The sequence below is a fragment of the Oncorhynchus clarkii genome, chromosome 10 (genome assembly GCF_045791955.1).
Source record: "Oncorhynchus clarkii lewisi isolate Uvic-CL-2024 chromosome 10, UVic_Ocla_1.0, whole genome shotgun sequence".
Taxonomy (NCBI): domain Eukaryota; kingdom Metazoa; phylum Chordata; class Actinopteri; order Salmoniformes; family Salmonidae; genus Oncorhynchus; species Oncorhynchus clarkii.
Genome location: NC_092156.1, coordinates 27,725,128 through 27,796,570, shown reverse-complemented (window position 1 = coordinate 27,796,570; position 71,443 = coordinate 27,725,128). Strand labels below are relative to the sequence as shown.

Here is a 71,443-nt window from a genome sequence, read left to right as displayed (position 1 = left end):
TCTCAATACTTTGTTATATACCCTTTGTTGGCAATGACAGAGGCCAAAGTTTTCTGTAAGTCTTCACAAGGTTTTCACACACTGTTGCTGGTATATTGGCCCATTCCTCCATGCAGATTTCCTCTAGAGCAGTGATGTTTTGGGGCTGTTGCTGGGCAACACGGACTTTCAACTCCCTCCAAAGATTTTCTATGGGGTTGAGATCTGGAGACTGGCTAGGCCACTCCAGGACCTTGAAAGGCTTCTTAAGAAGCCACTCCTTCGTTGCCCGTGCGGTGTGTTTGGGATCATTGTCATGCTGAAAGACCCAGCCACGTTTCATCTTCAATGCCCTTGCTGATGGAAGGAGGTTTTCACTCAAAATCTCACGATACATGGCCCCATTCATTCTTTCCTTTACACGGATTAGTCGTCCTGGTCCCTTTGTAGAAAAACAGCCCCAAAGCATGATGTTTCCATCCCCATGCTTCACAGTAGGTATGGTGTTCTTTGGATGCAACTCAGCATTCTTTGTCCTCCAAACACGACGAGTTGAGTTTTTACCAAAAAGTTATATTTTGGTTTCATCTGACCATATGACATTCTCCCAAACTTCTTCTGGATCATCCAAATGCTCTCTAGCAAACTTCAGACGGGCCTGGACATGTACTGGCTTAAGCAGGGGGACACATCTGGCACTGCAGGATTTGAGTCCCTGGCGACGTAGTGTGTTACTGATGGTAGGCTTTGTTACGTTGGTCCCAGCTCTCTGCAGGTCATTCACTCAGTCCCCCCGTGTGGTTCTGGGATTTTTGCTCACCGTTCTTGTGATCATTTTGACCCCACGGGGTGAGATCTTACGTGGAGCCCCAGATTGAGGGAGATTATCCCACAGTTGATTTCTTCAAACCAAGCTGCTTACCTATTGCAGATTCAGTCTTCCCAGCCTGGTGCAGGTCTACAATTTTGTTTCTGGTGTCCTTTGACAGCTCTTTGGTCTTGGCCATAGTGGAGTTTGGAGTGTGACTGTTTGAGGTTGTGGACAGGTGTATTTTATACTGATAACAAGTTCAAACAGGTGCCATTAATACAGGTAACGAGTGGAGGACAGAGGAGCCTCTTAAAGAAGTTGTTACAGGTCTGTGAGAGCCAGAAATCTTGTTTGTTTGTAGGTGACCAAATAGTTATTTTCCACCATCATTTGCAAATAAATTCATTAAAAATCCTACAATGTGATTTTCTGGATTTTTTTTCTCATTTTGTCTGTCATAGTTGAAGTGTACCTATGATGATAATTACAGGCCTCTCTCATCTTTTTAAGTGGGAGAACTTGCACAATTGGTGGCTGACTAAATACTTTTTTGCACCATTGTATGTGCCTGGTATATTTACATCTGATTTATTATTGAAAGCTATGGTCCTATTGTCAGAAAATATGATTTGTACAAAGACAAAGTACATTACAGTAATACATAAAACAGCTGCATATTGTCACTCTATTGCCACAAATATTTCTCTCTCTCTTGGCAGTATTGTGTGTTTTGGGTTTGGTGGGGGAGAGGATCTCCTAATCTCCTACATCAGCTGACAGCAGAGCAGTCTCCTCTCTGCTCCTGGGATTGGGAATTAATGAGAGCGAATGGTGTATATGAGAGAGAGAAGGGGGTGAGGGGAGAGAGAGAAAATGGGGAGGGAAAGGGAGAGAGCGGGCAAGAGATGAAAAAGAGTGTTCAAGGGAGCAAGGAAAATGAGAGGTATAGCAAGGGAGGTACAGGAGACGGAGAGAGAGAGAGGTGGGCGAAGCAGGACGCCAGATGGAGAGGAGTGTGGGGCCCTTACTGTGCCCGTATAATTCCATCAACAGAGTTATAGACAAGCAGCAGTTACCAAAAGATTACCCTCACAGCATGGGAGGAGAAACCCAGACAATTACTGTGCTGTACAGTCAAACGTCCTTGAGGATGGAGGAAGGCCCATTGGGGCCATAGTGAAGCCTACACTCACCTCCCTCTCGTCTTAGCTGGGCCTAAGCTCTACCCCTCTCCTCCCCTGACACTGTTCTGCAAATCATTTCATATTTTCCACAAATCCCTAAGCTTCATCCTCCATGCATCATATGAGATGCAGGCAGGTCTCGGCAGCGCCGCAATTGGTTGGATATAAATACAATTTTATTCAAGGGATTATAACTAGATTTTCCACAAGGTTTTCATTTTGTGATGTGCCAAGTGGAGCCTTGACCTAAAACATGATATTTCTGGGGAGAATATGAGTAAGGCGGCCTAGTACAGGCCTTTCACATTCATCGAACCAAGCTGAGAGGAACCATACACTGTGCTGGAGCTTCATACTGTCTGCCGCTCTCTCGTAAATCAATGGAAACATATTTTCATCTGACAGAGAGGAGAAAACGAAAAAGAGAGAAAGGAGATGGAGAAAATAACAAATAAAAGGAGAGCAAAAGAGAAGAAAGCAAGATTGATATTAGAATGAAAGAGAGACAGCAAAATAGAGACAGATGGAAAGATAAGAGTTTGAGCTAGCTCAAAGGAACTCAACAAAATTAGACAATTCTTGTTAAAAGGCAGCATTCAAAGAGTGCAATTAGCAACGTGCATGCCCCGCCCACCTGAGGATCTGTTTCTTTCAGCCATCTATTTCCTGTGTTTGACGGGTGCAAAATCCACTTGTCACTTAAATCTCACTGGATTGATTGTGTTCATTTTACTCATGTGACTCTTTCATACTCCTGCTTGTGCCTGTCCTTTTTTCCCCGTTAACGTTACGGCCGCAGAAATGTTTGTAATCACCTGTCAAACACAACCTGGCAATGGCTGAAATTGGCTCAAAGGAATACATTGTCTTTAAAAAATAAAAAAAAATCAACAGTCATAGTGATATTATGTCTGATCTCACAAACAATGTAAAGTATGTATAAATAGGTGTAACCTAGAGCCAAGCGTGTTGGATTTTTTTATCCGAGGGTATCCTGCTATTAACACACTTGAATGAGTCTCGACAGCATAGTTGAGTGCAGGTAGGCCTAGACAGACAGAGCAAGTGTTTTGGTGGTTGAAGCCCTGCTCCACCCCTTTATGTTAATGTGTTCATATATGCAAATTCATCCCGTGTATTTATGCAAATTGGGCACATATATTTTTCTTTCAATTACCTGATACCATTACAAAATGTATATATGAGTGCATTCTAAAAAATAAAAAAGTGACATTTGACAATAAATACCTGAATTCCTACCATAAATCCTGAAATGTATTAGAATTGTTTTTAAAATGTTTTAACAATTGATAACTGTTGCTAGTGCTATGGTTTCATCTGTGTTGTCAATTCTGCTAATACCCCGGAACACCTCCACGAACTCTCAAAATAACAACAACAGATAGTAGAATCAGATGGAGACTCTTTTGGGAAATAAACAGCTCTATTATAATTGCTCTCCTCTATCTTTCTCTCCCAGAGTCTGGGCAAAGGGCCCAAAGTGCTGGTAGCAGTAGGGTTACAAATGCAGCACGCACAGGCAAGGGAGAGAGCAGAGCACAGTGAGCAGATCTCAATACCCTGGTCACTACAACATGTGATGGATAGAACTGTTTTGGGAAAAACAACACTAGGGACATTTCAACCTCGGTGGGTTTACATTTACAGTGCAGCTCAATAGGAATGCCCTGAGAGCACCCCAGAGCATGGTCGTCATGATAAACGACCCGAATATGATTTAAATAAATCCCCTCGGCAACAACAACTCCCCCCCTGCTCTCACATTGGTTGATTTAATGATCCTTTGTTAGATGTGGGGGACTGCAAGGGGGGGTGGGGGGGGGGGGGGGGGGGGGGGGGGGGGTTGGGGGGGGCAATGGCGTTTGGGGGAAGCATTCCAATAAAAAAAAAACCTAATTCCAGCACTGAGTTGGTTGAGAGGGGGTAAATTGTGCCCATTTGTTTTGTTTTTTAATTTACCCCCATTTGTTTTTTATTTTATTTACCCCCTTATCTCCCCAATTCCGTGGTATCCAATTGTTAGTAGTTACTATCTTGTCTCATCGCTACAACTCCTTTATGGGCTCGGGAGAGACGAGGGTCGAAAGCCATGCGTCCTCCGAAACACAACCCAACCAAGCCGCACTGCCTCTAAACACAGCGTGCATCCAACCCGTAAGCCAGCTGCACCAATGTGCCAGAGGAAACACCCGGCCAGCCACAGGAGTCGCTAGTGTGCGATGAGACAAGGATATCCCTACCAGCCAAACCCTCACGACGCTAGGCCAATTGTGCATTGCCCCATGGACCTCCCGGGCGCGGCCGGCTGCGACAGAGCCTGGGCGCGTACCCAGAGTCTCTGGTGGCACAGCTAGCCCTAGACCACTGTGCCACCCGGGAGGCCCTTAAGGCCATTTGTTTTGTTTGTTTTTTGGCTTTCTGATAATGTATCAATATATTTTTTGGTTTGTTGCAGTTTTACACTTTTGCCTTAGGGCAACGCTGTGCCAAAAGGTTACTAAAACACCAAGTAAAATCTGATATATTTAAAACATTTATTACGTGAAATATAGTAGAAACAAGCACTCCTTTCATAAGAAAATACAATATGGGCATAAACTTGTATTTCACTGCCTCTCAAACCTGATTCTGGTATCCATTCTTCCTTGCGGTCACTGTCCTCAAGCACACTGCCGTCACTATCAGAAGGGAAAAAGGGTTTTCTGTTGCCTGAGGGCAACAATGTGCAGTAGAGGGTTTAAAAGGATAAATAAGGAGACACGGAACGCTAGCTTCTCTGTTCTTTCACTGCGTTTCTTCCAGCGGTCGCTGACCAACGTATGAAGACAGGCGCGTAATAAATCATTATTTTTAAGACACTTGAATTATGATACTCAGGTAGATCATGTTACTTTTTTACAGAATGGTAATACAGAGTTTGTAATTCCATATGTGGAAACATTGTTACTGCAACATGTTAACACCACCATTTCACATGTGAGGAGAATAAAACTATTTCACCAACACATGTGAACTTGCAATTTCACACGTGAACATGAAAGTTTTAACATGTGAAACCTCCAATTTCACATGTGCAACTGCATTTCCCATGTGAGGTTCCTCTCACCTGAAAAAGTGGTGTTAACATGTGAACTCTACATTTAAAACATGTGAAAATATGGTTTCACATCTAAAATGTAAGTTCAACAGTTATATTACACTTAAAAATACGATTTCTACATTTGACAATTTTTGTTGTTGTTGTAAGGGCTCCCTGTGCTTTTCTGATTCTCAGTCCTTTTATCAAGTGTTCTGATGGTACAAAGGAGTGGAATATATATCTATTTGAAAAACAAACCCTGCCAACAGTAAAGAAGAAAAAGAACAGCAGGTTCACATTATGTAACCAAAGAAGGTTAATAATACATATGAATGGATGCATGTGGGTACCATTGGAAGGGTGAAAAGAATGCTACTAGTACTTACAATGTAGAACAAACTGACAAACTGCAGTTACTAGTGATCATTTAGTCATTCATAATTCCATGGTCATAAATACTGTATGTAACATCAAATGTATTTTAAAAGACCCCAAACCACTTCTTCATTGTGTCTTGGAACACTGTTCTCTCCACTCGTCATCACTGGTATAGCTATCACCACTAACATACCATGACTAACGTTACGTTTCATCATCATGACCTACAAAATACTACATCCATTGAATTTGTGGCAAACCATATAAACGCAGAATAAATTATTCACTTCAGGCTAGTGAGCATAACCGACGTGATTTAAATGAATAATTCAGCTTTGATTGTGTTCTTTAAGTTGCTTGGAGATGGGATTGCTTTGTTCTAGTGCAGCTCCACGTGATTGGGAGTCCCATAGGGCAGCGCACAATTGGCCCGGGTTTGGCCAAGGTAGTCCGTCATGGTAAATAATAATTTGTTCTTAACTGACTTGCCTAGTTAAATTAAGGTTAAATTAAAAACAAAAAATGGCACTGGAGCAGCATGTGTAGGCCTACAGTACATGCTGTGTCTGTGTGGAGTCTGGATTTTCTAGGGCAACGGGCCTGCCTGTTTGGTTAGTGCTATATGGGGTCCTAGCCCTTACCAACCATTTTCAAATGTCAATGTCAATTGGGGAGGGACGTCCCAAGGATCCCAGATAGCCTTGACCCTGCATGCTCTGCTCGTAGAAGACGGGGAGGAGCAGACTGGCCGAGAATGGAGGAGAAAACACAATCAACAGCCATTACTGTACAAATAACTCATCCAGGGCTTTGACTTCTCAAAGCTAACACAATATGATACCCCATCACCTTATTAATTCAGCCACTTAACCTTACTTAGATAACTAGCAAGTTAAACGTATGTCTCGGGTTAACTCAGAATTATGCGCTTTTCACGCAGGAAAAAAAGATTAAAACGCATATGAAATACCAAAACGCAGATCTAAAATGCTTCTTCTGTCATTTCTGCACGGCATCACACAATTGTTGTGCTTCAGTTGCACTTCTCCACTCAGATGAGAATTCACATCAGCATACAACGCTCCGACTGATGTGTAGCTAGTTTTCTCGGTATAGCCAGCCTTCTTTTCTCAGGTAAAATGGAAGATTAGCTTTAAGCAAAACATTAGGAAATGTAGCTGGCTACATTTGTTCTATGATAAACATTAGACATATATATGATGGCCATGCATCGTTTTTGCAAAAAAAGACATTGCTTTTTCATTGTGAACACATTTAAATGTGTGGCTGACAGACAAATAGCAAAGATATTGTCTGCCAAATGTGCACTAATGTATTTATGTGAAGGAAAACATTAGTTGCACATTCCTGATCACTCTATTGAACCAAAAAAACACTTGACTTTCAATATAAAGCACAACCCCTGTTGGCTACACCCCAATAGGCTCCACTGCTGGACTCACCTGCTCCTGCCTTCTCCTGTTGTGCTATTTACAAACAAACACGTGACTGGCTCAACTGTTCTGGGGAACCACAGTAAGTTTCAAAATGTAAAATAATGTGATGTGTGAAATGAAGAACGCAATCTGCTTCATCTAACGTATTGCACAAGTTGACTGCAAGTATGTACTTAAAGTAGCTACACATATTTATTGAAAAACGCCAAACAAATAGTCTCCATGGTATTGACGGTATTAAAAAACCATCCGGTGGCTATTTCCAAAGACCCTGGTATTCAGTATATATGGTATACCGCCCAAGCCTAGAGCACAGACAAATACCCTGGTATACAGTATATATGGTATACCGCCCAAGCCTAGAGCACAGACAAATACCCTGGTATACAGTATATATGGTATACCGCCCAAGCCTAGAGCACAGACAAAGACCCTGGTATACAGTATATATGGTATACCGCCCAAGCCTAGAGCACAGACAAAGACCCTGGTATACAGTATATATGGTATACCGCCCAAGCCTAGAGCACAGACAAAGACCCTGGTATACAGTATATATGGTATACCGCCCAAGCCTAGAGCACAGACAAAGACCCTGGTATACAGTATATATGGTATACCGCCCAAGCCTAGAGCACAGACAAAGACCCTGGTATACAGTATATATGGTATACCGCCCAAGCCTAGAGCACAGACAAAGACCCTGAAACTAAACTGAACACAGGAAATAGTTGTTACAGTAAAGAGTAGAAAGGGCCAAGCCACTGAATTGCCTTGAATGGTACTGCTAAGCAGTCTTCTGTTCTTCCTATCTGAAGGAAAGATATGCAGGAGGGAAGGAGTAGTGCCAGGAGAAACAGGGCTGGAGACAAATAGCATAGTAACACAGAGACTGCCAGAGCCACCACCTGGGGTAAGCTTTTAGCTGCCGGACCTATTTTAGAAGGAGTGTTTCCTCATAGGAAGCCCCATTGGGATAGAGAGCGAGCAGTGGGATCCACCTGAAACAGCATGAGAGGACACGGAAACACACACAGATCAAACAGCATTACACACACACTTCAAACCGCCGCCAAACAAAGTACACAAAGGCCAGTCTTCTGCTTTGGTTTCACCACCTTGTAGTATTTTTCTCAAAGGCCTAAATAAAGCCTTTTTGTTCAGATTTCATCAGATGCTATTTTTCATAAACTCAACTCAGCATGGCCACTCTGAGGCCTGGAGCGAGGCCTACTGTACTTTTGTCAGGCAGGGGAAGCAGCTCTCTGATAAGACCACGCTGCTGTCTGTTTTTGTTATCACCAAAACTACTGGCACAGCCAGACTTACCTAGATGTTTAAAGTTGGAGATATGCTGTTTAATGTTGGGGGATTAGCGGGCCGATTACTTCCACACAGCTGATGATCAAGTCCAACTGAATCCCAGTCCTGAGGGTAGGGGTGGGGGGGTAGGAACTAAAGCAGGATGGGGACATCAGTAGTGGTTGTAAGGGGCTGGGGGGAAGATGACCTCACAAGGGGTTGAAGCAGAGTAGGGTCATTGGGGGTGGATTGGGTGGAGGGTCATGGGTGAAGGGGGATGAAGGCACTGAAGAAGGGTTGGTATGAAGTGTAGGAACTGAATCAGAGTGGGGGACGGTGTTAGCTAGCGAACCTCTCCCTCTAAGCTGCGCCCAACTCCTGCACCCATAATCCTCAGTGGCTTGTTAGCAGTGGCATCATCTGTAGGCACTCAGGCCTGACCTGGACAGAATGCCTACTCCTTCCCAACCTCCTCCACGTCTATCTTTGTTCCCATGTGTCACAGAGAGAGCTAGCATGCTGGGCTGGTGTTGGAAAGAGATGCTAGCTTGCTAACAGGCTTTAGCACACTATTTATGCTAAAGCCTGTTAGAATCAGAAATAGCCACGGCTGCCTGAAGCGAGAGAGCAGGCACTGCCAGATGTGCTTTAATGGGCAACTGAGCGGACTGCTGCTACTGTAGCTGCTGCTGTGTTCCGCACACAAGATGCTTGAGAGGAGGAATTCCATTTGGGACGTGTAATGCTAGCTGGCGCAAACGGTTAGCCTAACATTTCCCACAGCAAGATGAAAGGTCCCGTTGATGCTGAAAGCAAATAGTGTTTATTTGAACACTTTAGAGGGGACCAGAATCCTTTGTATACTTTCCTTTGGGACAAAACTGTGCATTTATTATTAGATACTAACATACTAATACACCTTTCAAACCAAGACGTCTTTATGCCAACTAGCATCCCAACAACCTTTTTCAGACTTTTCTTATATATGAAAAGTACTGCAGGCGACAAAGCCTCCACTTTTACTTCCGCCAACCGACCTAGTCATGATTGCGGTAAAGTTCTGCCTACAGCTTAGTATGAAATGTAGCCGTAATGCTGAGGAGGCATTGGCTCGCACTACGCTCTTAAACTCCTGCGCCGGTTCTAAACTTTGCAAGGCCTGTCAATTCATCCTAGGGCTGGGCGGTATACAGTATTTTATGATACACTGGTATTGATGCACGGATCGGTTTACTTTACCTTCTATAACGGTTTTTGAATGTTTGGTTTGTTAAATGTGATACGCCGTGTGTAACGTCCATTTTTATAGTTTACTTCGCTACTTGAGTCATCTCTTTCCGCTCTCTCTCTCGTGCCACTTTCCACACAGACCTAGCCTCGCCCCTTGTTACTCAAGGAGCGCATTTGTTTTTCCTCCTCGACCTGGAGATACTTGCGTTGAGTCTCTGCATGGTCAATGCAGCACATGCAACAATGTTGATGACAAAAATATTTTTTTAAATATTTAACCTTTATTTAACTAGGCAAGTCAGTTAAGAACAAATTCTTATTTACAATGACGGCCTACCCCGGCCAACCCCTAACCTGGACGACGCTGGTACAATTGTGCGCCATTCTTTGGGACTCCCAACCACGGCCGGTTGTGATACAGCCTGGAATCAAACCAGTGTCTGTAGTGACGCCTCCAGCACTGAGATGCAGTGCCTTAGACCGCTGCGCCACTCGTGAGACAATGCTGTTTTCACATTGCGTCCTAATATAAATCCACTAGCTTTCTATAATTACACTATTAGTTTGTGTTTCTTACATCTGCAAACAGCTAGCTTTGGCCGTTAATGCTGTTAGCCGCTAAAGCTAATCGGGTCACGGCACCAATGTAACAGTATAAGTTTAGACCGTCCCCTCGCCCATACCCGGGCGCGAACCAGGGACCCTCTGCACACATCAACAACAGTCACCCACAAAGCATCGTTACCCATCGCTCCACAAAAGCCGCGGCCCTTGCAGAGCAAGGGGAACTACTACTTCAAGGTCTCAGAGCAAGTGACGTCACCGATTGAAGCGCTATTTAGCACGCACCACCGCTAACTAAGCTAGCCGTTTCACATCCGTTACACATGTAGCATATATGCTGCAAAACCAGTAACATAATTCAAATCAACATCTGCCATTCTATTATTTGGAAAATACATTTTCAAAGTGTTTTCAAATGTTTCTTAGGGCCTGCCTAAAACGAATTAAAAATGGATTTCTTTGTGATGGTGTATATTCAATGGGTTTATTAAAATGCATGTCCACCCACATCGGCCCATGTCTACTCCCACTCCTAAATTTGTTGGCATCTGCACAGGAAATATAAAAGGCTTAAACTGGCAAGAATGTGGTAAAAATGGGACTGTATGAATTGGGCTCTAAAAAACATGCCTGATTTCTTTTAAAGGCAACATACCGTAAAGTCTGTCTGTAAAGGGCATAAGAAACCTGCTAAATGTTCAAAGGTCACTCATAAACCCATTCTGAAATATTGTCACGGCCTGTGACATGTTCATAATCACAATAAGTAGCAGAAGGCTAAGCTCCAGACAGAATAACAGTCCAGTTCCTACAACTGAGGCTATGCCAAAACACACAATACAATGACAGGATTATTGTTACTGTCTCACACACTCTGGTCTGTGTCTGACGCTGATCTGCTAACTGACAGTATACCCAAGTGCCAAATAATCAGCATTTTCATCACGGTGTTGTTCTGAAAGAAGGGAAGGAATTATTTGACTTATTATACAGGCATCCATTTCCACAGTGAGGATTCCTTTCTCTGTCCTCTCCTAGGGTCCAGAGGTAAACGAGGGAATGTGATGTGGAGGAGCGAGGAGAGGAATATTTGCTATGACTATGATTCTTCGCTAGAGACTCCCTGAAGAGGATCTGTTTCAATGCAACATACTGGGCTGTAGAAGTCATTAAAACAACACACAGGGACAAACACTTACAGATTGTATGTAGAAACGAAATTCAAGGCCACCATCTGTAAAATACTAGACTAAAATAAATTAGACTCAAGGTCAGAATGGAAAGGGGGAATGAAGAAGAACAGTATCAGGATTTTGTTTTGCATTGAATTCCAAATCAAGTCTATGTTTAGTTGGTAAGGCATTGTGCCTCTACCACATAGGACCTCTCCAAATAGCACATCACTCAGTGGTATTAAAGCCAATGGAGTCCGAACTTAGTTTGGGGAGGTTGTCATGCTTGTGATTTGGTCAATACCAGTAATCAGAGGCCGGCTTGGAGAGTGATCAAGAGCCGAGTGAATCCAGGAGTGAGGAGGTCTGAGTGAATGAATGAGACTAGTAATTCAATGGCTTTGGATTTTACACAAAAAAATCGCTTCAAAACGGTGTGTTTTTCTAAGTGACTTGCCTATCGGTCACAGGACTTTCCAGATTCTTACTGCCCTCGCTGGTTTCCAGGTCATTTCTTGGCAGCAGAGAGCAAACAGTAGAGTTTCCAGTCTCGGCTGGTGTTTCTCTGACTTCCTTTGTGATTTGACTGACTGGCTGACTGATTGAAGGAGCTGAGCAAACCAAAACCGTCTTTTCAAGGTCTACTTTCTAGCTTTGGGCTCCATAAACAAAGGATAACTTCTTTCTCATAGGGAAGTTTCAGCTCTGCCAAGGGCCAATGAAAACTTGTCTGTCCTCCATTTGCAGAGCTAGATGGATGTTTTTATACTGTTTTGTCTTTGTGATCTTGGAGCAGTCAAAACGCAAGACCATGAAAAAGTCAGTGAAGGAAACTCATCTATGACTTCAGGCAGACAGTGTCCAATCCATCATTTTATGTGTGCTGATCACCTTAAAATAAGTTATCTAGCATGGAAAATGACGGAGTAGACAGCCTTACACGGAATCCAAACAGGCTGCGCACGTGCATAAATTTATTTTGTCCCCCTACACCAAACGCGATTACGAAATGCAGGTTAAAATATCAAAACAAACTGAACCAATGACATTAATTTGGGGGCAGGTCAAAAAGCATTAAACATGTATGGCAATTTAGCTAGTTAGCTTGCACTTGCTAGCTAATTTGTTCTGGGATATAAACATTGAGTTGTTATTTTACCTGAAATGCACAAGGTCCACTACTCCGACAATTAATCCACACATAAAACGGCCAACCAAATCGTTTCTAGTCATCTCTACTCCCAGGCCTTTTCATCTTTGAACTTATATGATGATCAGCATCTAAACTTTCATAGTATTACCACGACAACCGGCAAAACAGTTAGTTTTTCAACCACCCACGTGGGTATAACCAATGAGGAGATGGCACGTGGGTACCTGCTTCTATAAACCAATGAGGAGATAGGAGAGGCAGGACTTTCAGCGCAATCTGCGTCAGAAATAGAAAGGAGTTCTATTTTAGCCCTTGGCAACGCACATGCTCGTTGGCGCGCGCGAGCAGTGTGGGTGCAATAATTGAATAACATGGATTTCTACATTTATTTTGCGACGCTCGCGCAAGCAACGTGTCCGGTCTGGTCAGCATGTTAGGTCTAGTTGTGCGACTTATTGTTAGACAGCTGTTCTGTGGAATGACTGCATGGCTTATCTTTTCTACCCAATTGAATCTTCATCCCCATGGCATGAAAGTGCAAGTGGAGTGCAAATGATTTCCCAAACCAAATTTTGACATTTTGTCTTAACTGGAGGGTTATATAGCATTTATTGTAGTACAGTGCTCTCATAGTCAACTCGAAACCCCAGAACACTTGGACCAGAACAGAATTCTTGCATAATAACGTTATTGAATTTAAAATTAACAATTTGTGGATTTTTCTTGCTAATTACATGAATGAGGCCAATTCAACCACGTGAGCTCTTCCTGCCTTTTCCCAGACCATCAGACCAATTTACAGTGTGTGTGTGGCTTAAATTGGTTCCCATGGCACAAGAATGTAAAAGAGTGTAAAAGAACCCTATACAGTTGTAGCTATACCTCTCTTTCTCTATCTGTGTGTTTGCATGCGTGTTGTATGTGTGTTGTCCCCACGGATGTCGCCAGCACCATGTCTGGTTGACTTGGAGGGGGGATGGGCATTTTTTATTTATTTTATTGAACCTTTATTTAACTAGACAAGTTCATTAAGAACAAATTCTTATTTACAATGACGTCCTACCCCGGCCAAACCCGGATGACGCTGGGCCAATTGTGCACCACCCTATGGGACTCCCAATCACGGCCGGTTGCGATACAGCCTGGAATCGAACCAGGGTCTGTAGTGACGCCTCTAGCACTGAGATGCAGACCACTGCGCCACTTGAGTAGGAGTGGGAGGAGGAGGCATTAGCATTGCATTGAAGTAGCATTGCAACAAAGTCAATAACAGTCGAGACACAGAAATACAAAGATTGACACCTTAACTCATGTTGTACCTTTGAAGTGCACAATAATCCTGATTTATGTAGCCTAACTGAAATAACTGAAAATACGGGGTAAAATGAAAAACTATCTAAGACAAATTTGAGATTTATTGCACATTTTGTTATTGTATGGATGGAGCATAGTGGGATAGCTTTTAGCGGGCTAGCAGCCAGAGGTGGCCATGCAACCAGGTGACTGACACACTGATGACTTCCAGGAGAATCCTACCCCCTGAGACAGACAGGAAGTCAGGGGCCAAACCTGCTGCTGATTGGACAGAGAGGAGTCTGGCTGTCTGTCTGAGAACTAAAACATTCCTTCCTGTTCAGAATATGACCTATACCGGTGATGACAGACGGAGAGCAAAACAAATCTGACTGAGCAAATTAGAAGAACATTGTTCTTAAAAAATGGACAACTGATTGCAAAGGACAGAAAATAGTTTCTATTTCTGTCTTCAGATACTAAGATATTACACTTTTAACAAAGCCTTTCTGCTGAAGCAACCAACCAGGACCTATCTAATCCAAGTAAAAGGATTGCCTTTGACCTGCCCTCTCTGTCTGTAGTTGATAACCCAATCAATGCAGCCTGATGGGTAAAGGAACAGATCATCAGAACCAATAGGAAACATGTCAGGTAATGACTGAGAGGGCTAGGGGTCAAAGGGTCAAACCCATAGCTCCCGGTGAATCAGCAACAGCCACCGCTCTACATGGAACATTCCAGATGTCTGTGTGTGTTTGATATTGGATAACCCTTGTGACATTCTGGCTCGTTGTGCGTCACATCTTCATGGTGGAGTTCAAAAAGCCTTAATTTTCTCTTGCAAAGAGCCTCTCAAGAGTCCTCTAGGCTCTAGCCATAACTGTCACTGGCTGGCCCTCGTTGAATCGAAGGACACTATAATATAATTCATCATCCACCTGGATTCTTTCTGCAATAGTTATTACTGGCTTTGTCTGCCTTTTCTGAACCGTTTTGAGAAATGTCTCATCATGCCATGATCAGACAGGTAGTGTCTTCTCACCCTGTATGAGGTATTTGCCGCCAGCGTTTGATTGTTATAGCTCCTACAATGCAGAACTAGCTTTGTTATCAGGTTTCAGAGACATGGTTGGAAAGATTAAAAAGGCATGATGGGAGGGGTAGGAATATATACTGAACAAAAATATAAGCGCAACATGTAAAGTGTTGTTCCCATGTTTCATGAGCTGAAATAAAAGATCACAGATTTTTTTTCATAACCACAAAAAGCTTATTTTTCTCAAATTGTGTGCACAAATTTGTTTGCATTCCTGTTAGTGAGCATTTTTTCCTTTGCCAGGTGTGGCATATCAAGTAACTGATTATACAGCATGATCATTACACAGGTGCATGTTGTGCTGAGGACAATAAAAGGCCACTCTAAAATGTGCAGCTTTGTCACACACCTCAATGCCACAGATGTCTCAAGTTTTGAGGGAGAGTGCAATTGGCATGCTGACTGCAGGAATATCCACCAAAGCTGTTGCCAGAGAGTTAAATGTTGAATTTCTCCACCATAAGCCACTTCCAACATTGTTTTAGAGAATGCAGCAGTAAGTCCAACCGGCTTCACAACCGCAGACCACCTGTTACCACGTCAGCACAAGACCTGCACATCCGGCTTCTTCACCTGCGGGATCGTCTGAGACCAGCCACCTGGACAACTGATGAAAGTGTGGGTTTGCACAACAAAATAATTTCTGCACATACAGTACTGTCAGAAACCATCTCAGGGAAGCTCATCTGCGTGCTCGTCATCCTCACCAGGGTCTTGACCTGACTGCAGTTCGGCGTCGTAACTTACTTCAGTGGACAAATGCTCACCTTCGATGGCCACTGGCCCGTTGGAGAAGTGTGCTCTTCATGGATGAATCCCAGTTTCAACTGTACTGGGCAGATGGCAGACAGAGTGTAGGGCGTCGCGTGGGCCAGCGGATCGCTGATGTAAATTTTGTGAACAGAGTGCCCCATAGTGGCCGTGGGGTTATGGTATGGGCAGGAATAAGCTACAGACAACTAACACAATTGTATTTTATCAATGGCAATTTTAATGCACAGAGACACCATGACGATGACCTGAGGCCCATTGTCGTGCCATCACCTTGTGTGTGTGTGCGCACACATGCGCGCGTGTGTGTACATATTTTCCTACCTTAACAGGATCGCAATGTCCTGACAAGGTAGGATTATTTTTATTTTTTTAGAAAAGTCTGGACATTTTTATGTCCTGAATTTGTTCAAATGCTATTTTAGGCTTAAGGGTTAGGTTTAGGGTTAAGGTTAGGTTTAGAATTATGAGTTAGGGTTAGGTTTAGGGGTTAAGGTTAGGCTTAAAGTTAGGTTTAGGGTTAGGGGTTAGGGAAAATAGGAATTTGAATGGGAATACATTTTTACTCCACAAAAAGTCCTGAAAAATGCATGACAAGAACAGCGGTGCTCAGTGAAGAAGGAAGGTCAGTTATGTGAACAGAAAGCCCACAATGAATCCACCACTTATCCACCATTTGGGGAAAGACACCTGTGTGTCAGAGGCATTGAGGGCCCATGAAGAGGGCTCATATTTTTGAGGGGGTATGATGGGGTATGATACATTTGCGGTATGTGTGTGTGTGTGTGTGGGTTGGGGTGTGTGGGTCAGTGGGTAGAGCATGGCACCACAGGGGACCAGTACGAAGAAGTAGGAAAATGTATACACTCACTACTGCTCTGGATAAGAGCGTATGCTACATGATTAAAATGCAAATTTAAAAAAGTGCCAGCGCGTGTGTGTAAGTGAGTGCATGCACACTTGTGTGTCGGGGCAAGGCAGCCATGATGTTATAGATGATGAGGTATTATATGGACAGGGAAAGAGGGGGAAGATTGAGGTTGTTTAGGGTCAGAGATTGTTGAAAGCCTTGTCTTTGTTCAGCTCCGTTCAAGTGTGAGTAATGGGGGAAAGCCTGAGGCCCTTTGCATTATCAAGCTATTCTTTGCTATAATCTGATAAATAGGCAAATAAAATGGGCCCTTGCAACATTTAAACACAGCCTAAGGAAATATTAACCTTTGACAATTATATGGGTGCAACCCACTTGAACAAAAAGCAGAGAGTGATATTCAACTACAGGTAGGAATTTCTCTAGTAGTGTGGCTACTAGCTAACAGGCAGGTTGAGGGAGGATGCCTCCTCTCAAAAGACTAGGTTAGCCTTCTATCATTTAACAATATAATGTTTACAACACGATTATAATAAAACAGCATGGTAACACGTCTCATCATCACACATACAAGCTGTATCTTCATAAAATCTTAATTTAGAATATGTCACTTCTATGTACAGGAAAATCTCACTTTGCTTTGCATCAATTTTGTGGGCTTTTGTGAACCTGTTCCAATCAGACACAAGCTGAAATGGGGGTTAGTGGGGCTCTACAGGGCATGGGCAATCCAACAGGCTGGTGGTAGACTACTGAAGCCCAGTCAAAACATGCAGATACTGCCATTTAGGCAACAATAAAAGGCTACATCTGTATTGAAAAATATACAAAACAATGGTGGCAGACTGATAAAATATACTGTTTCTTGGCTTGTGGCATCTTTCATTATTAAAGAGACATTACAATAGTGATGTTGTAGATGATTCAATCAGATCAACTCTATAGGCCTATAAGGCTATAGAAATAAACTCCAAAGGATAACACATGCTCTAAAACATTTTTTTTTATATTGTCTTGAAAGATAGCAATTGGTTATCTTTAGATGGAAAAATATGATAATTTAAGCTGTTTAGCATAGAGTCAAAGGCCTATCCATCTTCAAAAGAGAGAAGTGATCATCAGTGGACTTCAATGGATGCAGCCTTTCAGAATGTCTCACTCTCTCTGTTAAGGCCAGCTGGTTTTGTAGGTGAACAGATATTCCCACTGACCATGTGTATCCATTTCCACACAAAGGGAAGAGAAACGCCTCCACATTGACACAAGGCCCGATGGAATGTATGGATAACTCGAATGGGACCATCACATTTGCAACTTTTCCCCTCCCAACAGGCCAAAACAGCAGTTACATCGCGTATAATGGAAGGAAGAGAGAAGAGGGAGCAGAAGAGAACAAGGCAGAAGAGGTTTTTAGACTGACACTACTCGCCTCGCCCATATCATCTCAGCCCTCGCTAGTCGGGATGCGAGAACGCTACATGTAAATGTTTTTATTTAAAATTAGGGAAACGAGCGGTATGCTATTGCAAAGGGGGAAACGTACGTACGTACATTCTCTCAATATTCAAACCTTTTCCGGGGCTCCCCACTACGTCTGTCTATGACAGACAGAAATACAGTGGTCGGTGGTCCAAAGTAAAAACTCGCTCTGAGCAAACAATGAATCACCCTTCTTCTTTCTCAATATTTGATCAATGCGCACATTGCCTGCTGTTTTTCTGGACTAGGAGCAGCCAGTGACCGCTGTGTCAGTTGGTCTGCTGTGAACAGCCGCACATTTCAGCACTTTAAACAAGTGGGATTTTATTGTATGAAAAAAAATCGCCCTGTGGGCTGAACGCCCTGCTTCTGACAGCTTTGGAATGGAACCGTTACATTTTATGCATTTATGAGTAGATCATCCCGCATCATGGATAGTTACATACTAGCCTATAGTATCAACTATGATTTCCCTGCGATTTTTGCCACAGTGCTTTTTGAACTTTAATTTGTAGGCTTACTTCGGTATTTCTCCCCATCCTGTTCCTCCTGCAAAAGACCAGGGGGATGCTGCGTAGCCTATCACAAAAAACAGCCTACAGGCGGTACTGCATGGGGGGATGTGCATATCCCGTCCTGTGCATCCATCCGCATCCTCAACCCCCCCCCCCCCCCCCCCCCCCCCCCCCCCACACACACACACACACACACACACACTCAACGATAAAAACACTTAATGCCGATGAGCCATGATAGATAAGGGAAGTTCAATTGACCTACCAGTCAGTGGACGAGGTCTCGTTGATAACATCCTGGTAGGCTGTTAGAAGGGCCAGTCTGTTCTTGCCGAGATTCACAGCCATGTTGCTGTCTCTGCAATCATCCAGACCGGTGTAATACTGTAATGGAAGTAAAGGAGAGTATAGAGAATGAGAGGGAGAGAGACACTGCGGAGTAGAAAGTGAGAGGGGGAGAGATTCTGAGTGGAGGAACAAAGACAGTGCAGCGCTACAGCCCCACAAACTGCGTGGTCCTAGTGCTACAAATTCACAGGCCTCTAAAAAACACTGCTGGGTCCTAGCGCCTTATAGAACGTCAGCAGTCAGCACTAAATGCTGATCTGACCAGGCCCGGCACCGACATGGAATGACTCGTCAAACCAGCACCTGACAAAGACCAGGGAGATGAAAAATAATTTATTTCGAACAGTAGCTATAGCCTCTTACAGAAATGGGGGTCTAACTAAGTCTTTTTACACAACATTCTCATTAATCCTCTTCATAACTTGCTCTTTGATAAAAACAGCCCTTTATTTAACAGCTGTTGTTTTAGGCTTTTGTCTGGCTCTGGCTGGTTATCCAGAGATGGGTGTTTGATGTCTGGGCTGTGGAAAAGAGATTCATCCAAAAGCCACCAGTTCTCAAGGCTGTAGCTAGCTGCAACTCTCAGAGTTGGGGGGGGTATGTAGTCTGTACTGTATGCAGATTGGGCAGAGAGAGAACAGTTTTGTTGCCTGATAACTGGGATAAAGATCCTAGAGCCCAATCTGGGTCTACAGTGTATTTTTGAGTATAGAGTAAGATTAAGTTACTCAGGCTAAGGTCAGTTTTGTTATTTTTGAGTATAGAGTAAGATTAAGTTACTCAGGCTAAGGTCAGTTTTGTTATTTTATTCTCCTTATGGTTATAGTTACAGTTTGGGGAGGGTAAACGGATCCTGAATCTGTGCTTACAGCTGACCCAACTCCTACCCAAACAGTGTTGGACGGAGCCTCAGGGGCAGCCTCAGTGCTGTGCACCCAGGCTTCATTGGCTCAACACCCACACTATATATACAAAAGTATGTGGACACCCCTTCAAATTAGTGGATTCGGTTATTTCAGCCACACCCGTTGCTGACAGGTGTATAAAATCGAGCACACGGCCATTCAATCTCCATAGACACACATTGGCAATAGAATGCCCTTACGAAAGAGCTCCTTGACTTTCAACGTGGCACCGTCATAGGATGCCACCTTTCCAATAAGTCAGTTTGTAAAATTTCTGACCTGTTAGAGCTGCTCCAGTCAACTGTAAGTGCTGTTATTGTGAAGTGGAAATGTCTAGAAGCAACAACGGCACAGTCGCGAAGTAGTAGGCCACACAAGCTTCAAACTGCCTCTGGAAGCAACGTCAGCACAAGAACTGTTCGTCAGGAGCTTAATGAAATGGGTTTCCATGGCTGAGCAGCCGCACACAAGCCTAAGATCACCATGCGCAATGCCAAGTGTCGGCTGGAGTGGTGTAAATCTTGACGCCATTGGCAGCAGGCTTCACCATCTGGCAGGCTGACAGACGAATCTGGGTTTGGAGGATGCCAGGAGAGCGCTACCTTCCCGAATGCATCGTGCCAACATTTGGTGGTGGAGGAATAATGGTCTGGGCTGTTTTTCATGGTTTGGGCTAGGCCCCTTAGTTACAATGAATGGAAATCTTAACACTATAGCATACACTGACATTCTAGACAATTCTGTGCTTCCAACTTTGCGAGCCAGGCCTAATCGCCCAACATCAGTGCCCAACCTCACTAATGCTCTTGTGGCTGAATGGAAGCAAGTGCCTGCAGCAATGTTCCAACATCTAGTGGAAAGCCTTCCCAGAATAGTGGAGGCAGTTATAGCTGCAAAGGGGGGACTAACTCCATATTAATACCCATGATTTTGGAATGAGATGTTCGACGAGCAGGTGTCCACATACCTTTGGTCATGTAGTGTACGTCTGCCAGCCCTACCCTGACAAGCCCTGCCAGCCCTGACAAGACCTCAGATTGCCAAGGAACTGTCACTCAGAACACAACACGAGACAGGCCATGTTTCTAGCATCCATGAGAAAAAGTGCTATGGATAGTGGCACTTTACATTACAACATAAACTAAACTGGTAATAACATGGTAATAGAATGTCTCATGTACATTTAAGGTTTCACAATGCTTTATTTTCAGGGGGGGGAAGAGCAGTAATCCTTCATCAGTCTAACTGACACAAATCACAGCATGCCACTAATGTAGAAATAGATATGAGTGTCAATCATTCCCCCCCAACACACACACACACACACACACAATACACACCTCTACACTTACATATGCTCTTATCCTCTTTATCCAACAATATTCCTTCTCCACATCAATGACCCTCATACCACACACGCTCACACCCCCCACACTCACCCCTCCTTCCTAACTGTCTCATCCAATGAGGATCTGTGTTTGGCCCATAGCGGCCCTCCTCCCTGTTAAGTGGGTTAACATGAATTATTCTCCTCATCCATCCGGTCCTCAGCGTCTCCTGCAGATGGCTAAGGTACCAATTATTTTCACTGGTGGTAGTGATTGTTCTCAGGGAAGACATCTGTCCAGCAAAGAATGGGCTGGGATCCAATGTCCAGGATTCTCCAGCAGTGGCATGCATACATGGGGGGTGAGTGTGTGTTTGTTTGGGTGGGTGGGATCGTGGTATGTGTGTGTGTTGGCTTCAGTGCCCAAAGCTCACACCCTGTCTTAAATGGAGCAGCAGGGGATTGAGCCAGAAGCTCCATATAGGACTCTGACACCAGGCTCTCAGTCTTTCAGTGGCCAAATTACTCTGCTGGGGCTGAAGGGAGGAGAATACAGCAGCTTTTGCATCAAGCTCAAACTGAATTACACAACACAAACTAGTTCCTATAATCTGTCAGTAGGGCCGAAAGTAGACAAAAACACTGTAGCATTAGAATGAGGAATTAGAATGAATTTCTCGTATTTGAACAAAGTAACATGATTTCTTAGTCATTCAGTGTACTTTCAAACTGGGCTGGAGAAACAGGGGGAGACGGAGGACAATGAGCAGCTTGTTCTGAGTTCATAAAAGAGTGGTATTGATTTATTGATCTGGTTCTATTTTAGGAAGTCTGTGGGGTAAAGGGGAGTGAAGGCAGGTGGAAAGACAAAAGGCTTTCGTTCCAACTCACATCTTCACTCTAGTACTCTGGTCCCAGAACTGCACTACTCAGAATGGGGCAGCAATGGACAGCTGCTGTTTTACAGGCTCCGCCTCTACCCTCCATTCTATTGGTGAACATACAATCACTGGAGAACAAACTGAACGAGCTCCATTCAAGACTATCCTATCAATGGGACCTGAAGAACTGTAATATCCTATGTTTCTCGGAGTCATATCTGAACAAGGACATGGATAATATACATCTAGCTGGTTTTTCTATGCATTTGCAGGATCGAACAGCAGCCTCGGGTAAGCTCAAGGGGGAGGTGTGTGTCTTTGTTAACAACAGCTGGTGTGGGATCTCTAATATTAAGGAAGTCTCGAGGTTCTGCTTGTCCGAATTAGAATAATTCATGATAAGCCGTAGACCATACTATTTACCAAGAGTTTATCTATATTTTTGTAGCTTTCCATTTACCACTCCAAACCGATGCTGGCACTAAGACCGCACTCAACGAGCTGTATAGGGTCATAAGCAACAAGAAAATGCTCATCCAGAGGCGGCGCTCCTAGTGGCCGGTGATTTTAAATGCAGGGAAACTGAAATCCATTTAATCTAATTTCTACCAGCATGTCACCTGTGCAACTAGAGGCGGAAAAACTCTAGATCACCTTTATTCCACACACAGAAACGTATACAAAGCTCTCCCTCGGCATCCATTTGTCAAACCAAAATTCTACAAGAATTCTATTCTATCCCCCTTACAAGAAAAAAAACTCTAACAGAAAGTACCAGTGACGCGCTCAATACAAAAGTGGTCCAATGAAGCGGATGCTAGACTAGAGGACTGTTTCGCTAGAACATCACTAAGCTAAGGACCCTGGGACTAACACCTCCCTTTGCAACTTGATCCTGGACTTCCTAACTTCAGATGGTGAGGGTAGGCAACAATACATCTGCCACACTGACCCTCAACACGGGGGCCCCTCAGGGGTGCGTACTTAGTCCACTCCTGTACTCCCTGTTCACCCACGACTGCGTGGCCGCACACGACTTCAACACCATCATTAAGTTTGCTGACGACACAACGGTGGTAGGCCTGATCACCAACAAAGAGACAGCCTATAGGGAGGAGGTCAGAGACCTGGCCATTTGGTGCAAGGACAACAACCTCTCCCTCAACGTCAGCAAGACAAATGAGCTGATCGTGAACTACAGGAAACTGAGGGCAGAGCACGCCCCCATTCACATCAATTGGGCTGTAGTGGAGTGGGTTGAAAACTTCGTTCCTCTGTGCCCACATCACTAAGGATCGATCATGGTCCACACACACCAACTCAGTCGTGAAGAAGGCACGACAATGTCTCTTTCCCCTCAGGAGGCTGAAAAGATTTGGCATGGGCCCTCAGATCCTCAACAAGTTCTACAGCTGCACCATTGAGAGCATCTTGACTGGCTGCATCAACACTTGGTATGGCAACTGCTTGGCATCTGACGACAAGGGGCTACAGAGGGTAGTGCGTAGTGCCCAGTACATCACTGGGGCCAAGACTCCATCCACCCAAGTCATAGACTGTTCTCTCTGCTACCGCACGGCAAGTGGTACCGGAGCGCCAAGTCTAGGTCCAAAAGGCTCCTTAACAGCTTCTACCCCAAAGCCATAAGAGTGCTATACAGTTAATCAAATGGCCACCTGGACTATTTGCATTGACCCAGTTTATTATCTATGCATAGTCACTTTACCTCTATCTACCGGTACCCCCTGTATATAGCCTCGCTATTGTTATTTTATTGTGTTACTTTTTATTATATTTTTTATTTAAGTCTGGAATCAACAGGACCCTGAACAGCTTCTATCCCCAAGCTATAAGACTGCTAAATACACTGAATACGTACTGCCAAATTCTCAGAAACCAAGTTGGAGACGACATATGGTAGAGAAATGAACATTCAAATGTCTGGCAACAGCTCTGGTGGACATTGCTGCAGTCAGCATGCCAATTGCACACTCCCTCAAAACTTGAGACATCTGTGGCATTGGGTTGTGTGATAAAACTGCACATTTTAGTGGCCTTTTAATGTCCTTATCACAAGGTGCACTTGTGTAATGATCATGCTGTTTAATCAACTTCTTCATATGACACACCTGTCAGGTGGATAGATTATCTTGGCAAAGGAGAAATGCTCACTAACAGGGATGTAAACAAATTTGTGCACAATGGTTTTGAGAAATAAGATTTTTGTGCGAATGGAACATTTCTGGGATCTTTTATTTCAGCTCATGAAACATGGGACCAACACTTACATGTTGTGTTTATATTTTAGTTCAGTATAGTTAGTCAAATTGCTACCTGGATTATCTGCATTGACTCTTTTTGCACAACTTTGTTGACTCATCACATAAACAGTTGCAACAGTGCATCTATCCTGTTGCCTAGTCACTTTATTTGTAGTTATATGTAAATATCTACCTCAATTACCTCGTACCCCTGCGCATTGACTCGGTACTGGTACCCAATGTCTATAGCCAAGTTATCGTTACTCGTTATGTATTTCTTTATTTCTGCATTGTTGGTAAGGGCCCGTAAGTAAGCATTTCACAGAGTTTACACCTGTTGTTTACAAAGCATGTGACAAATAAAATGTGATTTGTTTATGCTTTAGCCAACTCCTCTGTCTATGAGGGATGAGGACCACATCCTTGGAAAGGTCTGCTACAACTGACACATAGGCAGGCATGCACACACGGCTGTATCCTTTCCCTGAGTTAGCCTAACATCTGACTGTGTTAGTATCCAAAAGGAAAACAATTGTGTGGTGTCCTAAAGTCTTGCTCAGACACAGGCCCCCTGAACACACTCTCTTTCTGCTGCCATGGGGAACAGACAGATGGTTGATGTGCTGAAAAACAAAAACACACCAAATAAGCACTTAAGGGCCATTGTTACAACCCCCTGGAGAAAAAAAACAAAACACTTCATTTTGATGAGACATTCATTCTTCTGTGCTTTATTTTCCACATAATGAACAAAGACTAACATCAAAAGGAGAGGATAAAAGGCTAACTTTTTGTGAGTTCATTTGAAACACTCTTTTTAGAGGGAGGCAAGGTGCTCTGATCTTAAGTGGGTTCAAGGTGCAAGAGTTAACATGTAAATCTCACACTACCTCTTAACGCACTTAATAAAGCATTTAGTGTTTACTTTAGTCAATACAACCATGGTCAAGTGTGGAGGAAATACGTGCTGTTTGAGTGTCTCACTCCGAGTGAGAGGCGGCCAGACTTACAGAAAAAAGATTTATGACTCCCAAAGGGTTAACTTCTTGTTGTGCAGAAAAAAAAAATACTATCCACATACCAGACCAGTGAAGCCTGGACCCATGGAGAGCTTTTGAAGTTGGAAAACAGAATCAGACCACCGATAGCAGCTGAATGACAGGAATTTCAGTACTCTACAAAAACGTGTCCAAAAATGCAGGTCAACCAGGCTCTCTGCATGCAATCCCGGTCACAGAAAGAAAGACAAAGTGTGACCCCAGTCCATGACATGGCTAAACAGACAATAACACATCTCTACCCTGACCTGAACCCGTTACCTCTTCACTGAGCGGCGACCAGCACAACAAAGCAATGTTCTGGTGGCTTCTGGAATGTGTTAATTTCCTCTTTTGTTTAACTAAATGTCAGACTTGGCTAAAGCATTGAATACAGGAGCTGCTTCCATAAAAAAGAAACCAGTGTGTTTGATATGTAAAAGTATGGAAGTATGTGTGTGCTTGTGGGATATTGAATGAATTCACAGGGGTGGATGAACAATACAATAAAGCAAGACTAGGCTACTGAAAGCACATTTTATATGTTTAATAAGATTGGCTTGTCCCCCAAACACACATCCATTTTTCTGGAAGGTCTCAGTAAATGGTTTGTGATTCCTGACACATGTAGGCCTAGCAGTTACCATTACACTTTGTCAAATTATAGCTGAAGGTCGGCATTTTGACACATGCCCAAGTGCATGGCCCACTGAAGCTCATATCTATTCAAGATCTCTGGGCTGTTAAATTATGGAATGTATCTGCACTGATCTGTTTAGCTCTGAAGCAAACTCAGCCCTTACTTCTTCTGTAGGCTAGCATAGAGTATCCTTCCTCCCCTTTAGGACTGTAGAATGCCTCGCCAGGCCTGTCATAGGACAGTGCTGGTGTTGTCTCCATCTAGTAGTCATTTTAGGAAACTGCCGGTCTCTATACATCATGCCTCGTGAAAGAGACTGACACATTTTCATACAGTAGGGGTGGTTCCCAGATAGATTAAACCTAGTCCTGGACTAAAACACAAGATCAAAGGAAAATCTCCAAGAAACAGATTTTAGTACAGGATTAGACTTAATCGGTGTCTGAAATTTAAAAAACACCCCTAAAAGACATATACACTCCTACAAAAATCTGCAACCCCCACCTGTTAACAGATACATCTTTAATATAAATATACAGTGTTAAAACAAAAAATGGTTGAAATTACCATATTATCAATTGTCAGAGTACAGGAGACAAGATGTGCACTGGTCTTACTCTCACATACAGTGAAAAGAATACCAGAGACAGATGTCTGCCATGAGCAAGATGAGCTCAACTGATACACAGGTTTAAATAGAGATATAACTACATGACATTAACTCTGTAGCAGTTGTTCAAGTAATAAATGGGGGGGGGTATAAGAGACAGTAGATCGGAGTCAACTGGAAAATCAATTCCATATGCTATTTCTTTTTCTAAGAATAGTTTAAAGACATTCTCTGGTACTTTGGCAACTAAGAAAGTATTTTGTAATCCTCCCGCTTTGGGATGGATGTGTCAATGTGTAGTTCATACATGCATAATTTATGAGCAGAATTACTGTTTTACCTCCGTTAGCAATGTGACAGCTAGCAATAGGCCTGCCCAGTGTTCTCCAATGAGGTTGCAGGGTGGGCCCAACAGCTCAGTGAGTGAGATTAATAGAGAGAGAGTGAGTGCGAGCAATGAAGTGTCACACATATCTGCATATGTAACGTAGTACGCAATCTTCCGGGACTACTTTTGGCTCATAAGTGCTACTTTCAGAACTACTGGCTGAAAAGTATAAAAAAGTAGCAGAGATTCGCTTCAAGTCCACCATAGTTGAATGAAGATAGACTCTTGTTCTCATTCCAGAAGTAGGTATACTGTGAACCAACTCTAATACAGTACCAGTCTGACCATCCGCAAAGCACTAAAGATACAAAATCAACTTAATATTAGTAGTTGCATTATTGAATGTAAACATTTGATCTTAAACTCTAAATGATCAAAATAACATCAAAAAGCTACACAAACAATAATTTAACTAAATACCTAAACCCTATTCAACTCGATGAGGAACTTATCACACCAAAATGATGTGTAGCTCAAATAGAACATTTTGCCCACTCACCCAATGTGGCCCTTTCACCATTTTGCCCGTTTCATACATAAAGAAATACATCAGGCTGCAATGAGGATAGACACTCAACACTAACAGGATGAACCACAAATAGTTCCAATTTTTGATCCAGATATAAATAAAATAATTTAGAAAAATCTATAAAGCACAACCGAAAACTTGTACTCTCTCTATTGAACGAGTTATGAAAGGCCTTTGGTTTTTGTAGTCAATAGAAGGGGAACCCAGGGGAACCCTGCTACTCTAAATCAGATCAGAGTACACCCCAGATCCATACACAACATAGCAACTGTCTGACAGACTTACTGGGGTCAAACTCTGATCAAGGCACCAAGGACTAAAAACATCAAGTGGTGTCAGCATTGTTTCTCTAAACTAGACATAAACATTAAAATACCTCAAAATTGGCATCAGAGGAAATATTCATAAATGACTGCCTCATAAAAGAAAGAAAAAAAGGAACAAGTACAGTAGGTGTGCAAATCCTGTCAGTGTTAAAGACTTGCAAACAGGAAGTACATATAGGACTCAAACACTGTTTCATAGGGTGTATTCATTAGTGCACATTGTAGCAAAGCATTTCACAATGGAAAAATGGTTTGCAATGACAACTAGTTTCTATTGTACAAATTCAGATGGGTCCCTTCCCATTTCGTCCCATTTGGCAATGAATACACCCCTGGCTGTTGTACTGTGTGAATGACTAGAAATCAGAGCACAACAGCTTTAAGGCACATCTTTTATCCAATCCTTTTCAGGAAATTGGTGGATTGTTGTAAAAACCTCTGCACTCTAATTTTTGTGTAATAAAGTTGGAAGCACGAAAGTTGTATGATGCATAGTACTATACAGAACAATATAATGGTGTCATCTAAAGGCAATGGCAGTGTTTCAAAGTCTGTGTGTGAGTCGTTACAGAGTTTATAGGATTCATCTTTGATTGTGTGTTTGAGAGTATCCTCCCATAAGGTAGAGTGGTGTAGTGATTGCTGGTGTTGGTCATGAGTATGTTATGTGCAGTTGAGGTTGTGTGCAGGTGTTCAGGCAGCTTGGCTGGGCCTGGGTTGGTGGTAGGATAGGACTGGGCAGCCCTTTGATAGATGCCTCAACATCACATTCCATCTCCTCATCATCCATTGGCACCTGCTGGCCCCCAGAGTCACTGGCAGAGTGGGCTAAGGAATCCTCAGTCCCCTTCATAATCTCTGATATGCCGCCGCCCATCTTTATGGTATTACACTGTTTTTCTATCCTCTCTAGTTTCCTCCCCTCCATCTCATCTTTCTCTGATTGCGTTTGTACACCATCCTCAATGATAACGGTTTCAACCTCGTCAATCTTCTCTTCTTCCCTATCCATCTTTACAGTTTCTCCCTCTTCCACTTTCGCCTGCTTTGTCCTTACAGAGCAGTCTCCCTCAGGCTCCACCAAGCTGCTCTCCCTCAGGTCCTCTTCCACCTTCACCTGGATTGCTGGCTCAGAGTCAGAATTCCTGCCCTGGTTCTCCAGGGGGGTGTCTCCCCAGGCCTCCCCAGACTTGGTGAGGAAAAACTGGGTAGGTGTAGTAGAGGTGTCTGGGCTGGTAGTGGTCTGCTGCGGCAGCTCCAGGAGGAAAGCCCTGGCCCTGCTGGGTGAGCTCAAGTCCTCAGCCTCATCACACGACTCCACTCTACGACTTTTAGCTAAGGGGAGTGTGGAGTCACCATTATCCTGATCCCCTGAAGACATCCTGTAGTCCGTTGCATCAAAGGCAGATCTTTTGGTGGTGGAGCACTTGCTGAGGTTGAGGGGCAGGGCCTGCTCTGGGGGAGGGGTGACAGACAGATGTGGCTTGCTACTCAGGTCCTTGGCTAAGACCTCCGACAGCCGCTTGGTGATAGAGTAGAGCTGGGCCGAGCCCAACCGCGTACGCATCAGCTGGCGCACCTGCAGGCTGCAGTCCAGATCCAGGGGGAGGACCCGGAGAGGGGGCAGGGGAGGCCTGCTGCTACGGACCTCCCTGGTGCTGCTGCTACCACCCCTCTGGGCTTCCTCATCCAGCCTGCACCCCCAGCACTGGTGGTGGGACTGATGGTGAGACTCTGGGTGGGGCTGGTTCCCATTGAGAAGGGTGGTGTTTGGGTTCCCTGTCTTGGCCTGGAGGTAAAGGCTGGAGGGCTGGTGGGAGGCAGGGTTCTGGGGGGTTAGACCAGGGGTGTCCAGGCTAGTGAGGCCCAGTCGGCTCCTAAAGAGATCAAGGTTACAGAGGCCTTTAGTGGGGCTGAACCCTTCGAAGGACCCCCCTGTGTGGAGCCTGGGGAGAGCAGGCAAGAAAGTGGCAGGAGACAGAGTGGGTGATGGTGCTGGAGAATCCCTGTTCTCCATCTTTACCTCCCTTTCGGTTTTGGGCAGGAGGAAGGGGGCAGAGATGAGAGACAGGTCTGGGGTTAGTGGCAGGTTGGCCAGGTTTAGCCCCTGGAACACAGACAGGGACTCGAGAGAGGGGGCCTGGAGAGGGGGCTGGGCCCCGAGGTCCAGGCTAGGTTTAGCTGGGGGAGACAGGACCACTGGACTGGCCTTGGAGACTAGGAGTTTGACCTGGTTCTTTTTGCCTGGAGGTCTACCACGGCCTCTCTTCACTACCACCACACCGTCTGGAGAAATGGTCTAGTAAGAGAGATGCCATACATGAGGAATTCTCATTTTAGTCTCTATAACATCATAGAATACACTCATACATTAATTTACATTAGATTCAGATCAAAACAAGACATAACGAGTGATGAATTGCATATTAAATATCAAATGACTGACATGTACTGAGCAAGTCAAAAATGATGAACTGTATGTAGAGTGAGAGATTAGCAGACAGACTCACTGGAGGGGTAGGGGTTACAGTCTTCTCCTGGTTGGCCTCTGCTCCTCTCCCCTTCACCAGCGGTCTCCTCCCACTCATCGCCCTAACTCGGGTATGCCCAGAGAATGCTGGGAGTTTTAGTTCTGCACCACCTCCATTTCTGTGCTCCTCGTAAGGAAGAATCAGCCTGAGGAAAACACACAAAGCCAAACGTTTCAGAATGAAAAACAAGTTTTGTAAGGAAACACCAAGGCCAAGAAGCCTCAACTGCTGGTGATTCCCATCAAGTACATTAACGGCATCATTCTAGAACTACAATCTTTTGAAAAATGTTATGAATAGTTTCAGCCCTGACTCAGTGTTTCTCACAGCTAAAGCACGGGTAATAGTTGTGCACATGGTTACCTTTTGTCACAAGAAGAATATACATACTTTAGGTGGGGCACAATGTAAACTAGTCTTGCACCAGCAGTGTTCCTGCCTTACCTCTCATAGTGCCTCCTGGTGCAGGTGGCAGCACTGGTGCTGCCCGGGCATCCTCCTAGTTCATTATACACTTTCTTCCACAGACGCTGGGATGTCACCTACAGGAGAGATGGTAAAGAGTTTAAAAGCATTTTTTAGACAATTACATCCTTTTTACAAATGGTTCTAAGTAATTTGCTCAGACATTGCGATCTATCCACTATTGTATAAGATATGTGGCTGATAAAGAACGCCTTCACTACTCACCCTCTCATGGCCCCCCAACTGTTTGACTATAGAGTACATGACAAACAAGTCAACTGTGGACACACACAGGTAAGAGTGTTAAAACATACCATAGGTCCTAAGAGCTGTGACTTTGACTGTCTGGATTACATCACTGACAGATAAACAGCTTGTTCAAATACATAACCACATGGTGGGAACATTTTATTTAGTTCCATAGGGAAAACGCACTTTGTATTCAAAGTCTTTGGTATGGATATGAATGGTTGTTGATGAAGTCATCAGTGAGTGACTCACTCTTCTTGAAGCCGAGGTTGGGCACCTTGCTGATGGGTGAGCCGCAGCGCTCCATGTAGCAGTAGAGTTGATCCAGGAACATCTGCTCCTCCTCACGTTGCATCTCCACACTGCCCACCACATTTTCCTACAGGATACATAATGTTTTCACCATACTACATGTGGTAATGCTGTACAGTCCCATTTCTTTTTTTAAACAGTCCCATTTCAGTTGGTGTCCATTAACAAATTATGTGGAATTTTTATTTCTAAGAATAGTAACTACTTGGCATAAATAGTGTGTTGTGATGCATTTCCTAACAAAAAAACCTCAAGGTAATTACTAGGATATAAAGTGATTTTTAAGTGAATATGAGGTTAATAATAAGACATCTGAAAGTAACTGGATGAAGTTGGTCTGTAGCCATAGCAAAACTTTATAGAACAAAACTAATTGTACCGTTATTCTTTCTATCCAGGACTCTGATTGGTTGAGGGCTGGTGGCTCCACAGCTTTCTGGCCTTCTGGCCTTCCTCTTCTCTTGAGGGGTCGCCCCTTCAAGCTGAGGGAGGTGCATCCTGGGAACGGCACACACATTTCACCCGAATTCCAAATAAGAAGAGAAGCATGGGCCTCAAAAAAATATTGTATATCCCATAACTTCAGCACATTATGTCCACAACATACAGTAAATTAGTCAGTCAATAAGATAACAGTTGGATCTGCCATTAATTAATAAACATGTCTTTGTCATCACATTTTAGATTCAATTGCTCAATTAGATTTATAAAATCAAATCACTTTGGCAATGGACACATTTACAGTTCATCAACATAGAGAGATCAAGTTCCACCAGCCAGCCACTCACCCAGCTGTGTCCAGACACTGGTATTGCTATCCAGGGTGGGGTGGTTGAAGGTGTCCCTGCAGTAGAGGACCTGGGTGTTGTGTTGGGCCACCCTGATCCCCCCCAGGGCCAGCAGATGGGGATCCTGCCGCCCCAACACCACCCCGTCTTGAATGCGTCTCTGGAGGGAGCGGAAGCGGCAGTACTGGGGGTAACTGAGCACCTTGACCCCCAGACCCTTCTCTTCGATTGATGCTGGGGGTCCATTGGTAATGATGGGGGTATGTTCGTGATGACTGTTGGTCTCGCTGGACTTCTGGCTTCCTCCTTTCCATCCTGGAGGTTCAGGACAGGTCCACCTCACCAGATCCTCCACCCGCACCACTATCTTCTTTGAGACGGCCAACACCTCATCCTGAGGAACACACACACACTCTTTAAATAGGTGCATACCGTAAAAGAAAGGGCCACCAAACATTTTAAGAATCAAGGAAATACTTCACGTGATATAAGTCAGAGTGCCAATAGCCTGTTGCACATGAGGAGCCATCAGACCTCCTACTCCTCCCAACACATTGTTATTAACATAGGACTGTAGCGAAATAGGAAACAACTTTGGAAAATTTGGGATTCATAACTCATTATTTACATCACAGCAACAACCACCTGGGAAAATAAATACATCTCATGAAACTAGTCTTTGCCATACTTGTGCATTATTAAAACTGAAAGTTAAAAAAACAACTTGAATGAAAATGCATTTAACAACACATGAATTGTCTAGGTTAATAACAAAATGTTTCACTTGAATGAGGGGAGAAGTGACACAACAATCTAAGGATTCCTGCTTAAAGTTATCGGTGGTTAAACAAGTCGGCTAAATGCCAGGCACACACAATCCATTATTACGTCAGCCCAAGCAACATATGATCTTGCACAATACAGTATGTCCTTTCATGAGTTATGCTGTGTATGACATAATCAAATCAAATCAAATTTTATTTGTCACATACACATGGTTAGCAGATGTTAATGCGAGTGTAGCGAAATGCTTGTGCTTCTAGTTCCGAACATACTAGTCTAGCAATGACAGATAAGGACTGTAATTTTGTGTGATTCTAAGTACTTCTACGTTGAACAGAGAAAACACCCACATTCAGTGTTTACAGTAATGTAGATTTGAATAGCAGTTGTGAAAATTATTGAAAATTCCTAAATGATATACATTCATTCTTCCTATAAAAATAAATATTTTGAATGAATCGGAACCAAAAAAAGAAACCTTGTGAGGAAACACCAGACCCCTTGGTTGCCCCCAAATTATGTCTATAATATAGATCTCAGTGGCCCCCCCTAACCTCTCCATGCTCTCTGGTCCTGCCCTTGGGAGTATCCTCAGGGAGGAAGTAGAGTCTGGAGCTGGCCAGTAGATGGCGTTGGGCCAGGTCCTCCCACAGTAAAGTCAACTGAAATAAGAAATACATAGTTATTTAGCAGATCATTTTATCCAGAGCGACTTACAATTAATACGTGATCAGTACGTGACAAGAAGGAATGAAACTCAAAACTCTGGGTCTTGTTAAGGAGGTTGCAACGTTACAGACCGCTCAAAATCAGGTAGAAATCAGTGAAGAACAAATTATTATGTATCCATCTGCAACGTTTTGCACATTTCACCACCCTGAATACACCCTGGTACGGAAGTATCATGCGCTAACTAACGGAGCTATGGGAAGTCGTACCTCAGCAATGCACACAGGTTCTTGGGGGCCACAGCGGACATAGTAGAACTCCCCCAGTTTCCAGACCAGTGCAGGGGCCCCAGCCAAGGCCTCACAGCTCACTGACTTATAGAAGGCAAATGATCCACGCAGGCAGGAGGGAGCACCTAACCACTGAGAGCAATTTTCACAAAAAAAGAAAGAACGGTTAGAGTCATTTAACCATTCCTGTCTGTTCAATGTGACTAGGCATGTGATTTGAGTCAAACTTGGACCATAATGTACACTGAACACAAATATGAACGCAAAATGTAAAGTGTTGGTTTCATGAGCTAAAATAAAAAGATCCCTGAAATGTTTCATATGCACAAAAAGCTTATTTCTCTCAAATTTGTGCACATTTTTTTTACACCTGTTAGTGAGCATTTCTGCTTTGAAAAAGATAATCCATCCACCGAACAGGGGTGGCATATCAAGAAGCATGATCATTACACAGGTGGTACAATGGGGGGGACAATTAAAGGCCACTAAATGTGCACTTGTGTCACACAACACAATGCAACAGATGTCTCATGTTGAGGGAATGTGCAATTCAAATCAAATGTTATTTGTCACATGCGCCGAATACAACAGGTATTGTGAAATGCTTACTTACAAGCCCTTAATCAGCAATGCAGTAAAAACTACAAAAAAATAAGAATAAGAAATAAAAGTAACAAATAATTAAAGAGCAGCAGTAAAATAACAATAGTGAGGATATATACAGGGGGCATGCTGACTGCAGGAATGTCCACCAGAGCTGTATGTTAATTTCTCTATTATAAGCTGCTTTCGTTTAACAGCAAAACCATGTGTACTGTCACCATTTATTTTCTGCAATTATACTGGGAGCAATAATCCTGTGACTATGTCTTGTACAGCCCAACTGACATCTACTATATAAATCAATTTAAACATAAATACTTAATTTTATTAGTACAACTAATTAGTGCCCCTCACAAATGTCTGTAACAGACAAGGAAAGCATAATTTAAATTTCAAAACAAACTTTTTTTTCAAGTTTGAATTAAATAGATGTTATTTATCCCATCAATGTGTACAATCTGACTATCAAACACAACTCCTTACACAGACACCCCTTCACATTACACAAATTATCAATTTGGCCATGAACATACACCTTCAGATTCTACCCAATGTTCTTGGCAAAGACCTGCATTGCTCCCCATTTATCAACATTAGTTAATATGTACAGCTCATTTGGAAAGTATTCAGACCCCTTCCCTTTATCCACATTTTGTTACGTTACAGCCTTATCCTCAAATTGATTAAATATATTTTTAAAAATCGTCATTAATCTACACACAATACCCCATAATGACAAAGCAAAAACCGGTTCAGAAATTTTTGCAAATTTATATTAAAAAAAACAACAGAAATAGCTTATTTAGATAAGTATTCAGATCCTTTGCTATGAGACTCAAAATTGAGCTCAGGTGCATCCGGTTTCCATTGATTATCCTTGAGATGTTTATACAACTTGATTGGAGCCCACCAGTGGTAAATTCAATTGATTGGACAGGATTTGGTAAGGTACACACCTGTCTATATAAAAGGTCCCACAGTTGACAGTGGATGCCAGAGCAAAATCGAAGGAATTGTCCGTAGAGCTCCGAGACACGATTGTGTCGAGGCACAGATTTGAGGAAGGGTACCACAACATTTCTACTCTATTGAAGGTCCCCAAGAACACAGTGGCCTCCATCATTCTTAAATGGAAGAAGTCTGGAACCACCAAGACTCTTCCTAGAGATGGTCACAAGGCCAAACTGAGCAATCAGGGGAGAATGGCCTTAGTCAGGAAGGTGACCAAGAACCTGATGGTCACTCTGACAGAGGGGAGAACCTTCTAGAAGGACAACCATATCCGCAATACTAAACCAATCAGGCATTTATGGTAGAGTGGCCAGATGGAAGGCACTCCTCAGTAAAAGGCACATGACACCCCGCTTGGTGTTTGCCAAAAGGCACCTGAAGGAGAAACAAGATTCTCTGGTCTGATGAAGCCAATACTGAACTCTTTGGCCTGAATGCCAAGCATCATGTCTGGAGGAAATCTGGTACCATCCTTACTGTGAAGCATGGTGGTGGCAGCATCATTCTGTGGGGATGTTTTTCAGCTGCAGGGACTGGGAGACTAGTCAGGATCGAGGGAAAGATGAATGGAGAAAAGCACAGAGAACCTTGATGAAAACCTGCTCCAGAGCGCTCAGGACTACAGACTGGGGCGAAGGTTCACCTTCCAACAGGACATCGACCCTAAGCACACAGCCAAGACCACGCAGGAGTGGCTTCGGGACAAGCCTAAATGTCCTTGAGTGGCCCAGCCAGAGTCCGGACTTGAACCTGATCAAACATCTCTGGAGACCTGAAAATAGCTGTGCAGCGACACTCCCCATCCAACCTGACAGCGCTTGAGAGGATCTGCAAAGAAGAATGGGAAATCCCCAAATGAATGTGCCAGGTTTGCAGCGTCATGCCCAAGAAGACTTGAGACTGTAATCGCTGCCAATTAAAGGGTATTGTGTGTATATTGACAATGATTTTTTTAAATCCCTTTTAGAATAAGGCTGTAAAGTAAAACATTGTGGAAAAAGTCAAGGGGTCTGAATACTTTCCAAATGCACTTTACAAAAATAAATGCAACATGCAACAATTTCAATAATTTTACTGAGTTACAGTTCATATAAGGAAATCAGTCAAATGAAATAAATGAGGCCCTAATCTATGGATTTCTGGACAGGGATGTAGCCATGGGTGGGCTGGGGAGGGCACAGGCCCACCCACTTGGGAGCCAGGCCCACCCACTAGGGAGCCAGGCCCTGCTAATCAGTATGAGTTTTTCCCCGAGGAAAGGGCTTTATTACAGACATGGAACTGAGGAGTATTTCTCAGCGGTCAGGGTGGCTGGTCTCAGACGATCCTGCAGGCTTAGAAGCCGGATGTGGAGGTCCTGTGCTGATGTGTTTAGATTTGGTCTGCGGTTGTGAGGCCGTTTGGAAGTACTGCCAAATTCTCTAAAACAACATTGGAGGTGGCCTATGGTAGAGAAATTAACATTAAATTCTCTGTTGGACATTCCTGCAGTCAGCATGCCAATTGCACACTCCCTCAAAACTTGAGACATCTGTGGCATTGTGTTGTGTGACGAAATTGCACATTTTACAGTGGCCTTTTATTGTCCCCAGCACAAAGTGCACCTGTGTAATGATCATGCTGTTTAATCAGCTTCAGCTTAATCAGATGCCACATCTGTCAGGTGGATATATTATCTTGGCAAAGGAGAAATGCTCACAAACAGGGAACAAATTTGTGCAAAACATTTGAGAGAAATAAGCTTTTTGTGCTTATGGAAATTTTCTGGGACCTTTTATTTCAGCTCATGAAATATAGGACCAACAATTTACAAGTTGCATTTATATTTTTGTTCAGTATAGTTTGCACAGTCTATGTCTCTATGTGTGAGTGACCTCGCTGCAAGTGGCCATACATTACAATGGTTAAATACAGTGCCCTTCTGCTCGCCACTCTAGCATCATGCCACTTTAGCATTACCATGCACCAAAACACATTCCAAAGTATTAATCTACTTAGTAGGCAACTCATAGATATGGGCCTCCATGCATATTCTATAGTTTTTTTGGATGGGTATAAAATAAAAATTATACGATTTATCTATGCAAAAAAAAAAAACATTTTTGGGTGATTCATCCAAAAACTATGAAGAAACTTGCTGTAATAATGTTGAATTTATATAAAGTTTTTATTTATTTTTTTACTCTTAAGGCCTAATCTAAAAAAAAACAATAATAGGTCGGTCCATTATCTTTGTTCAGGATCTTCTAAAATTAACACCCCTGTAGGCCTATTATAGGGCCCAGCCCAGATGCCTAAATGCGTAGGCCTGGTATGATACAATCAAAAATAATCCTCACAATTTCAAGTAAAAAGTACAGCGATTTCCATCACGAAAATCCTCATTCCATTTTGAGCAATACCAAATACACCCGAGACATAACGTCGGCGTTTTTTACTATCCATATGTTGGCTATTTGTTCGATAAATAAATTGTTCCACCTAGTTGCATCGATGTTATAATCTTTAATATCACGTCACTGTAAATGTAAGATATTTGTTTTCGAATTACTCAAAACACGGTTAAGTTACACCATTGATTTAGTTGAAAAACAAAATCTTAATATTGTCGAATCGTCAGATAAAAACGTTATTTAATGTGGGGGTAGAAAACGTAGGTAGTCGACACGACACAAAATAAATTAATCATTAACAGGAAGAAAATATAGAAATATTGAAGTTGAATTACATTGCAAACGCTGGTAAATAAAATCGTAAAATCCTGTTAGCGAAATTTGGGGCTTTCAAATATCATAGCGAGCTATTTTCTCCACTGGAAAGTTGACTCATTCAGATAAATTGCAAAATACTTGTTAGCTTGATAGGACAATCAAGTCTACATTCTAAACAAAATTCCAGACTAGAAACCCGGCAAACTGATATCAAAATAAGACCAAAATAGTCGGTTTATTCCCGATGTCAACATGTAAAAGTGCCATGTGTGCGCATAGAAAAATTACGATTTATTTCTTAACAATATAGTGAGTGTCGGTTTTACCTGTATTGCATTCTGCTCCATTGCAGCCCCACATTCCCTTATTCCCTCTCGAAGCCCCCTATCAAGTTACACAGCCGGGTACTCACCGGCACACAACAAATGCACAAGAAAAGGCCCCTCTTTTTTATGAAAATAGGACAGGATCTAGGTGTGGCCAAAACTGTTTGCGAGAGTAGCCTAAGTTATTGTTAATATGAAAGCGGATATTTTTAATGGGAGGACATTTTTCCATTCTGAAATCATTGTTGTTCATGCTTATAATAGTCCTTATTTTATTTTTCACGATGGTGTTGAAATTTTCTAACAGTGTAGCCTAATATCAATCTTTGAACTGGTCAGTCCGGGTCCTCGGGTATAACCATGGAGACAAACGCCTGGTGATCATTTTAAGTTATCGTGACTTGTATTTTACACTATACCACACTGGGAGAAAAGGTGAGCAAAGACAAGCACGTGATAAGTGTTATGGCTGAAGAAGTGCAACAGAACTACTAGCCTACTGGGGGTGCAGGGAAATGTACAGTGCAACATTGTATCAATATCAAATGCTAGCCATCTTTATTTGCAGTAAGTTTGGAAAGAATATTCTAAAGTTGTATAATTTTGCGGAAAACATTGATTTAATGACCTGATGTTCCTTTGTACAGTTTCTCCAACAGGGGGCGTGAGCATGTGTTTCTTTCCATTCTGTGGAACTTGGCTTGACCATGAAATTCATAGATTTTTACTTCAAGACTAATTGTATTACCAAGATGCCATTCAAATATAGCTGCAGTGATGTCCAAGTATCAAATATCTGGTCTCTAAATATACTATCAAATACAGTGAGAGTTTACCCATTACAAGTTTTCATTCTAGTATAAAATAATGTAACATTTGTTATACATAATACATATTTCACACAGAAGTTTAAGAAAAAAGGGAATTTCCTCACTGAAAGTTAACCATGTACAACAACAAAAAATAGCCTACTGTAAAAAAGTTCACCTCAATGAATTCATTAATTTCCATACAGTAGGAGAAAGTGAGTGAGCGGTTTAGCATGTACCGTACAACAAAAGCATTTGAGGGGGACATTTTTATGGTGCTGCATTTCAAGTAGTCTTTCCAGTATGCCTCCTCTGACCTAACATATTCATTTCCATCTTCCTCATCCTCCTCTGCTGTCCTCTAAACAGTCGGGGCGATATGGCCAGCTTCTGTGCCACCGCCATTACCATGGCAGTGCCCTTTTCCACTGCCATCCTCCGAGACGAGGAAAGTGATGTCACACTTAGGGACCAGGATTCTTACGGTCTCCTGGAGCTGCTTACTGAAGCTGAAGGGAAGAGAAACAGGGGGATAACAATGTTGAGAGAGACAGGGAGATAGCCATACTTTGATTTGACTACCTGCACACCTGATACTGACATTGGTCCTCCTGACAGTGCAAAGGGGTGAATGAGAGATACAATCTCCATGGACAATTGGAAAATAACTATTCTATGAAATAATATTCCATCATGTGAAATTCCTGCATTTAGACAAACAGAGTGGAAAGGCAGGGATAAGGTTGAGGGAGGGGTGTAAATTAACTTTAGGATAGTGGTTAGACCGACATATTACTGAGATTCAGTGACTTGTGAATACGCTGAGGAAACAAAGGCAGGAAATCCACATTGTTATTATGGCAGCACAAGAGGATATTCTCCATTCAATCAAGTGACAAGAATATAAAAAGCAGGATTTATCTGTAACTTTCCACTTAAACTGAAATAACCCTGTGGACCATTTCTATCTGAGGTGAACATATTTTTACGATATATCGTATCGACATTATCACAATATATTTTGCGCTAGTTGTCTGTACCTGCACCAAAATTCCAGTATTTTTCCTTCATAACTAGTTCTTCAACCTTCTTTTTAATAAGGGAGCTCATTTGTTTTCAGCACTAACAATATTTCTATGACTGATCAAAACTCATTTTCTCATGTCCCTTTGCAGCAGACATATGGTGAGCAATGTTTAGAATGTTAAATTGCCAAAAAATCCCAGTATCGAATTGCAATACATCATATCGGCACCTAAGTATTGTGATAATATCGTATCATGATGTCCCTGGCAAATCCCAGCCCTTCCATTTCTAGTCAATTTTATAATATATAGTTGTAAAGACAGTTGCGCTCATTTCTCTCAATCTTACCCAGTAGTAGCTTCTGTATTATGTAGCACATTGATTTAAAAAAAAATAACTGCTATATTTAGGATCTGTGTAACTAGAGATGACACATAAGAGCATGGTGTGTCAGTCACTTACTCCTCTACCTCCAGAGATGAATCTGGTCTCAACGCTGTCCTGGACAAAGTCACAAAACAACAGAGTTAAGTACACAGATAAATTGACCAGGATGAATGAGGTTTGGCTTGTATTCGGCAAATGAAAGTCAAGAGAGTCAAACATAGAAGTTATGTATTTTTATGTACTTCAGCCATGTACTTTTGACTGCTCATTAATTTGGCGTAGAAACACATACGCATGCACGCCTGGGTTGAGTAAATCTCAATCCACCATCAGGTCAACACGCCCCAACCCTTGTCGGTCACCTTTACTGACCCTTTACCTTTACTGACCCAATGCTCCTACCTGCCAGGCTACCTGCAAATACATACATCCTCCCCGCCCACACTCTTCACGTTATTTATCTAATCCACGTAACATGCGTTTGTCCCCGTCCCTGGGGAGGCAGAGAATCTTACACAGAAATGAATGCAACATATTGCATGCACACACACAAAAACGCAAACAAAACCCCTTTGCTATCATCTCCAGCAGAGGGAGCCATTGCATTGTGGAAGTGCTAGAAATGGCACTAAACTACATGATATGTTTCAAGATAGGACTCCATGGTTATCCTTGACATCCCTAACATTGTGGCAAGCAATTTGTAATAACATGATAATATGACTTATATATGGTTACTACAGTCACCCTCTCCTTCACTTGCTAGGCTAAATGGGGCATATTTTGCCTTTATTTGTGTTCTTTCCTCTAATGCTATATTTGCAGTAGTGTGGCTGCAGTACAGATAGGTACTACCTACCAATGATCATGTCAATCTCACAGCTCTGGTCCCTGTATCCACAACTCATCATGGTACCCACAGTGTCATTCACCATTGCAACTGAACCAATGTCATAGTTCAAGGGGGGGGGAAAGACAGAAATAAATATACTGGTATAACAACTTATTTTATAGGCTCTACTAATGTAGTAATAACATTCCAAATGCATATCCCATCAAAATAACTGTTTATTAGAAAGTGGTGGTAGTTGGATGATAAAAGAGGCCTACAGACTCACCTCTCTGCTGTGGATGGCTTCTCTCAGTAGCCTGACCACGTCCACTCCTGGACAGTTAAAGAAAGCCTTTGGTCCAACGGATCAGGATACTCTGGAAGTCGAGGTCAGACAATGAGTGAGATTTGACCATCACTTACTATTAGCCGTTGACTTTTTCTGACAAAGTTGTCAAATAGACTGTCCAAACAAGTGTAAAGACAATTAAATGTTCAAATGAATTAGACCAATGTTGAGAAGTAACCTGGGCTTGATATTTTCTACTAATATCAGTCCTGGCTGCATGAATGGATCCTTTGTGGATTCATGTGTGTGTGCCTGCGCATGTGTTTGTGTGTGTTGGCTGACTGTGACGAACCTTGTCGATGTCTTTCTGCTCGAAGGAGAAGGTACAGCCCAGAGGTAGCGTCTGATCCTTCAGCTCCAGGAACTCAGCCAGGCAGGCCGCAATGTGGTAAAACCACTGGACAGGGAAAGACATCACAATGAGTCAACATTTTACAACGGTGTGCGAAAATCCAAGAGACGGGTCTGAAAGGGGATTCATACCTATGCAGGCTGGGCAATCGTATGTGTTTTCTCTAGAAACTGAGCATGGCTTTCAGCCATCAAAACCTGGCAAAGTCACAGCCCTCATGAGTCACCAAGATGTATTACCTTGAGTATGTCTATGTTCAATTATCTGACTTGTGTTTTCCTGATCAGTCACATGAGTAGTTTAAAAAGGGCTTTGTGGCTGACAGACGGTTTTCCAGTCAATGTAGATTGACTTAAAATGAACCATTGAAAGTCCATGCTTACAAAGTAAGACATTGTAACAACACAGGGATTTACAGTCACCGTTTCTACCTGGGATTAAAAAATAACCACCCCATGGGAGGGGTGGGATGAGCTGTAAAAACATGTACATCCCAAACATACAATGAAAGACTACTCTTGTGAACTCAGCACCACACACACCTGCTCTCGCGGCCCCAGCATAATACCCTGGGGTATGGTGCAGATCTTCCTGTCCACGTGAAGGGTGCTGGAGGTGCCGCAGCACCCCTGATAAATTGACATACATTTGCCAAAGATATATAGCCTGGAACCACATAGCCTGGTTCCTCTCTAGGTTTCTTCCTAGGTTTTGGCCTTTCTAATGAGTTTTTCCTAGCCACCGTGCTTCTACACCTGCATTGCTTGCTGTTTGGGGTTTTAGGCTGGGTTTCTGTACAGCACTTTGAGATATCAGCTGATGTACGAAGGGCTATATAAATAAATGTGATTTGATTTGATTTGATTTGATATAGAATGACTGCTGTCTGTTCAGAAAGAAATGAAATCATTCAGAAGACTACACCAGGTGTAGGCCTATAATTTAGCCACAGAGGATCACCGGATGCCACTGACCTGTTCACCGGACGTGCTACCTGTCCCAGACCTATTGTTTGACCATGCTGGTCATTTATGAACATTTGAACATCTTGGCCATGTTCTGTTATAATCTCCACCCGGCACAGCCAGAAGAGGACTGGCCACCCCTCATAGCCTGGTTCCTCTCTAGGTTTCTTCCTAGGTTTTGGCCTTTCTAGGGAGTTTTTCCTAGCCAACGTGCTTCAACACCTGCATTGCTTGCTGTTTGGGGTTTTAGGCTGGATTTCTATACAGCACTTTGAGATATAAGCTGATGTACAAAGAGCTACATAAATAAATGTTATTTGATCAATAGCTTATAAAAAGAATAGCTAACTGTGGATTGTGTATAGCCCAATCACAAGGCATAGCCTATAGTTGGGAACACGCAGCAAATCTGTCAGTGAACAAACAGCATGCAGCCAAAACAGACCTTTCGCAGTATTTCAAATACAATCGCGGGAAACCACAGACAGGAAAGCAAATGGCTCCTGCTGAAAAGAGAAGACTAATCTGCCTATAGATTGGGTGATTGGGTGATGCACAGCTCAACCTTGTTGAGGATGGCTCATTGTCAGGCTCAAAAAGTCTCAAATTTGCCAGGATGGCCACCAATTTTTCAACTCTTGTATTGGTCAGACTGTTGCATGCTTTGGTGTGCGTGTTCCCAGACAAGGACCAGTTGCACTCGGAGGCAGCTGATGTTGGTGGGATTTGGAGGATGATGGAGGCAACAGGGGAAAGAGCCTCAGATCCACAAAGTCCATTCCACCAGATGGCTGATGCAATATGGCAGTTATGCCAACATATCTCATCTCCATCCCACAGCCCTTGCTTGGAAGTGTACATCGCCAGACTGCTAAGAAGCTTAGCATCCAGGCCAAGGTGGCGAGACACGGTAGTGATGACACCATAGGCCTTGTTGATCTCTGCACCAGACAGGATGCTCTTGCCAGCATACTTGGGGTCCAACATGGGCTTTAGGCAGAAGGCTTCACGCTTTTTGATGTATTTCAGAACTGCAGTTTCCTCTGCTTGGAGCAACAGTGAAGTTGGCAGGGCAGTACGGATTTCTTCTCTGTCATCTGCAAGCAGAGTCTGAACATCAGACAGGATGGTATTGTCTCCCTCAATCCGTGCAATGGCTACTGCTATAGGTTTCAGGAGTTTCAGGCTGCTTACCACTCTCCCAAAATACATCATCCAGGAGGATCCTCTTGATGGAGCTGTCCATATCGGCAGTCTGTGATATGGCCATTTCTTTTAGAGACTCCTTCCCCTACAGGAGACTGTCAAACATGACAACACCACCCCAACGGGTGTTGCTGGGCAGCTTCAATGTGGTGCTCTTATTCTTTTCACTTTGCTTGGTGAGGTAGATTGCTGCTATAACTTGATGACCCTTCACATACCTAACCATTTCCTTGGCTCTCTTGTAGAGTGTATCCATTGTTTTCAGTGCCATGATGTCCTTGAGGAGCAGATTCAATGCATGAGCAGCACAGCCAATGGGTGTGATGTGAGCAAGCAGCCTTAATGTTCGCAGCATTGTCTGTCACCAGTGCAAATACCTTCTGTGGTCCAAGGTCATTGATGACTGCCTTCAGCTCATCTGCAATGTAGAGACCAGTGTGTCTGTTGTCCCTTGTGCCTGTGCTCTTGTAGAATACTGGTTGCGGGGTGGAGATGATGTAGTTAATTATTCCTTGCCTGCGAACATTCAACCACCCATCAGAGATGATTGTAATACAGTCTGCTTTCTCTATGATTTACTTGATCTTCACTTGAACTCTGCATCCTGCAAATTAGTACAGTAATTTCTGGACTATTAAGCGCACCTGAATATAAACCGCATCCACTGAACTTAAAAAAAATATGTATTTTGTACATAAATAAGCCGCACATGTCTATAAGCCGCAGGTGCCTACCGGTACATTGAAACAAATTAACTTTACACAGCCTTTAAACGAAACACGGCTTGTAACAAAAAATAAATAGGCTTTTAAACGAAACACGGCTTGTAACAAAACATTTAAAAATAGCAGTAAACAGTAGCCTACCAAGAAAGTCATTGGTCACTATCTTCCTCCTCCTGTGCACTGAAACCACTGAAGTCATCTCCTTCGGTGTCGGAGTTGAATAGCCTCAGAATTGCTTCATCCGATGTTGGATCGCTGCCCTCTTCAACACGCAGCAGTCCAACCTTTCGAAACCCGTTGATGATAGTGGATTTTTTGACAATGCTCCACGCTGTCAGCAGCTCTATTTCCTTTTCCAACAGCCAGATCGATCGCCTTCAACTTGAAAGCTGCATCATATGCATTTCTCCGTGTCTTTGCCATGATGAGGGTGACAAAATGACTACCGTAATCAGAATGATGGGAAGTTTGAGCGCGCTCGATTTACGTCACATTATGTGACGGTGCTCAGTTTTTTGGCGGCATGAATCTTGTGAAAGTGGGAAAAATCCATAAATTAGCCGCGTCATTGTATAAACCGCGAGGTTCAAAGCGTGGGAAAAAAGTAATGTCCTTGACTTGAAACATGGGCTAATTGACGACTTTATTAGGGAGTGTTGTTAGTGTTCAAATACTGGAGAGTTGAGACCAAATCACGGACGCTGGACAGAGTGGATTTCAGTTGTAACGAAAGACAGTTTTAATGAGTCAGAGATATCTTGTCCCGCAGGTTTACGTGCACGGACCTAGTTCACATAACTCGGCAAGGAGCCAGGTGAAAAAGAGGCCTATACAATGGTTACATACATTTTTATACATAGAATAAAGTAGGTGGAGTCTTGTCGTTTCGGTCTTCTTGACTGGTCGGAGGGTTGGAGGCGGGCCTTGCTCTAGCCAGAGCGGGCCCCATTGGTGCACAGCAAAAGTTCTTTGCTCTTGGGACCGGCCAGTTAGAGGGAGATGAGATGTGTGTTTATATAAGGAAGAGGGGGTCAGTCTTCTGGCTGGGTGTATGTGTTCTTACGACGGAATGTCTTTGTTTATATGAGCTATGTGTATGAATATTTCTATAACAAATCCCCCTCTTCACATCTATTAGACGTGAAAACTATAGCAGAAAGGTGGCGGTTGCAATCGTGGGTATACATAAGGTGGTGCTCCTAACCTTGTCTGGTTTGCATGGTGGGTCTGTAGGTGTAGTGCTACGTTTGGGACGGGAGTGATTGGAGGGAGTGATATCAGGAAAGGAGTTAGGGACATGTGTAGGGGTTGGTGTATGTGATGTGGCAGGGTGAAATAGTTGTTCAATTAACCATGTGAAAGTCCTAGGGTTACTCCAAATATCAGTATGAATATCACAAATAAGGGACCAGATATCCCCAGCCTCACCCAGAGAGGGAGAAATTTCCCTCTAACTGGGCGAGGTTCCCTTCTCAGGGGAGGCGGAGTTTGATGCCGCATCACCTGAGGAAGGAGTGTCTTCATTTGGAATCGAATTTAGGCCGCTCAAATCAGCTCTGACTTCAGTCAGTGTTCTAGAAGGAATTGGGGCTGGGGTGCAATGTGTAAGGCGGTGTCAAGGTGTGCCTGATTTACCTTTGACCTGGACTGAGTGTGAAGTAACCTCCTTCACTTCGTACGGTCCAGTCCACCTGGGTTCCAGCCACTTTCTCTTGTGGACTGTAACCCTCACCCCGTCACCAACCTTTACCTTCAGTAGTGGCGTGTCCCCCGGCAGCTCCCCCTCCTGGACCTTGTGAACCTGGGTAGAGAGTGCTGCAGAGAGAACCGTCAGTTTTTTCACATAATTAGACATTACAATTTGTTGTACATCAAGGGCGGGCATATGACCTCCCTCCCTTGGTGGACCATGCATGACTCTACCAGTCATTATCCCATGAGGCACATACTTTAGCTATCTTAGCTTTTGCTTTTGGTTTGACGTTCCACCAGATTTTGGGATTGGGGCCTGTACACAGATCCAAATCTGTGGGTTATGCCAAATCTTTCTTCCACCTGTCTCAGGTGTTTGTTAAATGTGAGCCATTTGTCAAATTTGATTTGTCTTGGGATGCCATACCTGGGTATTAGTTTGGTTTGTAGCCACTTAAAGACTGACCTAGCATCCTCCCCTTTTGTTAGTATTGCCTCTACCCATTTGGAGAACCTATCTACTATGACTAGGAGATAGAGTTTGCCTTTAGATACATTTTCGGGGCCCATGTCGGTGTAGTCTATACTAATATCCTGAAAACATGCATTAGGTATTACGTATGAGCCCATTGGTGTTTGATATGGTTTCTTTGGGTTGTGTCTGTCACAACCATTGCATTCGTCACAAAATAAATCATCGTCATAAATTAAGTCAGTCATATTTTTTATGTGAGGGTGCCACCAGATGTGCGAGGCCTTTTTGGAGGGTCTTTAGTTTGCCTTCGTGTGTGGGGCCATGTGTTTCTCATAAAAGTTCTGGGTCCATCAGTGTGGCCTGCTTCATGGGCATGGGCTGAGTCTGTATAGATATTCAGTCTTTCCTTTTCCTCTGATGAGGACCTGCGTCAATCCGATGATTTCAGCTAATTTGGCCGATGCTGGTTGAGGGTTGATGGCTGATTGAAGGGTGACATGTGAACCGTCTGGGAGTTGCTGTTTCCTTCTTCTGCCGTGGGTGGTGGGCATTTTTATGACCAGGGGATGGTGCTCCCAGTCATTCCCTGGAACTGCGGTTGGTTGTATGCGGGTTGCTGATGCATGGGTGTGGGTCCTGGTTGCTGATGTTCGTACTGTTGAGGTCTATTTCCACCCCTTTCCTTCCCATATGGACCTCTCGTAGAGTTCCACTGGCGTTGTTGTGGTGTGAGTGGGTATGGACACTCTCGTGAGTAGTGCCCTGGAGTTCTACAGTTGAAACAAACCCCTCTTTTTGGATGGCCTGGTATCCATTGCGGCTGGTATGCAAATTGTGGTTGCGGGGGATACCAAGGCCCCGGGTTGGCTGGTTGAGGACCGGCCTGCTGTTGAATCATCTGGGAGATAGTCTGGGCCACTATTTGAGAGATGTCTGTTTTGGTGCCCGTCTCCTTCGTTTCTTCCGCCACCATCTGTTTCTTAGGTTTTTCTCCTTGTTGTGCTTCCTTCAATTGGAGTTTCAGGAGTTGTACCTGGAGGGACTGCACCTGGCTCTCAGCACCCCCTCTTTCCTTGTTGTGCTGGGTCACATGGTGGTGCACATGAGTGTTGAATTGGGTCAGAGGAAGTGCAAACAACCCTACCGTTCCTCTGAGTTTGGTTTTAACATCTCCGGGACACCCGTTGACCACCATTTCCTTCCACATGCTGAGTGTGGTATCAGTGTGATCGAATGGTTCTTCGTGGACCGATCTCCATGTGGTCTTAGCCCTGTCCAGGTATGCTGCAGGTTGCTCACCTGGGTTGATTGTAAAGGAGGATAAGGTGGCATGGTTTCTTTCTGTAGGGTATGCTCTCCGTAGAACTTCCCATAATCTGGTACGGAAGTGGTCTATGGGCAGTGTTGGGGCCCGCCATCCAAGGTCAGCTGCTGTCATGAGGGCCTCCATGGTTCCGTGGTCGGTGGCTCTTGCTAGAAGTGCTTTCATGTCTCCTAGGCAGAGTTGCAGGCCTGACGTAAGTGTCTGCAGTTGATGTAGCCACGCTGAAGCTCCTCCATGTAGGCTAGGCATCTGTCCCATCAGTGTTGTTAAATCAGTCATTTTCCAGGGCTGGTACTCCACAGTGTGTGCATCACCTGGTGTCGGTCGCAGGGGGTACTGTCCTGCCATCTCCTGCTCTCGCTCTCTTCTATCAGCAATTCTGGAGGACCGACGGAGTGTTTCGGACCCCATTGATTCGGTAACTTTGGTTACTGTTCCTCTCATTATGCCTTCCACACGGTAGGCTCCCTCTCTGTTGTTATCTTGGTTAGCTATTAGCTCCCTGAGTTCCTTAGCTCGAGCTATTGATGATTTCAGCTCCTGCATCTTAGTCACGTTTGGAGCTCCCATCGGAGCTGGGGTGAGCACCATGTCAATTTCTTCTTCGTTTTCGATATCCATGTTCTGATGACAGTCCTCCCTATCCGTCTGATAGAAGTGGTTTGAATCTAATCTTGTTTGTAAGTGTCCTCTGGTTTCAGAGGTGAGAGAGTTCACAGAGGAGCATTGCGGCCTCCGTTCCTGGGGGAGGTCTCCTGCTCCTGGAATCCCAGTTTCGAACTGTTCACATACCATATGGCCAGCCGTTATCCCCAGGGTAATTTCCCCTTTTAACTCCCCTTAGTCTATTCTCAGAACTGGAGCCTGTATTGTGGGAGGTGCCCTGGGCAGGAATGGGTTGTGTGACGGGCTCCGGTGATTTTGTCCCTTTGAGTATGGCTGGGGCTGAACTGCCTCCATTGTCAATTGTGGATATAGTGAGGGAGAAACGGCCACAGGGGGAGCCGTGGGCAAGTTCTCAGGCGGAGCTTTAACATCCCCCGACGCCACAATAGCCACGCCCATCATGTCTGGTGTGTTTTTGGGCAGCACCCTCCTACTCTCCTGTATGGCCCATGTACCTATCTTGAGCTCCCCCTCTGCTCTCTCTCTCTCTCTTGTACCTACTTTTTTGAACCTGTGTATGTTGTTTCTCTCCGCCTCACTCGCTTTTGCATGCTCTACTGCGTCCTCTAATTCTGTCTGCATATCTTGGAGTTTCCCCCCTGTAGGTGGTCCTCCGCTAAAATAACCTGCTTGTGTCCATCTTATCCGTAATCCTTTCCACACTTTCTCCACTTTCCCATACTGTTTTTTACCTCCCGCTCTATCAATCATACTCTGATCTAAATATTCATTGAATTTTAGTTTGGGCGTGGTAGCTGCAGACATTTTATCTAGTTCGTCTGATAATGTGTATAATGCGTTATTTAGGTATATTCAATCCTTACTATGTGGTGTTTATTTCTATCGTTGTATGCGTAGCCTGTCCCTGGTCGAGACAAAGGGGGTTATCAGTATGTGACGCCCGCCACGTGTGTATTTCACCGGTATTTTATTTGAATTTGTTCAGCGATTCGTTTAGGTATTTTCTATAAATGATTCTGCGATTTCCTTTTGGAACAATATATCAGTGAATATATGCGGTTCTATAACAATTTTCAGAGTAATTCTAGCTCTTTAGGAAATATAGATAGAATGTCTAGACAACTAAGAGTTGTTCAGTGAATTATTTAAATACTTTCTGTAAACAATTCAGTAAATTCCTTTATGAACTTATATCAGTAAATTCGAGCGATTCTATAGCAATTGTCAGAATAATTATATATCTTTAGGAAATATGGATAGAATAGAAAAACCCAAAAATCAGTGTGTAGCTTTTAGCGTCTGTCAAACAAAGTCTGTACTAAGCTCGGCGGCTTATTTAAATACTTTCTAGAAACAATTCAGTAAGTTCCTTTATGAACTTATATCAGTAAATTCCAGCGATTCTATAGCAATTGTCAGAATAATTTTAAACTTTAGGCAATATCAACAGGAATGAAAAAAACGAAAATCAGTATTCCGGGCCGGCTGCTGTCAATCAAAATTGCACGGCCATTCGATACTAAGGTGGCTTTGTCTACCAGCACGTGTGCATAATAGCCCAGTTACGTATCCCAACCTACTCCGCGACAAACGTTTCTTTCAATTTAATTTCCCCCATCTCCAAATCATGGAATGTCAACTCTGGTTCATCTTATGTTTATTGTTTGATGTGCAATAGCCACATCATTCCCGATCTCTGTCTAGTGGAAGGCCAAACTTACATATCCTATATCTATTCGACTACACCTCTAACATAACCAATTAAACAGTTTACAACTCATTCAATAGGATCTTTTACATGCAGATTCAGTCGATCTATTAATTAACTAAATCTCTAAACACAACCAATTAAACAGTTTAGAACTTATTCAATAGGAACTTCTACGTGCATACTACACTTCTAAACACAACCAATTAAACAGTAAGCACTTATTTAATAGGAACTTTTACATGCATACTACACTTCTAATAATAGGCCAATTGATAAAAAATAAAAATACAAATAAAAAATAAAAACGAGCAAAACAAGATCTCCCCGATCAATGTCTTAGGTTCTTATGTAAAAAATTTGGGCACCGATTCATACTCACTCAAGTACTTTCTGATCAAAATTTGGTTTAGGCTATAATACAATATGCAGATTTCGATATAACGGGCTCTGCTCACCTTTATATAGAGCGCTCCGATCAGATTTCCTGAGGCAAGATGAATGGCTGGGGAAGTCACTCTTCCGTCTGATTTTTTAGCCGTGATCAGTCTCGTCCTCTCACACTAACTTATAATAGATCGAATTCAAGAACAACCAAACTCTGCTACCAATTCTGTTAGTGTTCAAATACTGGAGAGTTGAGACCAAATCACGGACGCTGGACAGAGTGGATTTCAGTTGTAACGAAAGACAGTTTTAATGAGTCAGAGATATCTTGTCCCGCAGGTTTACGTGCACGGACCTAGTTCACATAACTCGGCAAGGAGCCAGGTGAAAAAGAGGCCTATACAATGGTTACATACATTTTTATACATAGAATAAAGTAGGTGGAGTCTTGTCGTTTCGGTCTTCTTGACTGGTCGGAGGGTTGGAGGCGGGCCTTGCTCTAGCCAGAGCGGGCCCCATTGGTGCACAGCAAAAGTTCTTTGCTCTTGGGACCGGCCAGTTAGAGGGAGATGAGATGTGTGTTTATATAAGGAAGAGGGGGTCAGTCTTCTGGCTGGGTGTATGTGTTCTTACGACGGAATGTCTTTGTTTATATGAGCTATGTGTATGAATATTTATATAACAGTGTAAACAGACCTACACGTCAGAAAACAGTCAAAAAAGTTCCACAGGAAAGGAACTGGTATTGTTTGGGTTGAACACAGTCAGCCATAAAAAAAATATTATAGACCTCTGAAGATGAAGATAAAAAATCTTTGTTTGGGGCCTGCATGGCAGAGTAGTGGCATGCCCTCAACGTTCCGCCCTGTTGAAATACCTTCGACAAGTTTCAACATTCATCCCTGCTGCGCTTTTTACGGTCACTGGTTCCTTCTAGGGTTGGGATAGTATAGTATCATGGAAAGGAAACAAAACGCAAAGCAGATTTAACTTCTTTACGAAAACAGCCCGAATGTTGGAAACAAACATCATTATGTTGTCATCCGGCATCACATTTATTTATTTTATTTTCCAATAAATAAACCTGAGGGCAGCAGGTAGCCTAGTGGTTAGAGCGTTGGACTAGGAACCAAAAGGTTGTAAGATCGAATTCCCGAGCTGACAAGGTAAAAATCTGTTGTTCTGCCCCTGAACAAGGCAGTTTTCAATTAACCCACTAGCACAGCCTCTGCATCTGAGCTCATGGCTGCTCATGGTTTTGCGAGGAACGTGGATGGATTCTCTGTTTCTTCTTCTGCGACACTCTCCGCTTTCACACTAACTTCAGTACTTCAGGTCTCTCTCATAGTTAAAATTTGCAGGTGTTAAAATATTAGTGTGGAGGTAAGTGTTGTGAGTGTTATTCTAGTGGAGTTAACACCAGTGGGATAAATCAAGTGTGAATCAACACTGTGTGGTGTTGTTACTCAACTGAGTCAAGTTCATTTCTGTTAACTCTGAGTGAAAAAGATGTACTAGGGAGGGGCCTCAACACATTTCCCAGCATGCTTTGTTGCAGATTGATTTTTAGAATAGACACAGAGACATACAGACATACATAGCAAATCTAAACTAATCCAAAAAATATATAAAAAATAAACAAATCCAATCTGTAAGTGGTTAGATTAACTGAATCCATTACTGAGATGGTTGTTCCAGTTTAGATGGTTTAGGTATTAGGTATTCTTTATTAGCTAGTACTTTACCATAGCAGTCATTCTGAATGCTGGTTGTGGGTGATAAAAATAGTTGAATATCCTCCCTCTAGCTGGATTCCAATAGGAATTACAAATCACTTCACAAACCACCAGCATATTGTGATTTGCAGATTTTATATGGCCCACGAGCCAGGATCATCAAACCACAATACTGGTTAACTTTTAATTAAAAAAAAACTCACTCAGGCTGTCATTTAGTGCTGACTGCAAAACCATGTCTCTGTTACTAACAAAACACAGTTATGGTTAGGTATCACTAACATTCACTTGAAATGCATGCTGGGAAATATGCAAATAATGCTCTGCACCCTACAATGCTAAAACACTCCAAGAATGACTGTAAAACTACTTAGTGTTATTTCAAGTCAGAATTTGTAATTACAGACCCAACACTCTTAAGGTGTTAGTTTGTCAACACTTTGAAAAGTGTTAGTTTTACACTCTTTCGGTGGGTCACATACACACACTAAGAAAGTGTTTTACCACTGAGTTAACACTCACCTTTCCAGACGTATCAACCTTCTCATGGATGGTGTAAACATCTTTCATGCTGCTGATCCTCCACTCCAACTTCAAATAGAGGACACGTAGGTTAGTCCCTCCCAGGTCTGGTGCCAGGAAGTCACCAGTCTCTGTTGAAGCCAACCAGAGTAGTTTCCACTTTCCTTGAGTATACAAAATTCAGTCCACATAAAAGACGTTTTCACTGGACCACATCGAGACCATGTCTCTTTTAACATACCTGTTCCATTAGGTGTGGTCCTCACAAAGGTGGGAAGCATCTTAAGAGGAGCCTTTTGGTGTCTTTGCCCAGTCATTTATTCAGGTCTTTCTGCAGGTGAGATGACACCTCTCCTAAGTCCTCGTCCTACTCAGAGACGGAAAGGCTGGGAGACACTTTCCCCTGCAGAGGAAGGATGAAACGCAGCGATAAGGTCACACACAGTGGGTGTACCATGTGGAAGGTATCTGCTGATATGCATATGCTGACGGGGTCTGAGGAATCCTGGCTAAGTTTGGCCCTCTTGCTGCTCTGGGAGGATATAGAATCACTGGAATGGTACACATATGGCAAAGAGCTTAGATGCTAATAGCAGTGTTAACTGTACTTCTATAGCACATTCCATGGATTGAATCACTTAACTTGATATGCTTGTAGTGTTGGCAGAAGAAAGTACACGTTTTCAGCATACTTTGGAAGGAAATACTTCATGCAACATCAGGTGTAAATAGCCCTACCATATACTTGACATAAAACAAAATTATCTCGACAGAACGTACCTAAATTCACTACAAAATAAATTGAAGAAATGTTTACCTGCAATTGACAATCAGTCCTCTTGCAATCATTGTTTACACTGGTAGCACTGTATTTCTATTACAATCACACAGCCACAGTGGCACTGATGAAGGCTGCTGTAACCTGATAGTTCTCCCCCTTCCAAAATACAACCCAATAATGTACAATGAGGACAGTTTGGTTCGCTGTGACTGTTTGGTATGCAGGCATTATTTTGGTTGGTCTGCAAAAGTGAAGACTCTTACATAGCTTTCTGTATGTATTACTGCCAAGAAACAGTTTAGAACTACACGTATACCTCATGACATCTACATCAACATAGTAACAATCCAACAAACATGTCTCCAACGAAAGAAGATGTCTCCAAAGAAATCAGTATAATTTAATACCATATTAATAACACACATTTTTGTCATTCAATTCAGTGTAACAAACACTACAAATGAAAGATCTACAGGGGTATAAAAAAGTGGTTGACAGTCATTTACATTTTTTTGTAAACTATTGCTTTAATCTCTTTTTGGCTGGGCCTGGAGGAGGAAGAGGAGGTAGAGGAAGAGCATTGGCGTTAGAAGTCGATAAGGCAGTCTGTGGCTTCTGAGACAGGGGTGAAGGATTGGATGGGCGAGGTGCTCACTCTGAAACCTGGGGCGCTGAAGTCTCCTCTTCCCCCAGATTCTGCTGTGTCCAGATCATCAATCAGGCCACTGGAATAAAAGTAACACAGTTATACAGAGCAGGGTCATGTTCATTGAGGTAGACCGTAGGAAAACATTATGCAACGGAGAGTGAAAATTTGCATTTCTTATTGGACAAGTTCAGGTGTTACATGCACACTGCTATACAGAGAAGTAATGGGCTTGAGAGGTAGATTGATGACATATAGTTACTGGAGTGCTGTGGAATCCCAAATCAAGTGTAGACCAGCACTAAACGCTGCAGTCTGCTTACTACCATCTCATATTGACCCAAAAAATGTTATTTTTATGAACTATTAAACCAGCAGAAAATGGCAAATTAATAACTACTTAAATAGGGGTATACTAACAGCCTTAGTCCACTATGGACAACTATGAAGTCTTATAAGCATGTAATAGACTTGCTATGATGCTTCAGAAAACTAACTATCAGGGTATATCCTTGACAGACAAATAGGGTCCGCTTATCAGACTCCCCTCCCTATCGTATGTCACCGGGGGTGGGTACTACAGTAACAGTCAAATGGAGTTTCCCCCCAAAAATCCATCACTATTTCCGTTTGTTTTGCTTACCTTTGTTGGTTATTGGCGGTAGTATCACATGGTTTGGCCTCAGCAGTCCCTAGAAAGAGACCAAAGAGTGAAAACATTGGCTCTCTTTTTCTCCCATTCAAACATGGTGGAAAGAGGCTTTAGGAAAGTGTAAAACAAGCCAATGACAGAAAGTGAGAGTACAGTACCTGAATATATATGCTCTGTCTGGTCCAGAGCACTCAGCAAGTCTCCACTCTGGAAGATCGTCACACAGACAGAAGACCAGAAGAGCTACAGTCATTTAGCAGTCACTCTTATCCAGAGTAACTTGAAGTCAGTGCATTCAACCAAGTTTAGTAAGAAAAACAACCACATATCACAGTCACTGCAAGTAGACCCTTCTTTGAAGAAAAAAAAACAAGTACTAGTGTGTGTAGTACTGCCAACCAGGAGTACCTGTCCATCTCTGGGTGCAGCCTTGGAGAACTCTTTGTTCTTGATGCAGCCCTCTACATGCTTCTCATGGTACTTGAGAGGAAATAGTTGCTGACACAGGAAGCACTTCTCTCCCTGTACCACCCTGTCGTGGAGACAACACACGTAGAAAAGGTATGAACATCAGTTGCTTGTCTTCCATTAATTCATATTTGTTAACATTATAAGAAGGGGGAGTAAGGGAAATTTACTTTCAACACCTTAGGATGGGACACACAACAAAATCCCTAAGTAACCCGAGTAAGACATGCTGCTAGACCAAGGTAAATGCTGTCATACCTACTTACTTGCCAGAGCCAGAAGAGCTGGGCTGCTCCTCTCCAATGTTCTCACCCCTTCTGGTCCTCTTCCTACCAGCCTTGACTGAAACTACATATCAACATGACTGTTTTACTGTATGTACATCAGTCCTAAAGTACTATGAAATACTATTTGTGGGTACTGTAAAATTTGGCGACATTGACAAGTTAATAATTTTCATCATGCTGGTCTGCTGTGCCTACTCAGAATCAGATGTATTGTCCTACAAAAGGAAAATCGTATCACCCTGCGAGTGGCTCTCCTCTGCCATTTCCTCCTCCATGATACCGGTGGTACCGTCACAGTAAGCAGCGTGCATCTCAATCTCCGTCAGGGGGAAGAGACGCATGCACATGGGACAGTCCATGTTGGGGCTCCGAGGGAAGGCAGGCTCTGGGATATCCTCCTCCATCCGAACATCCTCTCCTACAGCAGGGATCCCCACAGGGCTACTCCTCCGCCCCTCCTCCTCTCCAACCACCAACATCCCCTCTTCATGCTGTTCCAGAGGACGGGGTGATGAAAGAAAGGTCTGGATCTGAGGCAGGGACTGGCTCTCTGGCTGGAGCTACAGGTTGCCAAATCAATCATAGACATCAACAATCCTCTTCCGAAAACTTCTGATAAATCCCACAATGCCCCCCCACAAAAAAAACCTGCACTTGTCTTTTCCTGCTAGCACTGACTTTGCTGATAACTTCTTTGAGGGAAAATGTATTTCCTACAACTGTGATATGTGGTTGTCTCAACTAACAATCTTAAGATGACTGCACTAATTGTAAATCAATTGCTATGGATAAGAACGTCTGCTAAATCAGGGGTTCCCAAACTTTGTCACTCAGGCCCCCCTTCCTGCATTGGGGAACGTCCCACGCCCCATATTTCCATGAGTCCAAGCACTGTTCATGACATAAACGGTTCATACAAAATGTCCTCTCCGCCAACAAAATGGGTAAGTTTAAAGCTTATTTCCTGCAATTCTATACATCATCTAATGTACACTGCTCAAAAAAATAAAGGGAACACTTAAACAACACAATGTAACTCCAAGTCAATCACACTTCTGTGAAATCAAACTGTCCACTTAGGAAGCAACACTGATTGACAATACATTTCACATGCTGTTGTGCAAATGGAATAGACAACAGGTGGAAATAATAGGCAATTAGCAAGACACCCCCAATAAAGGAGTGGTTCTGCAGGTGGTGACCACAGACCACTTCTCAGTTCCTATGCTTCCTGGCTGATGTTTTGGTCACTTTTGAATGCTGGCGGTGCTTTCACTCTAGTGGTAGCATGAGACGGAGTCTACAACCCACACAAGTGGCTCAGGTAGTGCAGCTCATTCAGGATGGCACATCAATGCGAGCTGTGGCAAGAAGGTTTGCTGTGTCTGTCAGCGTAGTGTCCAGAGCATGGAGGCGCTACCAGGAGACAGGCCAGTACATCAGGAGACGTGGAGGAGGCTATAGGAGGGCAACAACCCAGCAGCAGGACCGCTACCTCCGCCTTTGTGTAAGGGGGAGCACTGCCAGAGCCCTGCAAAATGACCTCCAGCAGGCCACAAATGTGCATGTGTCTGCTCAAACGGTCAGAAACAGACTCCATGAGGGTGGTATGAGGGAACGACATCCACAGGTGGGGGTTGTGCTTACAGCCCAACACTGTGCAGGACGTTTGGCATTTGCCAGAGAACACCAAGATTGGCAAATTCGCCACTGGCGCCCTGTGCTCTTCACCGGTGAAAGCAGGTTCACACTGAGCACATGTGACAGACGTGACAGAGTCTGGAGACGCCGTGGAGAACGTTCTGCTGCCTGCAACATCCTCCAGCATGACCGGTTTGGCGGTGGGTCAGTCATGGTGTGGGGTGGCATTTCTTTGGGGGGCCGCACAGCCCTCCATGTGCTCGCCAGAGGTAGCCTGACTGCCATTAGGTACCGAGATGAGATCCTCAGACCCCTTGTGAGACCATATGCTGGTGCGGTTAGCCCTGGGTTCCTCCTAATGCAAGACAATGCTAGACCTCATGTGGCTGGAGTGTGTCAGCAGTTCCTGCAAGAGGAAGGCATTGATGCTATGGACTGGCCCGCCCGTTCCCCAGACCTGAATCCAATTGAGCACATCTGGGACATCATGTCTCGCTCCATCCACCAACGCCACGTTGCACCACAGACTGTCCAGGAGTTGGCAGATGCTTTAGTCCAGGTCTGGGAGGAGATCCCTCAGGAGACCATCCGCCACCTCATCAGGAGCATGCCCAGGCGTTGTAGGGAGGTCATACAGGCACGTGGAGGTCACACACACTACTGAGCCTCATTTTGACTTGTTTTAAGGACATTAAATCAAAGTTGGATCAGCCCGTAGTGTGGTTTTCCACTTTAATTTTGAGTGTGACTCCAAATCCAGACCTCCATGGGTTGATACATTTGATTTCCATTGATAATTTTTGTGATTTTGTTGTCAGCACATTCAACTATGTAAAGAAAAAAGTATTTAATAAGAATATTTCATTCATTCAGATCTAGGATGTGTTATTCTAGTGTTCCCTTTATTTTTTTGAGCAGTGTATATTCATGTCATATTTGAGTGACTTAAACATCACAACAAAATATATAGGGTAACAATCTAGCTAAAAAACACTTCCTGACATGGGTTAGTTGATGTGGACATTTGACAAGTTATAAACAGCCCACTAAGGTATGCAATGATAAGAGGAATACTGATGATGCACTCCCCAATTTCGAAATAGTACCTTGCGCATTCGATTATACTATTACAACTTTCAAGAGTAAGTTGAAAGCCAGACAGTTTTCTTTTTTTGGGGGGGGGGGCGGGGCAAGCACCACAGTTTGGAAACCACGGTGCTAAATGGCTAAAATATAAAACCATAGCCTCACAATTCTATGCACACACCCATTATTTCTAGGTGTTGAGTAAAAGGAGAATCATTCAGAACCGTAGTCAAAATGCTCTATGCATGAGTGTCTCTGGTAGTGCTGAAGTGACTAACCTGTGCAGGGCTGGTGACCATGAGGTCTTGAGTGCTGTCGTCACTGAGTTGGGTCTCTGTCATCAGAAACAACAAGAAGTAGCGGCATGACAATTACAGCTACAATCGAAGCTCAAACATTAATTATTCAAATCTAAATAGAACCATATATACCTACTGGTTTATGGAATAATTACATTATTTCTTATACCTGGAACTTGTAAGCCTCTGACATCCACTTCTTCCTCCTCCCTCTTCTCTCCACCCTCTTTATCATCCATATTTTCTTCCTTCTCGTCTTCCTCCCTCTCCTCCAGTAAGTCAGGTGGTTGTTTTTCTGCTAGTCTTTCCTCTTTTCTTCTAAGGCCAAGTCTCCTGATAAAATGAGAAATCAACTCTCTGAATTCTTTATACATTGTTTTTTTTTATTCTTGTGCACAATTAATACACTTGTATCATTGAGATTAAAGACAACCTAGGTCCATACTGTATGATTTAGCAGTTTACGCCTCCCATACCGTTGAAGTAGAATTAGCTGACTGGTATCTGCATGAAATACAGGGGAGGCAGATTTCTATGGGAAGACAAAACAAAGACAAATTTGCTGGGGGAAAAACATCAAGTGGATCGACCTTTCTACATAATAAAATGTGTCTATCCCAAAAAGACACACTTAAACCCGTATTATAATAACACATTGGGATTGTAAATTGTTGATAGTGCCATCAAGTGGTTAGATAGTGTAACAAGGAACTTTAAGTAAGTACTGTAGCACCATCAGAGCCTTTGATATGATTGACACGTCTAAAGAAAAATAATAATATTAATACAGCCTACGAAAATACATAAATGCATTGCTCCAAGCTGCCTATAATAGGCATTTCTAATTATTAAGCAATACTCACTTCCTCTTGTTCAGGAGAGGACACAAACAGATCCTGGCAGTCCTTCCACTCCTGCCTTCCTCTCTTCCCTCCCCCTTCCACCCCCCACCGTGACAGCTGTCTCGCCCTCTTCTCTCCCTCCTCTTCATCATCATCTTCTACCACCTCCACTAGCTCTTCCTGATGTTTTCCCCCTCTCTCCTCTTCTTCCAGGAGTCGTTGGGCCCTGCGTCTCTCGAGGCGTCCCCTCCTGGAGAAGGGTTTCTCTGGAGGCCCAGGGAGGACTGGCTCCCCCCAGCCTGCCTTCCTCAGCAGACCCCTCTGGGCCTCCTTCAGGCTCTTCTCATACACCTCCAGCTGGGACAGGATCACCTGTAAGGAAAATCATGTAATTTCTATTAGACACTTACAGTTAGAAGTCATGACAGATCAATGAAATATTACAAAATAATGGATGGAACTTTTCTAACACAATAGCACACAGTATTCATACCCCTCACTTTTTGTGTTCCCAGAAGTCAGTTACCCACATTGACTCATAATCCAGAAAATGTCTGTGTGAGAGAAAAATGAATGAAAACTACATCAGACCAAGAAGGATCACCTGTGTGTAGGCGTCTGGGTTATGCCCCCGTGGACAGAAAGGCACACCCCAATAGTAGCGCACCACTCCCCCATAACCCTGGCCGTCTGTGGGGGGAGAGAGGCTGCTGGAGGAGGCCAGGGGCTGGTGGGAAGAGGTGCTTCCGCCTTTGGCCTCATCCTGGCTCCTACCTGCAGCCTGTCTGAGAAGAGAGGGAGAGGGGGCTCCATACATGCCCTTGAAGGTGAACTTCTTCCGGATGCACTTGGACTGGCTCTCCCCCTCCTCGCACGCGGCGCCGTCGAAGTTGTGAGTGCGTTTCTTGGGGACGAGGCAGGGGCTGTGTCTGTGTTGGGGGGAACGGTGGTCGTGGGTGTTTGGGGAGAGACCCTGGTTGCTTGGCTGAGTGAGGTCATTCTCCTGTGGGAAGACTGGGCTGGGCGAGTGAGCTGACTGGAAGAGAGAGAGAGAAAGATATTTACAGTGTATTGTGGAAACTAGGTTTCGGGTGAGGCCAAAAGCTATATAACAGTACTGGTGATAGACAATATTGTAGTTCCCTGGTTTCACCTTTTCAGGACCATTTTCCTCTTCGTCATCATCTGACCAGCGTAGCGCCATATTACTGGTTAACTCCTGCATTGGCTGAGTCTCCAAAGCCAATGTAAGTTCCTCTGAATTAAGGTCTTCTTCTGCAGCTAAAAGGGAACAACCATGTCAATTGAAACATTGAATCTGAACATAAAAAGCCAAAAGGTCAGGCAGAGAGGCCATTTGAACCTGCCATAAAGGTATTTCTTGTTCTTATTCATACTCAATGTATGATCGTAACATTGCTTTGCATGCATGACAGTGTTTAAAACGATAGGGAAAAAAACATACCCAACTCTGCAGGCGTGCTAATCCTGTTTACAGTTCTCTGCGAGGGTTCACCCTTGCGTTCCTCTTGGTCAACAACTTTGTCTGAAACTCCAGCAGTCTTCCTTATAGGCACAAATCTCTTGTTCAGGGACAGGGTTGTTCTGGGGCATGGTGGAAGGCACTCTGAGGCATCCCTGCCCTTCACAGCATCATCTCTGTCTCCATCCTCATAGTCTCCTGTTGCAGAAACACTTTCAACACAGCTCTGTGGACCCTGGTCCCTTATCTGATCAGTTCTGGTAAAGACTGGACTTCCAGAGAAGGTCTCTTTCTCTTCTGGTCCTCTTTCAGTCTTAGAGAACATGGTGCTTTTAGGAGAAGTTGGACTCCCTTGTTCCTCTGCCTTTCCTCTATCAGTCTTGAAAAAGACCAGGCTTTTAGGAATGGTGGGACTGGCCTCTTTTTCTTCCTCTCCTGAATCACAATTAGAGAACATGGCGCGTTTAGGAAAGGAGGGACTACTTTGGCCTGGTTCCACACCTCTCTCTGTTTTGGAAAACACAGGGGTATTGGAGAATGTGGGGCTCTTGGGCTGATAAGATTGAGATTTCTGGGACTTTGTGGGAAGCGTTAAGCTGGGATGACCCTTTAGTAGGAACCCAGAGGCCTGACAGTCTACTAGGAGGTCCTGGCTAAGCTTCTCCAGGCACAGGACAGGTTTGTTGGCTTGGGGAGCCGTAGTGGAAGGGAAACCAGGGGACTTGATCCTGAGTTGGGACTGGGAGTCACTCTTTGTGGAGTTGTTGTAGTCCTGAGATTCAATTGCGTTGGCTGAGCGGTCTCCGAAAAGGTTCCTCTGAGAAGACCCCTCTTCCTTAAAATGGCATAGAAGATGTTATCATAAAAACATTGTAAGAACTGATCTGGCATGCATTCTTAGCCTGTGATGAGTGTAAGATGATGCCAACATTGTTGTTAAAAACACATTTAGATCTAAGTAAGTTGTTGGTTCTTCTACCCTGCTGTCACCAGAACTTAACACATACATTAGTTAAATCTTAAGGTATGAGCGTAGTTAGTTAGATCTGGGCCCATTGAAGCCCCTGAAGAAATGCAGAACAGCAGCCAGGGTTGAACAGGCAATGACAGATAAATAATGGCGTAGGTCTGTGTGTGTTCACCACTGACCTGTGAGGATGGGAGAGGCACTGAGGTGGAAGCTTGGCTGAGGGGGGAGGACTGGGAGTAGACCTTCTGGGTCTGAGACAGGTCAGGCATATCTAGTAATGGGCTTCCCTCCTTCTTCCCCCTCCTCCTCCTGTCTGAGGGAGCCACCCCTACATGAACATCTCCACCGCGGGCTCCCTCCCTGTCAGCCACACCATGGTTAGGGTAGGAGAGTTTACACCTGGGGGGCTGTACGCTGCTCTCTCCCTCTGGAGGAGAATGTTGACATTGTTGTGTAGGATGAGTAGGGCTGTCTGCCTGAAGGGATACAGCAACACTCATGTATCACAGGAATAGATAGAATGCAATACAAATGGTTGGATTGATCTGAAACAATGGTGAGGACTGCTAGAGTAAATCTCCAGGCGACATTTGATTTCTGTCAGTAATATCTACACTTACGTAGAGGCTTTCAGCGATGGCCTTCCTCACGGCCTCTTCCTCCTGTCGTTGCTGGAGAGCAGCGCTGCTGGCCTCCTGTTTACTCAGTCTCATGGCCAGGTCCAGCATCTCCTCCTCTGTCATCTCTGAGAAGAAGGGACAGTTTCAGTTCAGTAGATTAAAGTTCCATCTTGCAGTGCTTCAATAGTTGCATTCTGTTGATGTGGTACATGAAAATTATGAGTCTAATTTACTACAAATAAGGAGACATATGTTGGTCAGAATACCGTTTGATCGTGTTCTACTCTCCTTCTCCTGTTTGCGCTCCCCTCTTGATGATGATGATGATGTCGGTCTGAAGTCTTCATCCTGAGTTAGAAGAGAGATGAGTTGTTAATGACATGAAGAATATAAAGACTGCATGCTATGCTTGATAAGTGTCGGCCAAGCAGTATCTCTGTTTTAGACCATTTGTATTTGGCTCTCTAAGCTAGGCACCCAGGTTTGTATAATATTATAATTCAAGCCTGGATGCCTAGCTTAGAGATCCAAATACAAATAGCTTGAAGGCCGACAGTTATCAAGTATACCATACAGTCTTTGTATTCTAGCTAAGATTTAATTAAAGGTCAATTTACACAGAAATATAGCTATCTCGGTAGTTCTGCGTCCAGTGTTGGAAGATAGTTTGCTAGCAATTTAGTGTGCTACCAGCTAGCTAAATACAGTAACGTTAGTTCAGCTGGTTACCTCGTCTCTGTCTAAGATGACGACATTGCCCTCTTCCTGAGCTCGTCGTCGTTTCCTGGGACAATCATCCGTGCCTCTGTTCTCTAGCTTTTTCCGAGGAGGCATGTTGTTCGGTTGACTTTGGTGCTTAAATTGAGACAGATTTGTTAGTTAGCTAGCTACTGTAAGCTATCTTATGTTACGACAGTTGAGATCTGCTGCACACCCATCTTCCTGAGTAGAACGGTTACTTATTTATGCATAACGATTTCTGAGATTGAAGTTACAAACCCTTCAGTCCAATATTAACACTCGCATTCAGTTTTAGGTAGCTATAATTTCTACTTTTAGCAACACATTCGACAAAATTCGTTTCAAGAAGCCATTTTCTTAAACCACGTGACTCAGAGCAGGGCGAACTTTTTGATGGAGGGGTAAAATGTGATGTGCTCTCTTTGGAATGCACATTTCAAACAGGTAACGTTAGAGTAAGCAAACATGCAAGGTAAGCGATCTTACAACACTAGAGAACCGTTCAAATGTTCACAGATGAAACTACAGCAAGCTGTGTAAAACTACCCTGTCAAAATAATGTCATAACTTTTTAGCAGCGCCACCAGCAGAACACAACTGTGAGGAGTTTACACAAATATGAGCGGTGTAGCTCATATTGCAGAACTTTGACTGTGGAAAATCACCTCACCAGTCAGTCTATTGTGTGTATTGGACATTTTATATTGCCATGTACAGCCTTAGCCTATTTCATGGACCCAAGATCCATAGGTATCAGCATACTCAGTGAAACCCACAAAACACAGCGTGAAGAGTTTACACAAATATTAAGGTCGTAGCTCTTATTGCAAGACTTTGACACCACTGTGAAATAAGCCACATTAGCTCACCAGTCAATAGGCTGAATAGTGAAGTGATTGACACAGTCAAAGTCCTGCAATTAGAGCTATGGTGCTAATATGTGTGTACACTCTTCAGTTATGCTCTGTGGGTGTAACTGAGTAGGCTGATACCAGGGATTTTGTGCTGCCGTAGTGCTCCCTCACTTTTTTCAATTTCAAAATACACTGAGCTGGTAAAAATATTTCTGTAAAACTCATTCTGAAAGATTCTATTTAATTACAACAAAAATTCAAGGAAAATGGTGGCATGAATATGTAGGCTATAGCAGCCTATAGGTACAGTAACAGTCAAGTTTGGACACACCTGCTCATTCCAGGGTTTTGCTTTATTTTTACTATTTTCTACATTGTAGAATACTAGTGAAGACATCAAAACTATGGAATCATGTAGTAATCCAAAAATTATTAAACAAATCCTAATATTTTATATGAGAGAATGTAGCCACCCTTTGCCTTGATGACAGCTTTGCACACTCTTAGCATTCTCTCAACCAGCTTCATGAAGTAGTCACCTGGAATGCATTTCAATTAACAGGTGTGCCTTGTTAAGAGTTAATTTGTGGAATTTCTTTCCTTAATGCGTTTGAGACAATCAGTTGTGTTGTGACAAGGTAGGGTGGGTGTACAGAAGATAGCCCTATTTGGTTAAAGGCCAAGTCCATATTATGGCAAGAACAGCTCAAATAAGCAAAGAGAAACAACAGTCCATCATTACTTTACGACATGAAGGTCAGTCAATCTGGAACATTTCAAGAACTTTGAACATTTCTTCAAGTGCCGTCGCAAAAACCATCAAGCGCTATGATGAAACTGGCTCTCATGAGGACCGGCACAGGAAAGGGAGACCCAGAGTTACCTCTGCTGAAGAGGGTAAGTTCATTAGAGTTACTGGCCTCAAATTGCAGCCCAAATAAATTCTTCAGAGTTCAGGTAACAGAGCCATCTCAACATCAACTGTTCAGAGGCGACTGTGAATTTTTAATTGTATTACTTCACCTTTATTTAACCAGGTAGGCTAGTTGAGAACAAGTTTACAACTGCGACCTGGCCAAGATAAAGCAAAGCAGTGAGACACAAGATCACAATGATTGTGTATTTAACAGAACCAAATATAACAGTATTAAGACTACTGTAGCATAGTAGGCCTGTATTACACCAAAAACATGTCATTTCTTATCTGAAGCTGAATAGTCACATTTATTTCCTCATGCAGCCCAAATGTAACAGCGCGTGCAACCAGGCAGGTTAAGCTTGGATTTCAACAAAATAGGCCTACAAGAAAAGCTAATAGTTTTTAATGCCATCTGCCTTAATTTGCCTGTGGAACAGTAATTCAAAAAATAGAAAAACATTTGACTGTGTGGGCATAGGTAGAAGACATTGCAATTGGAGGATGCATTTTATGCATAGGCTTAATGTACAATGATATTCAATAGGCTATACCTGTCAGTACAAACTTTGATATTAGATAATGTGCACTCCCTCACCTAAAGAAAATTGCACTACACCACTGGCTGATACCCCATTTCATGGACTCAAGATCCCTAGCTAAGACTGTACATTGCAATATGAAAGTTCAATACAAATAGTAGGTTGACCGGTGGGATAATGTGGCTCATTTCACAATCGCCTGACTGGGGAGGTGATTTCCCAGTCAAAATCTTGCAATAAGAGCTAAAATGCTAATATTTGTGTGAATTCTTCACAGGTGTGTTCTGTGGGTGTCACTGAGTAGGCTGTTACCCCATATCATGGACACAAGAAGTAAGGCTGTACAGTGAAATATAAGTATCCCCCCAATGCAATTATGAAGTCTAATGCATCCACAGTGCGATTTAACTGACTTGTCCTTTTTGTCAAATTAACTAATTGTTGTCTTTTGTTGAATTAATATAACATTACAAACTTGTTAAGCATTATCTAGTCCAAATTTGGCATGATTCCACTATTTGTATCCGTTTGCATCAGTTTAAATGCAGGACTTTTTACTGTTTTGGCTAAACTCTGCTGAAAACACAACTCCAGATTACATGCTTTTCCTTGTGGAGGCATGCATCAAACTTGGGTCAGCAAGCTGCTACAAGGGGGACAGATGTATGAATATATTTGATAGCTATTCATCTGATTGATAAAGCTGATAATGCCATTACTAGCCAGAAAGCTGCTGGGGTAAAGCTAGCTAACGTTTAGTTTACTCCACCTTCAGAGTTCAGTTTAGCTACTGTACAAACGAACTAGCTATGTAATTCGTAGCTATATTTTAAAGACTAACTAGTTACTGACTATTCAACCATTTTTGACAAACTACTTTGTTCCCCTGCCTGTTTATTGGTGATTGAAAGTTGGCAAGAAAAATGCCCTTCCTAATTTCACTGCAACTAGACTGTTACCATATAATTTGGAATATTAGGCTTGTGCACATTTTACATGAGTGTTTCATTACCTACACTGAACAAAAATATAAACGCAACATGTAAAGTGTTTGGCCCATGTTTCAGGAGCTGAAATAAAAGATCCCAGAAATGTTTCATAAGCACAAAAAGCTTTTCTCTGAAATTTTGTGCACAAATTTGTTTACATCCTGTTAGTGAGCATTTCTCCTTTGCCAAGATAATCCATCCACATGACATGTATGGATATCAAAAAGCTGATTAAACAACATGATCATTATGCAGATGCACCCTGTGCTGGGAACAATAAAAGGCCACTCTGAAATGTGCAATTCTGTCACACAACACAATGCCACAGATGTCTCAAATATTGAGGGAGTGTGCAATTGGTATGCTGACTGCAGGAATGTCCACCAGAGGTGTTGCCAGATAATTGAATGTTAATTTCTCTACCATAAGTCACCTCCAACGTTGTTTCAGAGAATTTGGCAGGACGTTCAACCGGCTTCACAACCACAGACCATGTGAGGTGTTTGCTGCTGTCAACGTTGTGAACAGAGTGCCCCATTGTGGGGTTATGGTATGGGCAGGCATAAGCTACAGACAACAAACACAACTGCATTTAATCTATGTCAATTTGAATGAACAAAAATACAGTGATGAGATCCTGAGGCCCATGTGTTTTTATGTATTTATGAACAACAGATGCATCTGTATTCCAGTCATGTAAAAATCCATAGATATAAATGTATTTCAATTGACTTATTTCCTCAGACTGTAAGTCAGTCAAATCTTTGAATTTGTTGTATGTTGCGTTTATTTTTGTTCAGTATAGTTAACCAAGTAATTGACTGACTTAGCTAATTCTTATGTTTTTGTTGCATTTCAGGTAGAGTGGCATTGCTGATAGGCTAACGATTCACACAGAACTTCAAAGTAGGAGTACTGATTTTAGGATCCATTTTACTTTCACAATTACATTGACAAGGGGGAGTTTATCGTAGATCACTCCCTATTCTGAGACGCTTTGTGAATATGGGCCCTGGAAGAAAGCTGTTGCCCAATACTTTGCACAGCATTCACTTAACAGTAGGCAACCCTGACCCTGGAGTGCCGCAGTTATTGCAGGATTTTGTTCCAACTAGGCCCTAAACCAGGGGTGCGTTCAGTTCGCTTGAACGTTTTCTACATTGCACAACGGTTTGTGCTGAACAACACTTTCCCAAAACGTTCTTAAACAGTCTGAGATATGTTTGCTCTGTTCGGTGGGTGTGCCGGGGTGTGGCTTGACGCAAGGAGTGATGTATTTAAAGGGCTATGGAGCATTTTGAACCCACAACCCAACCCTTCCCCGTTTTTCAACTGGTCGTTCTGTACAGTACTGCTATCATGTTTTTATGTTCTGAATGCAGCCCTGACCAACTGAGATAATTGATCAGTTCAGTAATTGCGTAAATTCAACACACCTCGTCTTCCAGGTTGGTTAAATTAAAAACATGAAGTGCCAGGATTGCCTACCCAGATTTGTCAATGCTTATGAACTGAATTCGGTGTGTGAATTTCCATATCAATGACACTTAACAAAAGGGTTGCATTGTTAAACATGTAGAGTAAATGTTAACATGGCTTTGGTGATTTACAGGTGCATAATGCATTTGTCATCAGGCCACTGCATGCAGTGACGTGTACTTGGATAGTTACACTGACTGACTGAATACTGCGGCCTTCAGTGGTACTGGACGCAAGGGCCTTACCAGAGAGTACAGCAACTCTCACTCAGCCATTCTGGCAACATGTATTGTATGTAGCCAGTCATTCATACAAACTGTTAGGGATGCAATCACAGACTTCTATTCACTTTGTCTACTTGTCCCGTTCAATCCTGTCTGGGATATACAGTTGAAGTCGGAAGTTTACATACACCTTAGGACATTTCTCCAAAAAGTACGATCTTTGTCCCCATGTGCAGTTGCAAACCGTAGTCTGGCTTTTTTATGGCGGTTTTGGAGCAGTGGCTTATTCCTTGCTGAACGGCCTTTCAGGTGATGTCGATATAGGACTTGTTTGGCTGTGGATATAGATACTTTTGTACCTGTTTCCTCCAGCATCTTCACAGGGTCCTTTGCTGTTCTGGGATTGATTTGCACTTTTCACAACAAAGTACGTTCATTTCTAGGAGACAGAACGCGTCTCCTTCCTGAGCGGTATGACTGCAGGCATTTGGAAATTGCTCCCAAGGATGAACCAGACTTGTGGAGGTCTACAATTTTCTTTCTGAGGTCTTGGCTGATTTTTCCATGATGTCAAGCAAAGAGGCACTGAGTTTGAAGGTAGGCCTTGAAATACATCCACAGGTACACCACCAATTGACTCAGGCTAATTGACATCATTTATCAGAAGCTTCTAAAGTCATGACATTTTCTGAAATTTTCCAAGCTGATTAAAAGCACAGTCAACTTAGTGTATGTAAACTTCTGACCCACTGGAATTGTGATACATAAGTGAAATAATCTGTCTGTCAACAATTGTTGGAAAAATTACGTGTCATGCACAAAGTAGATGTCCTAACCAACTTGCCAAAACTATAGTTTAACAAGAAATTTGTGGAGTGGTTGAAAAACAAGTTTTAATGACTCCAGCCCAAGTGTATGTAAACTTTCGACCTCAACTGTATGTGACAGGGTCTATAGGAAATCACGGACTACAAAAAGAAAAGCAGTCACGTCACGGACACCGTCACGCTTCCAGACAAACTAAACACCTTTGCCCACTGAGGATAATACAGTGCCGGCCCGCTAACAAGGACTGCGCCCCCTTCTCCGTGGCCGACGTGAGTAAAACATTTAAACGTATTAACCCTCGTAAGGCTGCTGTCCTAGACGGCATCCCTAGCCGTGTCCTCAGAGCATGCGCAGACCAGCTGGCTGGTGTGTTTATGAACATATTCAATCGCTCCCTATCCCAGTCTGCTGTCCCCACATGCTTCAAGATGGCCACCATTTTTCCTGTACCCAAGAAGGCAAAGGTAACTGAACTAAATTACTACCGCCCCGTAGCACTCACTTCTGTCATCATGAAGTGCTTTGAGAGACTAGTCAAGGATCATATCACCTCCACCTTACTGGCCACACTAGACCCACTTCAGTTTGCATACCCCCCCAACAGGTCCACAGACGATGCAATCGCCATCACACTTCACACTGCCCTATCCCATCTGGACAAGAGGAATACCTATGTAAGAATTAATTGACTACAGCTCAGCATTCAACACCATAGTTCCCTCCAAGCTCATCATCTAGCTGAAGGCCCTGGGTCTCAACCCTGCACTGTGTAATTGGGTCCTGGACTTTGATGGGCCGCCCCCAGGTGTTGAAGGTAGGAAACAACATCTCCACTTCGTTGACCCTCAACACTGGGGCCCCACAAGGGTGCGTGCTCAGCCCCCTCCTGTGCTGCCTGTTCACCCACGACTGCGTGGCCAACTTAACCATCAAGTTTGCAGACGACACAACAGTAGTGGGCTTGATTACCAACAACAACGAGACAGCCTACAAGGAGGAGGTGAGGGTACTCCGTGTGGTGTCAGGAAAACAACCTCTCACTCAACGTCAACAAAACAAAGGAGACGATCGTGGACTTCAGGAAACAGCAGAGGGAGCATCCCCCCATCCACATCGACGGGACAGTAGTGGAGGAGGTGGAAACTGTTAAGTTCCTCGGCGTACACATCACAGACAAACTGAAATGGTCCACCCACACAGACAGTGTGGGGAAGAAGGTGCAACAGCGCCTCTTCAACCTCAGGAGGATGAATAAATTTGGCTTGTCACCCAAAACCCTGACAAACCTTTACAGATGCACAATCGAGATCATCCTGTCGGGCTGTATCAACCGCAAGGCTCTCCAGAGGGTGGTGCGGTCTGAACAATGTATCACCGGGGGCAAACTACCTGCCCTCCATGACATATACAGCACCCGATGTCATAGGAAGGACAACAACCACCCGAGCCACTGCCTGCTCACACCGCTACCATCCAGAAGGCAAGGTCAGTACAGGTTTATCAAAGCTGGGGCCGAGAGACTGAAGAACAGCTTCTATCTCAAGGCCATCAGACTGCTAAATAGCTATCACTAACTCAGAGAGGCTGCTGCCTACATTGAGACCCAATCACTGAACACTTTTTAA

General features: G+C 43.4%; 4 protein-coding genes across 14 annotated transcripts in view; all 4 read right to left on the bottom strand.

The window, feature by feature from the left end:
- The window catches only part of LOC139418222 (drebrin-like), a 124,731-nt gene extending 105,837 nt beyond the window's left edge, over positions 1-18,894 (bottom strand). For 2 of the 5 annotated variants that reach the window (XR_011635285.1, XM_071167510.1), the window contains exon 1: positions 18,624-18,894. Coding sequence is in view for 4 of the 5 variants with exons in the window: in XM_071167510.1 (XP_071023611.1) it covers positions 18,624-18,706 (83 nt within the window). In the remaining variant the exon portion in view is untranslated. The remainder of the gene's footprint in view (positions 1-18,623) is intronic. The other 3 variants (XM_071167509.1, XM_071167511.1, XM_071167512.1) reach the window with 2 other exon arrangements.
- Positions 18,895-26,158: 7,264 nt separating this feature from the next.
- On the bottom strand, positions 26,159-38,437 carry LOC139418221 (AT-rich interactive domain-containing protein 5B-like). Its single transcript, XM_071167508.1, has 10 exons — positions 38,349-38,437; positions 33,677-33,829; positions 33,293-33,400; positions 31,956-32,349; positions 31,547-31,665; positions 31,108-31,234; positions 30,832-30,884; positions 30,586-30,683; positions 30,121-30,286; positions 26,159-29,909 (listed from the first exon to the last, which is right to left on the bottom strand). Exons 1-10 carry the CDS (start codon positions 38,367-38,369, stop codon positions 28,263-28,265), a joined length of 2,886 nt encoding a protein of 961 aa, XP_071023609.1. The 5' UTR covers positions 38,370-38,437; the 3' UTR covers positions 26,159-28,262.
- Positions 38,438-39,438: 1,001 nt separating this feature from the next.
- LOC139418220 (hexokinase-4-like) lies at positions 39,439-53,787 on the bottom strand. Its single transcript, XM_071167507.1, has 6 exons — positions 53,712-53,787; positions 53,471-53,601; positions 42,044-42,148; positions 41,689-41,779; positions 41,430-41,510; positions 39,439-39,666 (listed from the first exon to the last, which is right to left on the bottom strand). The coding sequence occupies exons 1-4, from the start codon at positions 53,785-53,787 to the stop codon at positions 41,744-41,746; spliced, it is 348 nt and encodes a 115-aa protein (XP_071023608.1). The 3' UTR covers positions 39,439-39,666; positions 41,430-41,510; positions 41,689-41,743.
- LOC139418218 (BRCA1-A complex subunit RAP80-like) lies at positions 53,715-64,364 on the bottom strand. 7 transcript variants are annotated; one of them, XM_071167500.1, is made up of 18 exons: positions 63,975-64,362; positions 63,512-63,593; positions 63,246-63,370; positions 62,805-63,101; positions 61,638-62,490; positions 61,326-61,453; positions 60,777-61,208; positions 60,194-60,544; positions 59,807-59,862; positions 59,500-59,663; positions 59,310-59,365; positions 56,543-56,864; positions 56,284-56,365; positions 55,958-56,081; positions 55,708-55,792; positions 55,541-55,589; positions 54,907-54,976; positions 53,715-53,873 (listed from the first exon to the last, which is right to left on the bottom strand). In XM_071167500.1, exons 1-18 carry the CDS (start codon positions 64,077-64,079, stop codon positions 53,838-53,840), a joined length of 3,417 nt encoding a protein of 1,138 aa, XP_071023601.1. In that variant the 5' UTR covers positions 64,080-64,362; the 3' UTR covers positions 53,715-53,837. The 7 variants fall into 7 exon arrangements, with proteins under 7 accessions (XP_071023601.1, XP_071023603.1, XP_071023600.1 ...); XM_071167502.1 differs by having other exon boundaries at positions 55,708-55,756; XM_071167499.1 differs by lacking the exon at positions 53,715-53,873 and having other exon boundaries at positions 54,638-54,976; positions 63,975-64,364.
- Between the last annotated feature and the right edge of the window lie 7,079 nt (positions 64,365-71,443).

What these genes read in the sequence shown, in the direction of transcription:
- LOC139418220 (XM_071167507.1), bottom strand. Translation starts at nt 53,787, where the DNA reads ATGACTGGGCAAAGACACCAAAAGGCTCCTCTTAAGATGCTTCCCACC. An exon ending in AGGTTGATACGTCTGGAAAG is followed by an intron (nt 42,149 to 53,470) that starts GTGAGTGTTAAC and finishes TTCCCTGTCCAG; the next exon opens with TGGTTTTACCACATTGCGGC. An exon ending in AGCAGAAAGACATCGACAAG is followed by an intron (nt 41,780 to 42,043) that starts GTTCGTCACAGT and finishes CTCGACTTCCAG; the next exon opens with AGTATCCTGATCCGTTGGAC.
- LOC139418218 (XM_071167499.1), bottom strand. Translation starts at nt 64,079, where the DNA reads ATGCCTCCTCGGAAAAAGCTAGAGAACAGAGGCACGGATGATTGTCCC. An exon ending in AGCTCTTCTGGCTCTGGCAA is followed by an intron (nt 56,082 to 56,283) that starts GTAAGTAGGTAT and finishes TCTCCACGACAG; the next exon opens with GGTGGTACAGGGAGAGAAGT. An exon ending in CTGCACCCAGAGATGGACAG is followed by an intron (nt 55,793 to 55,957) that starts GTACTCCTGGTT and finishes AAATGACTGTAG; the next exon opens with CTCTTCTGGTCTTCTGTCTG.
- LOC139418221 (XM_071167508.1), bottom strand. Translation starts at nt 38,369, where the DNA reads ATGGAGCAGAATGCAATACAG. An exon ending in TGGAGCAGAATGCAATACAG is followed by an intron (nt 33,830 to 38,348) that starts GTAAAACCGACA and finishes AATTGCTCTCAG; the next exon opens with TGGTTAGGTGCTCCCTCCTG. An exon ending in CAGTGTCTGGACACAGCTGG is followed by an intron (nt 31,666 to 31,955) that starts GTGAGTGGCTGG and finishes TGCCGTTCCCAG; the next exon opens with GATGCACCTCCCTCAGCTTG.